Source organism: Schistocerca nitens, chromosome 7 (assembly GCF_023898315.1).
Source record: "Schistocerca nitens isolate TAMUIC-IGC-003100 chromosome 7, iqSchNite1.1, whole genome shotgun sequence".
Taxonomy (NCBI): domain Eukaryota; kingdom Metazoa; phylum Arthropoda; class Insecta; order Orthoptera; family Acrididae; genus Schistocerca; species Schistocerca nitens.
In genome coordinates this window covers 327366395-327438483 of record NC_064620.1, presented here as the reverse complement: position 1 = coordinate 327438483, position 72089 = coordinate 327366395, and positions in this window count along the sequence as shown.

Below are 72089 nucleotides of genomic sequence, written 5' to 3'. Positions count from 1 at the left end.
GCTTTTAGTGAAGCTGTATTATCAGAATATTATCAGAATGGGGAATGTGCTAGTTCAGCGTTGCGATCCTATCTCCATAGGAAGGGGATTGGAACGGGTAAAGGTCCGTTGACAAATGCAGCTGTGGCGAGAATGATTTCGAAGTTCGAAGCCACGGGTTGTTTAGACGATAGACCCCGTAGTGGCCGACCGAGCACAAGACGTAATGCTGCTGAGACAGTTCAGGAAGAAATGGAGACTGCAGCGGGTTCGTCTATGCACGGTGAAGTCAGCGCTCGTCCAGTCGCACGTCGCACCGGCATTCCATTCACTACTGTTTGTTTGGCACTTAGGCGGACCTTCCGATGCTATCCGTACAAAATCCATCGGCATCATGAACTGTTACCTGGTGATTTAGTGAAGCGGAGGGCATTTGCGGTGTGGGCGTTTCAAAAGATGGCGGAAGATGACGATTGGTTGAGTAACGTGTTGTGGACCGACGAAGCTCATTTCAAGCTCCGAGGGTCTATCAACGCCCACAACTGCAGAATTTGGGCTACCGAAAATCCTAGAACTGTCGTGGAAACTCCATTGCACGACGAGAAAGTCACGGTGTGGGTTGGATTTACCACATTATCGAGCCTTTTTTCTTCGAGGAAATGAGTGAGTCTGGTTTTGTAACTGCTATTGTGGCGGGTGAGAGGTACGCCGATATGTTACAGAATCGCATCATCCCCAGCCTGGCTGATAAACACCTGATGGAACGTACGATGCTTATGCAGGATGGCGCTCCACCCCATATTGCTAGACGCGTGAAAGATCTCTTGCGCGCGTCGTTTGATGATGATCCCAGGTCCCCAGACCTCAGTCCGTGTGATTATTGGCTTTGGGGTTACCTGAAGTCACAAGTGTGTCGTGATCGACCGACATCTCTAGGGATGCTGAAAGACAACATCCGACGACAATGCCTCACCATAACTCAGGACATGCTTTACAGTGCTGTTCACAACATTATTTCTCGACTACAGCTATTGTTGAGGAATGATGGTGGACATATTGAGCATTTCCTGTAAAGAACATCATCTTTGCTTTGTCTTACTTTGTTATGCTAATTATTACTATTCTGATCAGATGAAGCGCCATCTGTCGGACATTTTTTGAACCTTTGTATTTTCTTGGTTCTAATAAAACACCATGTCATTCCAAGCATGTGTATCAATTCGTACCTCTCTATCTACATTATTCCGTGATTTATTAAGTTTTCAAATTTATACTGACTTTTTGATCACCCGGTATATGAAACTTCCTGGCAGATTAAAACTGTGTGCCGGACCGAGACTCGGACTCGGGACCTTTGCCTTTTGTGGACAAGTGCTCTACCACTGAGCTACCCAAGCATGACTCACGCCCCGTACCCACAGCTTTACTTCTGCCAGTACCTCGTCTCCTACCTTACAAACTTAACAGAAGCTCTCCTGCGAACCTTGCAGAACTAGTTCTGGCAGATGTGAAGCTCTGGGGAGGGGGCGTGAATCGTGCTTGGGTAGCTCAGTGGTAGAGCACCAGCCCGCAAAAGGCAAAGGTCCCGAGTTCGAGTCTCGGTCCGGCACACAGTTTTAATCTGACGTGAATTTTCATATCAGCGCACACTCCTCTGCAGAGTGAAAATCTCATTCTGGATTTGTTGTATACTTACATCAGTGGTTTTATAATACGAAATTAAGGTACAAAGAATTTCGGCGAATTTCGTCACGAGTTCGTTCAGTAAGAGCGAGACCATTATGTGGATGGTCATCAGACTCCAGCGACAAGAGCGGCGTGGTGAGTAACGGAGAGGTTTGCTACTGAAATTCCGAGAGCAGACGTTCCAGTAAGGGTGAGACGAGATGTTGCTCCCTAACATATAATGTACATGTAGGAGAAATCAGAGCTCCAGCAAAGAATTACGACAATCGTTTTTCCTACGCACCATTAGTGAATACAGTACGAAACGGAGGACATGACTGCGATGCCAAAAATGCCCCCTGCCACACACCGTAATGTGGTTTGGGTATGTAGTGGCAGACTTAGAAGTATCCTCAAGAGGTGTAGCATCTTGGGTACTGATCCTGCGTAGCTATTAACGTACTTCACAAATAAATGGTGTACAAAGAAATTTCACTCGTTAGCAAGTGGTATAACATTTATAAATGGTGGAGGTTGGGTTTGTTTATTTCATAATAACGTTCGATGCATGCCCAAAATGACTCTACGGCCGTGGTGTTAACGATATTGAAAAATATCTCGATAATTATCGATACAGTAGCCAGTAATGTCATGATGAGATGTGATATCCGTGAATCATGTGTGCAGTTTTACTCGGTACTGAAATATCTAAATAATTGTGGTCAGCATTTGAAATACTGCCCATTTTCTTAATATCCAATGCAGTATATTTTAATCACGAGAGATCAGAAGCACTGGTTTTCACATAAAAAGGTAAAATATCACATTAAAAAGGAATTCCAGGAATTGACGCGGCTTTGCTTCATTTATGTACGAATGTTTTTAAAGCAAGCGAATCGGAAAACTAATTTTCTCATGTACTGCTATCAGATGCAGGCAAAGACCAACGCATGGGGATTTCTCGTTAATGAGTCCGTCCCGAACTTCAATCAAGCTGCAACGTGACAGCGCGTCATAGGAACCACTCCCGTATCGTATGCTAAAGATCATGAGACTTGCAGTGCATTACTTTAGGCGTACTCCTTAGATGACGCAAAGAGTGTTCTCTCGAATGAGGAAAGAAGTCAATGATGTACAGTTGGGGACAGTATTCTTGTGATATCTCGCCTTTTCATTACGTTGAACTGCAAAGCTGTGTTGTCTATTACACAGCATAACAGGCTAGGGAGACAGTGCTACCAACATAATGTCAACTCACAGGAAACAAATGGTGATATGCCAGCAGGACCAACGTTAGGAGCTAAGAAAGAAACGAATTTTAAGCTAAAATAGTTGATCAAAAATGTGAATTTTCTTCTATCGTATCAATGGATGGAAAATAGTCATTCTTAAGAATCATAGCCAGTAATAACAAGCTTCGAGATTTTTTTAATGACACGATCTGAACCTCAGTAACGGATTTCCAACAGCTCTGCAGTTTTAAGTCTCCCAGAGTGTTTTAAGCTTTGCGACTGATACATTATTCTCTATATGCCTGTCACCGTAGTTTCAGTGAAAGAAGGCAGCGACAAGGCTTGAGATATGTGGATAAAAGTCCTAAGTCAAGATCGCGAAACCTCCTTTACTGATAACTAGTTTCAGCTCAGTGACGAGCAATATCGAGATCAATAATAATTATTAGTTAGTGCAATATGCGTATATCAGCCAACAGGCATTACGCATCATTATAATCTGTTGCATGGGGGCTTAATTAAATAAAATGAAAATAATTTTAATTTTTTGATTTAGTAGCTGTCTGTTCGGTTACGAAGTCTCGTAACGGTTGGCCCTGACTAGTATTATTACGCAATCTGACTGCACAGAACAACAACAAAGAATGAAACGGAAATTTTCATTAACACAATTAATTAATTAAGTCCCCAGCAACTATAAAACCTACGAAACCAAAGCACAAGTGTAACTGTTCTGTGTGTGGAAGTATGACTCAACGTACGCATCTGGCACGGTTCTTCTTCAACAACACAAGAAATTTTAAATATCATTTATACTGAATTAACTAAAGAAAATAGAAATACCATAATTACTCAAGAAAACCAGAATTACACTCTAATACAAGAACACAAGCCAGATGCTTTGTTGACTGAACCTGTAATGACGCATTATTCAGGACATTGAAATAATGAGAAAGAAAAGAAAAGTAGTTTGTTACCTTAATTTATATTGATGAAAAGCACTCTAGACATTACAATCTCTCCACACCGACTCGCTACTATCACATCTCAACAAGAACTTTTCAGTATCACATCTCAGCAAGCACTGCCTACTAGCTCATCTCAACAAACACTCCTCACTACGACATTTCAGCACTGACTACCACGAGTTCTCCCAAAGCACTGCCCACTACGAGTTCTCAATAATCACTGCTAGTGGAGGCGGCGGAACAATACTCTCTAGCGCGATCTCTGGCGCTGTGGCTCAGTGTAGCCACCTTTCATATGCCCCTCCTCCACAGGCTAGAATTTGATGGTATTTTTGCCAGCATTGGTGGTGAAAATACCACCAAATTCGTCCAAAAAATACAGTCAAATTTAAAAGATAATATTAATAAGTAAATATCACATAACTAGAAAATTTTTGGCTTTGCACTAACCCTTCAATAACCTAATATATAAAATACAGTAAGCAATACAAATTCTTTCATACATGTGACTTTACATAATAGTTTACACAAGTATTATGTGGTTAAACAGTTCAATCAATAGCGTCAGCAATGACGAATATGTGCAGGTAAGAGTCTCATAACTTTTCACAAACAGTAATACACAAAAAATCAGTTTATACAAATATTCACATAAACGCTTTCCATAGCTCAAGAATAAGCAGTTGACAGTTCCAGCAGTAGCACCCAGCAATGGTCAACAGGTGCAAAAACCAACAAGTGACATTTTTTCAGTAGAAACAGTCCATCAGTGGCACCCAGTAATGTTGAATAGGTGCAGACACCAACAAGTAACACCATTTCAGTATAAGCAGTTCCATTAGTGGCACCAGCAATGTTGAGCAGGTGCACACAGTAACAGGTGACATCCTTTCAGTAGAAGCAGTCCATCAGTGGCACCCAGCAATGTTGAGCAGGTGCCGACACCAACAAGTGACATCATTTCGGTAGAAGCAGTCCATCAGTGGTACCCAGTAATGTTGAATAGGTGCAGACACCAACAAGTAACACCATTTCAGTATAAGCAGTTCCATTAGTGGCACCAGCAATGTTGAACAGGTGCAGACACCCACAAGTAACATCTTTTCAGTAGAAGCAGTCCATCAGTGGCACCCAGTAATGTTGACCAAGTGCTGACCGCAGTCCATAAAATTCACTTTCACTAATCACACTGTTCATCAGCAGAAATGAAACATGTTCTAGTGGCACCAATCATGTAGAAAAAGTGCAAATAACAGTCCATAATATTCCCTATCACTAATCACACAGTTCATCAGCAGAAATTAAACATGACTAAATGTCACACATCATGTTGAAAAGTGCAGCACCATCACTAATCAGACAGTTCAGGCATGAACAATAGTTTGAATACACATACAATGCTTTTACACTAAACATACAAATCATAACAAACACACAAATGATATCAGATAATTGTCCTATTAACTATTACAATACACAAATACCAGTAAACCTATAATATTTATGGGTGTCAGTGCAAGCCACAACAACAAGTAAACTAATATTTAGGAGATAGGTTGGGATCACTTCTCTGGGATTATAAAAGGAAAACACACAAAACACACTCACTCATCTTTCATCCACATTTAGTGCTATTGTGTAGTTGAATAGTGTTAACTGTGTAAATGCAATTCTGTCAAAATTTTATGTTCATCATGTGTATCAAGTAGTAGTGGCAGCAATGTATAACAGTCAATAATAGTTAGTCAACGTCATAGTCATCATGTCAAGACCAATGTTTGCCAAGCCAGATCAAAATGTACGGTTGCTGAACAACTGTCAGTGAGCCAAGATATGCAAATGCTTCCTCTCTCCAAAAAAAAAAGTATATACTGCTTATTGATTTAACAAAGTGTGTGTGTAGACAATCTTCTTCGTACTTGAGTGTTCTAGTCTGCCATCTTCATCCTCCTTGTTCCATATAGACCAACAAAAAAAATATGCTCCTCACTTACTTCACCTCTTATCCACCAAACTCCAATAATCATCAGCATTACATAATCTCAATACTTCAATAATACCTCATTTACCTTACCTCTTGTCCACGAAAACTCCAATAATCATCAACTTCACATAATCTCAATACCTCAATCATACCTCTTCAATACGTCGATATATATAACCTCATTGCCAATATCATTTCACTTCCATAACAACTCTTTCCTCTAGTCAGTCTCCACGAACAAGTGCAGTCAAAATCCTAATGCAAACCTCAATTCATCATCTCATACAATCCGAAGACACAATGTCAACACACAACCTCTCGTGTAATCCATCTGATCCAAATCTGCTACTCATTATAAATTATAAGATACATTTTGTTTACCTTGTCCATCGTTAAATAAAAGAAATGCATACATGACCTCTAACAGACTTAGTTCGAATAACTCTCAGTAATTAAGTACGATTACGAAGTGTTAATGATCATAATATTTCACAGTGTGTACACCACTTCAAGAATCATGGCAGAAACAAACATGTGGAGTACTTTTTGTGTCGAGTGTCACTTCCTATTTCAATTGCTCACGAAGAATGCAGTGTAATAACTGTCAATGGTCTAACCTAGTGTTGGTATGTCATGTCGTTAGCTTCCTTCCTATTAGCATAAATTTATACAGCTTCCATAAAACCTCCAGCTCATGTGACTTCTATGAAGTTTCTCGTACTAATGTCGTTCGTCGAATTATAGCAGTTCATTTTCTTATCTTAAAAATATAAGGCACTGAGCGTAAGCAAAACATGCAATAGCGAGTAAATATACCAGTAGAGAACAGAATGTCAACAAGTGGATGCAGCACAATCCCTACAACGAGGCTCTGCCAAGCAAACAATCTATAATTAATACCACAGTGTAACCTAAACTCTATGTTCGTACACAGTATATCAGCATTTCTATATTCTAAATTAAAGAGTAGTTATGACAACAAAACAGAAGTGTGTAAATATGCAATCCATACGCACAGCAGCAAACATATATCTTACGTAATAAACAAGTCATTAGCATCATTCAGCATAAGCAAATAAATGTTCATATGTAATCTTAATAAGTAAACATGAAGGCGCAAGCAGATAAATCACAAAGTGTAACCTACATACCTAACTACAGTCAGCACAATTAATCAGGTGACAATTATAATTTAAATAAATAAGCACAGCAGGCACATAATAGAAAAATATGACATCAGTGAAAAAGCAGTGCAGCCAAGCGATGCATAATATATACAAATAACAAGCCTGTTCATTAATCAATCATCGTCAAAATCAGTAAATGTACACAAGCACGTCGCTTCACAAGTAAATTCATAGAACATGAAATTCAGCACCAAGTATGAGTCACGTAATCGCGAGCAGCAAATTACATCTAAAATACGTACCTAAGTGAAATTATGTTACCTGAAAAATAAACTCAATTAATAGTTACCCTTTTTAATTTATTACTTTTTTTTCGAAATTACATTCTTCCTGAAATTTTCTCCATAGCAAGTCGTCTTAACGTCGGACACGCACAGAATTTACCTGAAGGTCTTAAATATTTTATACAACCGTATCCTGAAAAATACTGAACGTTAATAACATAATTCATCAAGTCACCATAGCTTTATACAGAATTTAGTCGGAGAAATTATACTGTGTATTTGTTTACGTCTGTCAGTGCATTCGCACTGAGCGCTCGATCAGCTGTAGGCGCGTGAAGTAGGAAATAATTGTTTGCGGTCAACGACTGCCTTGTGCGGCGCGCAGACTTCACTGTTGCTTTGAGTACGCGCCGCCGCCAGAACACGGCGCGGTATCCTTGTATTCTCTGCATGTTTACATGTAGCTGTTAGTTTCTCTAAAGTATGTCATTCCACAAAAATTTTTACGTTCGATATATGATGTATTCCCTTAGAGCGCCGAGATTTAAGAGTTTCTACTTCAACGGTGTTATCATAAATAATTTTGCGAATCCTATATGGACTGTTATAAAGCAGAAAAAATTTGCGACATAAGCCTTTTCCTTTATGAGACAAACGATGAGACTTAATTAACACCTTTTGACCAACTGACAAAATTTTTAAACGACCAGGACGTTTAGCTGATTTCTCTCTTCTTGCAGCCGCAGACGCAATATTTCGTAGAGCCAGGTTCACAACTTCAGAATGCCGCAGTTTCCGTGAAGGCGGAAAAGGAACGATTTCAGAAATGCGATTTGTTGGTACTTTATTTTTTAATATCAGTATAGGCGGTAAAGAAGTTGAGTCATTAGGAAGTTCATTCAGAATGTTTTGAAAAATATGAAGATACTGATCCCAAGTTCTGTGATTCTGATGACAATAAAGACGGCACAATTTATTGATTTCCTTCATCCATCTCTCTGAAGCATTAGATTGAGGGTGAAAAAGTGAAATAAAAATTGGTTTAATCTTACGACGCCGTAGAGTACGAAGCCAAATTTTAGAACGAAACTGTGATCCATTATCTGATATAACCTTATCAACATGACCAACTTCTTTAAGAAAATGTTTGACGAAAGCATTAGATACTGAACGAGCTGTTGCTTTGCGTAAAGGTGTAAAACACACATATTTTGATGTCAATTCCACTGCTACGAAAACGTACGCAAAACCATTAGTAGAACGAACCACTGGACCGAACAAATCGACTGCAGCCATGTCCTTTAATTTCGCTGGAATGATAGGAAACAACGGTGCTCTGTGAGAAACAGTTGGCGGCTTAGCCTGTTGACATAATTTGCATTTGGCAAGAACAGATCGAATACGTTTTTCCATATTACTGCAGTAACAATTTTCTCGTAATTTATGAAAGCATTTTCTGGGACCAAAATGTGCATAACTGAAATGTGTAAACGAGGTGTGGCCAAATCATCCAATCTAACAAAGCGTCTAAGAAAATTACAGACACCAAGGAAACTACGAACATCACGTTTTGTGGAAGGAACAGCACAATTACGAATAGCGTCTAGTTTCTCTGGATCGGGAAGAATACCTTCTGTAGAAATATGACGAAGAACTTTCACCTGAGAACGAGCAAATTCAGATTTTTCCAAGTTCACAGTAATGCCAACTCTTGCATCAATACGTAATAATGAATCCAAAATTTTGTTGTGCTCACTCCAAGAACGTTTAGCAATAAGAATATCGTCAACATATGAAGTAATATTGTCACGAAGATAAAGAGGTAAGATTTCGTTTAAACTACTAATGAATGCTGCAGAAAATATAGTAAGTCGAAACGGTAATTTCCAAAGTCACTTTTGGGTAAAACAGTCAAATCCGGTTATTCTTTACCTACTGTCTAGATAGATTGATAGTAGAAGAATTGTTTTTATAGATGCAAAGAATAGTGAAAGAGTAGGCAGCAGTGCAGAAAACTAAAAGGGAAATAGCACCACTACAGCTCGGGGCCCTGTGAACGCTACGGCACATATTCACTTAGTATAGTGAATCCCCTGAGGACTTTAATAACTGCACATAAATTTCAGTTTGTGACTCAGTGGCAAATCTGGCGGAAGTGCGCACGTAAATCGATCCAACCATGAACATGGACGTGTGTCATTCCTAGAATTGCAAAAGATCTTAAATTTCCGAACAGTCAAGAAATGTTTACAGTCAAAGTTTTCGCCTCGTGGCGACAAAGACCTACCGCGTCTGTCCCAGTCCCAATGTCGATTATTGTCAAGTTCCCGCGCCTGGCGCTCTCTTGTTACATCCCGTAAATGAAACAAATTACTTTCTTCAAAGCCCTCTGCTATCTGTGATACTAAAATTCGTCTGCTGTCTTTTCCTACGATTTCGCTTTCAATATATTTGTCTTGCTTTTGTAATGCCTCAACTTCCCTTTTAACGCGTTCATTAATTTTTCCCTGATTTTCAACATGTTTATTTATGTTCTGATACTCTTCAGTTTCTGCAAATGGTAATGGAGCTGTATCATCCAAATCTCTGTCCCCATTTAAGCTAAGACTTGTCAATTTATCTGAAATCTCAACTCTTTCCGATAAGTTTACGTCTTCCGTAAGTGTCGCGACTCGGGTTTCGGTATTGTCACATTTAGTAGTTAACTGTTCATATTGTTGTGTTAGGTTATTTGTTACAGATTCCTCGATTCTCTCAAATATTTCCTCCTTATCGTGTGCACTTTGTAAATTTAACTCTGAAAAATTTTGTACTATCACGCGATCTTTTTCTTCCCGTTCTCTGTCCTGTTCCTCTTTTCTGATTTCTGTTGAAATTAAGCTATTATTGTGAGAATTCAAAATCGGTTGTACTTCTTCTCTGATTTCTTTCTTCAATTCATCTTTCATATTTTTGAAACATGTACCTATTCGTGAATCTAACCGTGTTTCCAAAGTTCCCATCTCTGTTTTTAATTCAGATCCAAACCGTGTTTCCATTGTTCCCATCCGTGATTCCATTTGTGAGTCTAACCGTGTTGCCAAAGTTCCCATCTCTGTTTTAAATTCAGATCGTTGTGAGTCTAACCGTGTTTCCATTCGTGCTCCCAAATTTAATATAGCACTCATCAACTGCTCCATATCTTCTGTCGTTAATCTCGTATTCTGAAAATTTTTTGATTGTGAAAAATTTTGAACTGTTTCCGGACCATTTTCCCTGCTTATTAAATTGTTTTCCACTTCATTATTCATGATACTGTTTTCCTCTGTTGGCGAGTTCGCCATGTTAACAATTTCGTCATTCTCACTATCCATCATTTTCGCCTTTTTCATTGATCGCGTAATCATTTACAAAACATACAAAACTCGTCACTATATGAAAATTACAGAGAATATAACACGTTATCACCAACAATACCTTTCACACGAAATGCTTCCCTCAAACACGATTAACAAACAATTGAAATAATTGCACTAAATTATCAAACGCGTATACAAGACAACAAAAAAAATACATTTTGAAAAATACCATTAGAAGAATGCCAATTACCAAATCTACACATGCAATATAGACTACAATTACTAAACTACACATTACTACAACAATACTACTGTCTACTATTTTTACAATCAGAAGAATTCCAAGGGACGATCCGAAGCAGCGGTCGCCACGTGCCTGGGGGCTTAATTAAATGAAATGAAAATAATTTTAATTTTTTGATTTAGTAGCTGTCTGTTCGGTTACGAAGTCTCGTAACGGTTGGCCCTGACTAGTATTATTACGCAATCTGACTGCATAGAACAACAACAAAGAATGAAACGGAAATTTTCATTAACACAATTAATTAATTAAGTCCCCAGCAACTATAAAACCTACGAAACCAAAGCACAAGTGTAACTGTTCTGTGTGTGGAAGTATGACTCAACGTACGCATCTGGCACGGTTCTTCTTCAACAACACAAGAAATTTTAAATATCATTTATACTGAATTAACTAAAGAAAATAGAAATACCATAATTACTCAAGAAAACCAGAATTACACTCTAATACAAGAACACAAGCCAGATGCTTTGTTGACTGAACCTGTAATGACGCATTATTCAGGACATTGAAATAATGAGAAAGAAAAGAAAAGTAGTTTGTTACCTTAATTTATATTGATGAAAAGCACTCTAGACATTACAATCTCTCCACACCGACTCGCTACTATCACATCTCAACAAGAACTTTTCAGTATCACATCTCAGCAAGCACTGCCTACTAGCTCATCTCAACAAACACTCCTCACTACGACATCTCAGCACTGACTATCACGAGTTCTCCCAAAGCACTGCCCACTACGAGTTCTCAATAATCACTGCTAGTGGAGGCGGCGGAACAATACTCTCTAGCGCGATCTCTGGCGCTGTGGCTCAGTGTAGCCACCTTTCACTGTTGAGCTTTCAAATGGTTCAAATGGTTCTGAGCACTATGGGACTCAACTTCTCAGGTCATTAGTCCCCTAGAACTTAGAACTACTTAAACCTAACTAACCTAAGGACATCACACACATCCATGCCCGAGGCAGGATTCGAACCTGCGACCGTAGCGGTCTCGCGGTTCCAGACTGCAGCGCCTAGGAACCGCACGGCCACTTCGGCCGGCTGTTGAGCTTTCGTTGCCATGTACATACTAAAGGAGAAGGTCGTATGGCAACGTAAGACGTAACACCCCTTTCATTTCGTGAACGGTTACATTTATCGAAATGCGGTTTTCGGCAAATGTTAGAGCGTCGAGGGGCACGTTCGATTTTATTTGGTTAAGGCTTTTAGCGCTGCTATCAACTGAGATACTGAAGTAAGTCCGTTTTATTAAATTGAACCGGTATACTTTTTATAAGTACATTCGATAGCTATTGAGAAGACAGTTACAGCGATGTTAATCTTAAAGCTGAAAACCTGCTGTAAAAAAAAAATCGAGAAGTATCCTAGAATTTGAGAGCACGGTAGCCGGAAACGGTATTTATGGTGCAATCACTGCCAGCCAGACGTCTTGGACCACGCTGCGTAATTGTATACCTTAAGCTAGGCCTCCGCTACGAGAAAAATCTTTATTTCCCTTTGAACCAACATGCAACCTAAAAGTAGGTTCACTTACGAATGCTGTATATGAAAATACGACATAGGCTAGAATCTAGTCTATCACAAAGGGCTTAGGAAAACTATTTCACATTTGCGTATCCTCCAAGATTTACGTGAGCTTAAACAGGGAAATTGTCTGCTCATTCTTCAGAGGTCTTATATGGTGCAAAGAGCAACTACTGTATTAGATATCTGTTACAAGGAAGTATTGACATCTCTTTTCCTGTACGTGGCTATGTGCTTCTTAGGGTAAAATACATACTGTTGGACAATTGTCTTTATCTACCATGCTCTGAACTATGTCATATAGGATACATTCGTCGAGCCGGCCGCGGTGGTCTCGCGGTTCTAGGCGCGCAGTCCGGAACCATGCGACTGCTACGGTCGCAGGTTCGAATCCTGCCTCGGGCATGGATGTGTGTGATGTCCTTAGGTTAGTTAGGTTTAAGTAGTTCTAAGTTCTAGGGGACTGATGACCACAGCAGTTGAGTCCCATAGTGCTCAGAGCCATTTGAACCATTTTTTACATTCGTCGAACTAAACATTTTATTAAAAATACTTTGGTGACCACCTGTACAATGCAAAATAAATATTCTTTTTCACGCAACGTCATTTCATGCTGAACGTATGCCCGTAATGACAGTGGTACCAGCAACGTGCAATACGCGCTGTCGATTTATTTGACATTGCGAAGCAGTTATGTACACACGTAAATGAAATAAACAGTTTACTAACAAAGATTTGGAAACCACTCAAATCACATAGCATAAAGTTTGCCTGACACAAATTAGCTTTATCCATTATTTAAGCATGTGTTGAAAATATTGACCATAAACTGAAAGGCACATTTGCAGTCACTCTTCGGAAGAAAGAGGAACGGATGTAATTGCAGTGGGTGATGTGGTAGAGCATGCACTGACGATTCGACGGGACATATCTTCTGGAGCAGTTCGGACTTCGTCATAGACTGCACTTCGAGTACTGCCCAAAGAAAGAAATCGAGAGGAGTTAAATCGGGGGACATCACGGGCAATTTGACAACGTAATTTCGTCCTGTTGTTGTTGTTGTTGTTGCGGTCTTCAGTCCTGAGACTGGTTTGATGCAGCTCTCCATGCTACTCTATCCTGTGCAAGCTTCTTCATCTCCCAGTACCTACTGAAACCTACATCCTTCTGAATCAGCTTAGTGTATTCATCTCTTGGTCTCCCCCTACGATTTTTACCCTCCACGCTGCCCTCCAATATTAAATTGGTGATCCCTTGATGCCTCAGAACATGTCCTACCAACCGATCCCTTCTTCTGGTCAAGTTGTGCCACAAACTCCTCTTCTCCCCAATCCTATTCAGTACCTCCTCATTAGTTATGTGATCTACCCATCTAATCTTCAGCATTCTTCTGTAGCACCACATTTCGAAAGCTTCTATTCTCTTCTTGTCCAAACTATTTATCGTCCATGTTTCAATTCCATACATGGCTACACTCCATACAAATACTTTCAGAAATGACTTCCTGACACTTAAATCTATACTCGATGTTAACAAATTTCTCTTCTTCAGAAACGCTTGCTTGCCATTGCCAGTCTACATTTTATATCCTCTCTACTTCGACCATCATCAGTTATTTTGCTCCCCAAATAGCAAAACTCCTTTACTGCTTTAAGTGTCTCATTTCCTAATCTAATACCCTCAACATCACCCGACTTAATTCGACTACATTCCATTATCCTCGTTTTGCTTTTGTTGATGTTCATCTTATATCCTCCCTTCAAGACACCATCCATTCCGTTCAACTGCTCTTCCAAGTCCTTTGCTGTCTCTGGCAGAATTACAATGTCATCGGCAAACCTCAAAGTTTTTATTTCTTCTCCATGGATTTTAATACCTACTCCGAATTTTTCTTTTGTTTCCTTTACTGGTTGCTCAATATACAGATTGAATAACATCGGGGAGAGGCTACAACCCTGTCTCACTCCTTTCCCAACCACTGCTTCCCTTTCATGCCCCTCGACTCTTATAACTGCCATCTGGTTTCTGTACAAATTGTAAATAGCATTTCGCTCCCTGTATTTTACCCCTGGCACCTTTAGAATTTGAAAGAGAGTATTCCAATTAACATTGTCAAAAGCTTTCTCTAAGTCTACAAATGCTAGAAACGTAGGTTTGCCTTTCCTTAATCTTTCTTCTAAGATAAGTCGTAAGGTCAGTATTGCCTCACGTGTTCCAGTATTTCTACGGAATCCAAACTCATCTTCCCCGAGGTCGGCTTCTACTAGTTTTTCCATTCGTCTGTAAAGAATTCGCGTTAGTATTTTGCAGCCGTGGCTTATTAAACTGATAGTTCGGTAATTTTCACATCTGTCAACACCTGCTTTCTTTGGGATTGGAATTATTATATTCTTCTTGAAGTCTGAGGGTATTTCGCCTGTTTCATACATCTTGCTCACCAGATGGTAGAGTTTTGTCAGGACTGGCTCTCCCAAGGCCGCCAGTAGTTCCAATGGAATGTTGTCTACTCCGGGGGCCTTGCTTCGTTTCAGGTCGTTCAGTGCTCTGTCAAACTCTTCACGCAGTATCGTATCTCTCATTTCATCTTCATCTACATCGTCTTCCATTTCCATAATATTGTCCTCAAGTACATCGCCCTTGTATAGATCCTCTATATACTCCTTCCACCTTTCTGCTTTCCCTTCTTTGCTTAGAACTGGGTTTCCATCTGAGCTCTTGATGTTCATACAAGTGGTTCTCTTATCTCCAAAGGTCTCTTTAATTTTCCTGTAGGCAGTATCTATCTTACCCCTAGTAAGAAAGCCTCTACATCCTTACATTTGTCCTCTAGCCATCCCTGCTTAGCCATTTTGCACTTCCTGTCGATCTCATTTTTGAGACGTTTGTATTCCTTTTTGCCTGCTTTATTTACTGCATTTTTATATTTTCTCCTTTCATCAATTAAATTCAATATTTCTTCTGTTACCCAAGGATTTCTACTAGCCCTCGTCTTTTTACCTATTTGATCTTGTGCTGCCTTCACTACTTCATCCCTCAAAGCTACCCATTCTTCTTCTACTGTATTTCTTTCCCCCATTCCTGTCAATTGTTCCCTTATGCTCTCCCTGAAACTCTGTACAACCTCTGGTTCTTTCAGTTTATCCAGGTCCCATCTCCTTAAATTCCCACCTTTTTGCAGTTTCTTCAGTTTTAGTCTACAGGTCATAACCAATAGATTGTGATCAGAGTCCACATCTGCCCCTGGAAATGTCTTACAATTTAAAACCTGGTTCCTAAATCTCTGTCTTACCATTATATAATCTATCTGATACCTTTTAGTATCTCCAGGGTTCTTCCATGTATACAACCTTCTTTCATGATTCTTAAACCAAGTGTTAGCTATGATTAAGTTGTGCTCTGTGCAAAATTCTACCAGGCGGCTTCCTCTTTCATTTCTTAGCCCCAATCCATATTCACCTACTACGTTTCCTTCTCTCCCTTTTCCTACACTCGAATTCGAGTCACCCATGACTATTAAATTTTCGTCTCCGTTCACTATCTGAATAATTTCTTTTATTTCATCATACATTTCTTCAATTTCTTCGTCATCTGCAGAGCTAGTTGGCATATAAACTTGTACTACTGAAGTAGGTGTGGGCTTCGTATCTATCTTGCGTTCACTGTGCTGTTTGTAGTAGCTTACCCTCATTCCTATTTTCCTATTCATTATTAAACCTACTCCTGCATTACCCCTATTTGACTTTGTGTTTATAACCCTGTAGTCACCTGACCAGAAGTCTTGTTCCTCCTTCCACCGAACTTCACTAATTCCCACTATAACTGTAACCTATCCACTTCCCTTTTCAAATTTTCTAACCTACCTGCCCGATTAAGGGACCTGACATTGCACGCTCCGATCCGTAGAACGCCAGTTTTCTTTCTCCTGATAACGACATCCTCCTGAGTGGTCCCCGCCCGGAGATCCGAATGGGGGACTATTTTACCTCCGGAATATTTTACCCAAGAGGACGCCATCATCATTTAATCATACAGTAAAGCTGCATGCCCTAGGGAAAAATTACGGCCGTAGTTTCCCCTTGCTTTCAGCCTTTCGCAGTACCAGCACAGGCCGTTTTGGTTATTGTTACAAGGCCAGATCAGTCAATCATCCAGACTGTTGCCCCTGCAACTACTGGATAGGCTGCTGCCCCTCTTCAGGAACCACACGTTTGTCTGGCCTCTCAACAGATACCCCTCCGTTGTGGTTGTACCTACGGTACGGCGATCTGTATCGCTGAGGCACGCAAGCCTCCCCACCAACGGAAAGGTCCATGGTTCATAGTTCGTCCTATCCAGTGACAAAGGGAAGTTCTCATTCAGTATTTGCGTTGCAACACGGGACGAGTGAGCTGGACAACCGCAGTATTGCAGCCACATACACTGTCGAATATCCAGTGGTATCTCTTCTGGAGGAACCGGGAGAATCTTCGTTAGGAGGCGTACATACGAATGTCCATTTAGAACGTCTGAAATGAAGCAGGGTCCCACAAAGTAATTTTCTACGATGCCGCACCATGCGTTTGCACTTCACGGACGTTGACGTTGCACCTGACGAAGCCAGTGTGGATTTTCGGCTGCCCAGTAGCGCATATTATGCAAATTTAGCGTGGCTTCGGTAAAGACCACACGTTTGAGAATGGTTGTCTCTCATTTACTGAAGGGCAGACCGACAAAATTCTGTACGACGTTCGAAATCACGGTCGCCGAGTGCCTTATGTAGTGACGTGCTGATCTATTAGCGTCATAGCCTGAACAGCTTCTTCGTGTTCTCTGTCAGTTGCAGTCTTCGTTCGTGTCCTCTTTTTGAATTTCACGCACCCTGTCCGCACTACCAGTTTAATAATTCGTGTAATTGCCTGGCGCGTCGGACATTGGCGATCCGGACAGGTATTGCTGTACTGTTTTCAGGGTATATCTTTTACATTCGAAGTAGTGTATCCAACTTCTCCTCATTGGAGTACATGTCTGCACGCAACGAATGTTGAAGTGGAAATGAGCGGCCTGCAGTGCAGACAAGTAAACAGGCAAATGTGTTGACGTTATAACGGAGCGAAGCACGAGAGCTCTGCTTGGCGGTGTTTGCACCATTACTGCCGATTCCGGCCACGGTGCTCTCACATTCTAGGACATTTCTCGATCTTTTTTACGACAGGTTTCAACATCAACATTAACAAACGCTATAACACTGTGATTGTCATCTCAATATCTGTCGAATACAGCTATACAAAGTATACTGTTTCATTTTAAAAAAAGTACTTGCTTCAAAATCTCCGTCGATTATAGCCTCAAAAACATTAAACAAACAAAATCATACATGTCCCTCGACACTCTAACATTTGACGAAAACAGTGTTTCGTTATCTGTAACCCTCCACGAAATAAAAGAGGTGTTACATCTTACGTACTAAACGTATATAGCTAACGTCCTGAATTATATATATATGGTTAACGTCTTACGTTAAGTAACCATGACGACCTTCTTGTTTAGTATGTACATGGCAGCGAGATGAGAGGCCAGACAAACGGGTGGTTCCTGAAGAGGGGCAGCAGCCTTTTCAATAGTTGCAGGGCAAACAGTCTGGATGATTGACTGATCTGGCCTTGTAACGCTAACCAAAACAGCCTTGCTGTGCTGGTACTGCAAGGGGAAACTACAGCCGTAATTTTTCCTGAGGGCATGCAGCTTTACTGTATGATTAAATGATGATGGCATCCTCTTGGGTAAAATATTCCGGAGGTAAAGTAGTCTCCCATTCAGATCTCCGGGCTGGGACTACTCAAGAGGACGTCGTTATCAGGAGAAAGAAAACTGGCGTTCTACGGATCAGAGTGTGGAATGTCAGATCCCTTAATCGGGCGGGTAGGTTAGAAAATTTAAAAAGGGAAATGGATAGGTTAAATTTATGTATTGTGGGAATTAGTGAAGTTCGGTGGCAGGAGGAACAAGACTTTTGGTCAGGTGAATACAGGGTTATAAATACAAAATCAAATAGGGGTAATGCAAGTTTAATAATGAATAAAAAAATAGAAGTGCAGGTAAGCTACTACAAACAGCAAAGTGAACGCATTATTGTGGCCAAGATAGACACGAAGCCCACGCCTACTACAGTAGTACAAGTTTATATGCCAACTAGCTCTGCAGATGATGAACAAATTGATGAAATGTATCATGAGATGAAAGAAATTATTCAGGTAGTGAAGGAAGACGAAAATTTAATAGTCATGGGTGACTGGAATTCAACAGTAGGAAAAGGAAGAGAAGGAAACGTAGTAGGTAAATATGCATTAGGGCTAAGTAATGAAAGATGAAGCCGCCTGGTAGAATTTTGCACAGAGCATAACTTAATCATAGCTAACACTTAGTTCAAGAATCATGAAGGAAGGTTGTATACGTGGAAGAACCCTGGAGATAGTGGAAGGTTTCAGGTAGATTATATAATGGTAACACAGAGATTTAGGAACCAGGTTTTAAACTGTAAGACATTTCCAGGGGCAGATGTGGACTCTGACCACAATCTATTGGTTATGAACTGTAGATTAAAACTGAAGAAACTGCAAAAAGGTGGGAACTTAAGGAGATGGGCCCTGGGTAAACTGAAAAAAGCAGAGGTTGTAGAGAGTTTCAGGGAGAGCATAAGGGAAGAATTGACAGGAATGGGGGAAAGAAATACAGTAGAAGAAGAATGGGTAGCTTTGAGGGATGAAATAGTGAAGGCAGCAGAGGATCAAATAGGTAAAGAGACGAGGGCTAGTAGAAATCCTTGGGTAACAGAAGAGATACTGAATTTAATTGATGAAAGGAGAAAATACAAAAATGCAGTAAATGAAGCAGGCAAAAAGGAATACAAACGTCTCAAAAATGAGTTCGACAGGAAGTGCAAAATGGCTAAGCAGGGATGGCTGGAGGAAAAATGTAAGGATGTTAAGGCTTATCTGACGAGGAGTGAGATAGATGCTGCCTGCAGGAAAATTAAAGAGACCTTTGGAGAAAAGAGAACCACTTGCATGAATATCAGGAGCTCAGCTTCTAAGCAAAGAAGGCAAAGAAGGGAAAGTAGAACGGTGGAAGGAGTATATAGAGGGTCTATACAGGGGCGATCTTCTTGAGGACAATATTATGGAAATGGAAGAGGATGTACACTCCTGGAAATTGAAATAAGAATACCGTGAATTCATTGTCCCAGGAAGGGGAAACTTTATTGACACATTCCTGGGGTCAGATACATCACATGATCACACTGACAGAACCACAGGCACATAGACACAGGCAACAGAGCATGCACAATGTCGGCACTAGTACAGTGTATATCCACCTTTCGCAGCAATGCAGGCTGCTATTCTCACATGGAGACGATCGTAGAGATGCTGGATGTAGTCCTGTGGAACGGCTTGCCATGCCATTTCCACCTGGCGCCTCAGTTGGACCAGCGTTCGTGCTGGACGTGCAGACCGCGTGAGACGACGCTTCATCCAGTCCCAAACATGCTCAATGGGGGACAGATCCGGAGATCTTGCTGGCCAGGGTAGTTGACTTACACCTTCTAGAGCACGTTGGGTTGCACGGGATACATGCTGACGTGCATTGTCCTGTTGGAACAGCAAGCTCCCTTGCCGGTCTAGGAATGGTAGAACGATGGGTTCGATGACGGTTTGGATGTACCGTGCACTATTCAGTGTCCCCTCAACGATCACCAGTGGTGTACGGCCAGTGTAGGAGATCGCTCCCCACACCATGATGCCGGGTGTTGGCCCTGTGTGCCTCGGTCGTATGCAGTCCTGATTGTGGCGCTCACCTGCACGGCGCCAAACACGCATACGACCATCATTGGCACCAAGGCAGAAGCGACTCTCATCGCTGAAGACGACACGTCTCCATTCGTTCCTCCATTCACGCCTGTCGCGACACCACTGGAGGCGGGCTGCACGATGTTGGGGCGTGAGCGGAAGACGGCCTAACGGTGTGCGGGACCGTAGCCCAGCTTCATGGAGACGGTTGCGAATGGTCCTCGCCGATACCCCAGGAGCAACAGTGTCCCTAATTTGCTGGGAAGTGGCGGTGCGGTCCCCTACGGCACTGCGTAGGATCCTACGGTCTTGGTGTGCATCCGTGCGTCGCTGCGGTCCGGTCCCAGGTCGACGGGCACGTGCACCTTCCGCCGACCACTGGCGACAACATCGATGTACTGTGGAGACCTCCCGCCCCACGTGTTGAGCAATTCGGCGGTACGTCCACCCGGCCTCCCGCATGCCCACTATACGCCCTCGCTCAAAGTCCGTCAACTGCACATACGGTTCACGTCCACGCTGTCGCGGCATGCTACCAGTGTTAAAGACTGCGATGGAGCTCCGTATGCCACGGCAAACTGGCTGACACTGACGGCGGCGGTGCACAAATGCTGCGCAGCTAGCGCCATTCGACGGCCAACACCGCGGTTCCTGGTGTGTCCGCTGTGCCGTGCGTGTGATCATTGCTTGTACAGCCCTCTCGCAGTGTCCGGAGCAAGTATGGTGGGTCTGACACACCGGTGTCAATGTGTTCTTTTTTCCATTTCCAGGAGTGTAGATGATGATGAAATGGGAGATATGATACTGCGTGAAGAGTTTGACAGAGCACTGAAAGACCTAAGTCGAAACAAGGCGCCGGGAGTAGACAACATTCCATTAGAACTATTGACAGCCTTGGGAGAACCAGTCCTGACAAAACTCTACCATCTGATGAGCACGATTTATGAGACAGGAGAAATTCCCTCAGACTTCAAGAAGAATATAATAATTCCAATCCCAAAGAAAGCAGGTGTTGACAGATGTGAGAATTACCGAACAATCGGTTTAATGAGCCACAGCTGCAAAATACTAACACGAATTCTTTACAGACGAATGGAAAAACTAGTAGAAGCCGACCTCGGGGAAGATCAGTTTGGATTCCGTAGAAATGTTGGAACACGTGAGGCGTTACTGACCCTACGACTTACCTTAGAAGAAAGATTAAGGAAAGGCAAACCTACATTTCTAGCATTTGTAGACTTAGAGAAAGCTTTTGACAATGTTGATTGGAATACTCTCTTTCAAATTCTGAAGGTGGCAGGGGTAAAATACAGGGAGCGAAAGGGTATTTACAATTTGTACAGAAAGCAGATGGCAGTTATAAGAGTCGAGGTACATGAAAGGAAAGCAGTGGTTGGGAAGGGAGGGAGACAGGGTTGTAGCATCTCGCCGATGCTATTCAATCTGTATATTGAGCAAGCAATAAAGGTAACAAAAGAAAAGTTCGGAGTAGGTATTAAAATCCATGGAGAAGAAATAAAAACTTTGAGATTCGCCGATGACATTGTAACTCTGTCAGAGACAGCAAAGGACTTGGAAGAGCAGTTGAACGGAATGGATGGTGTCTTGAAGGGAGGATATAAGATGAACATCAACAAAAGCAAAACGAGGATAATGGAATGTAGTCGAATTAAGTCGGGTGATGTTGAGGGAATTCGATTAGGAAATGAGACACTTAAAGTAGTAAAGGAGTTTTGCTATTTGGGGAGCAAAATAACTGCTGATGGTTAAGGAGAGAGGATATAAAATGTAGTCTGGCAATGGCAAGGAATGCGTTTTGAAGAAGAGAAATTTGTTAATATCGAGTATAGATTTAAGTGTGAGGAAGTCGTTTCTGAAACTATTTGTTTGGAGTGTAGCCATGTATGGAAGTGAAACATGGACGATAAATAGTTTGGACAAGAAGAGAATAGAAGCTTTCGAAATGTGGTGCTACAGAAGAATGCTTAATATTAGATGGGTTGATCACATAACTAATGTGGAGGTATTGAATAGAATTGGGAAGAAGAGGAGTTTGTGGCACACCTTGACAAGAAGAAGAGACCGGTTGGTAGGACATATTCTGAAGCATCAAGGGATCACCAATGTAGTACTGGAGGGCAGCGTGGAGGTTAGAAATTGTAGTGAGAGACCAAGAGATGAATACACTAAGCAGATTCAGAAGGATGTAGGCTGCAGTACGTACTGGGAGATGAAGAAGTTTGCACAGGATAGAGTAACAAGGAGAGCTGCATCAAACCAGTCTCAGGACTGAAAACCACAACAACAACAACATGGCAGCGAGAGCGATTCAGGTCAACAGATTGTGACGATTTGTAGCGTCTGGTGGTTGATACACATTGGATGAAGTAGTGATATTTACCGACATGAAGATGGGCCGTCACGGAGCTGAAACTAGTTATCAGTAAAGAAATTTTTGTGATTTTGGCTTTGCATTCTTAAGAAGACATTTTTAACATAATAAATCACCTGTCTTCATTTGCGACTATGTCAAATAACAACGAAGACTTGAGATGTATTCCAGATAAGTTAGTCGTGCTGTGACTTTTTGGAATGCCGTAATCCAATCGAACTATCAGAATCTTCTTTCGCCTATGCAGTCTGATGGATCGGCACGTTAAACGATGTGGTTGCTCCAGCACATGTCTATGGCCGCGTTTCACTATTTTCAGAGTGTCGTAACACATGCAGCCCTTAGGAAGATATTTGTGTCATCTCACTTGTCACAAAAGAACCTTTTAACTGTCCAGCACGATTGCTGGACCCGTACTAGAAGCACTTATTCGTTAGCTCAAGAAACACGACAGTTACTGCTTCATACTCACTGTTTTATTTTGGGTTTAGAGTATCTACAGAATCATTTGGTACATTTAAAACAAATTGTTTAAGATATAGAGTTACTTTATGTAACAATAAGTAAAATTTGTCTCTAACAAATGGTAAAATTTTGAATTTCAAATCTGTAAACGTCACAGTGTAAACTACACGTAGATGTAAAATCAAAGAACACTGAAAAGATCAGACAAAGCAGGTCGGATATTTGCTAACGTCAAAGTAACTTAATCTTATTATCACAGTTGCGTATCTAGTGAGCTTAACCAGCTGATTGCCGCGGGCGAAGCATCGATTAAATCCTTCATGGTTTCTCCGAACTTTGGCATTCGTATATGACGCTCGTTAGTGACTGTGCTTTGGTTCCACAGTCGCACTGGGGATCGTCAACCATTTTCCACCCATACAGAGTTCCCTTGGTCCGGGCGTGTCCGGTTCTGAAGTGATTCTTGGGAGCTTCATTCCTGGGAGGGGCAGAGTGAGGTCCACCTGCGCCGTTCGCTCTTGCTCGTGATAGCAGCTCCAGTGTTTCTTCCAATCTTCTTGTACGTTGATGGCTGCCGGCTGTACTCCTATTGTACCCTCCCACACTGGCTTACAGTGGTAAGTTATTAAGTATTTCGTGAGTTGGTAAGTCTTTTTGGAAAGCTGTAACGTTTAATTTCTCCAATTTATGAACCGTAGCCTGTTGGTATTGAAGAGGTGCGGTATTATATTAGTGAGAACTGGAAGTCAGGACAGGGATCTCGATTTTAGAGTTTCAGATATCAATCTCATTGCATCGTTCGGTGGATATCAATACCCTTTAACGTGGCTCCTTCCACCACACATGGTGCAGCAATACTCAGCAACCGGGTAAAGGAGCGACTGTGCGGCCGTTCGTAGTGTGCTGGTACTCGCTTCCCAAGATGTGCTGGCTAACTTCCTCATTGCGTTATTCTTGCTTTTTAATTTCTGTCCGTGGTCTCCAGATGTTTCTTATATATCAGGGATCTACCTAGGGTTATTCTCACACATTTGGGGAAGTGGTTGTGCCGCAGTCTCCTGCTACAAAGCTCTGCATTCAACTATCTGTTTGCTTGGCGGGTGTTGAGATGGAAAGCACTGATCTCGGTTTTACAGAAGTTCAGACAGAGTCTGCACTTTCTGTAACACTCTTCTACGTTGTTTCGGTCATTAATAAGTGTTCCTCCAACTTCTTCAAACGTCTTGTCTCGGGTTGCTACCCTTAAATCGTCAGCGTAACAAAATTTTTCAGCTTTCGTGTCAGGCACGTCGCTGATGTAGAGATAAAAACAAGGGGTGCAGAGATTGATCTCTGAGATAGGTCGTTCTTGATCTCATATGGATTGATTTTGTAATCCCCTACTGAGACTCTGAAATACCGGTATCTTGAAATACTTTCCATTAGTGTTACAAGACCTGTGGAGGGTATGGTTTCTCTAAATTTTAACCTAAGTTCGTCGAATCAAACGGTATCATAGGCTGTAAACAGGTCGAAGAAGGCTACCTATGTCTTTTTTTTTCTTCTGGAGACCCGTTTTAATGAGTGACATCGGGGCCAAGACCTGGTCGCAGCAGTTTCGTTTCAGGGGGAGGGGGGAGTATAGCTCGCTGGATCGTCCGCAGGCTTCTTTGGTTTAAGATGGCCATAGTTTGCGCTATTTTGAATTGTTGAGGGGTGCCATCATTCTTTAATATGTCACTGTAAAACTTCAGTAGTGTAATTTTAGTAGCCAGGAGTGGGCTGTGGTCTTATGAACTCAGGAAACTCTCCGTGTAATCCAGCCGCATTCTGGGCCTTAATATATTTTATAGCTTTAGATAGTTCATTTGCTATAAAGATCAAGAATAAGTTTGGATCCTCTGTGGCGTCTCCGCTGATGACTCTAAACCCCTGCTTAAAGCCTTTTTTTCGAATGCTGAGTTTACTGGAACATTCTCTACAAAGCTATTGGAGAGGGTATTATTTCAGGTCTACCATTCAGGAATGGAGTGGCTCTTTCGAAGTGCATGGTTTGATGCATCACATGATAAAACAAAGTCTCTATCAAAATCCGGAAATACCAATATCAGACTCGATGTTAAAGCTTCTTTTATCCCCTCAAAAGCATATTGGCACTCTTCTGACAACATAAGTTTAGTACTCTTTTTTAACAACTGTGTCAACGGTCTAGCAATATCAGCAAGTCCTTTTACGAATTGGAGGTAATAGTTCGCGACTCCTAAGAACAGTTGAAGCTCCTTCACAGTTTCTGGTACAGGAAATTCACTTACAGCTCTAATCAATCTTTGGTCTGTCTTAACCTCATTGTTGCTTATGATATGACCGAGATATGCTACCTCTTCCATCACAAAATTACATTTTTCTGTGCTCAGTGTCAACTTCCCTGCTTTCAATCTAAGGAATACTTCTGTTAATCACTGCAAACACTGTTCCATATCACTCCCATAGACGAATATGTCATCGAGGTACACTAAGTATTGCTATGGTTTTAGGCCTCTGAGTGCTCCATCCAACAATCACTGAAACGTTGCGGGTGAATTTTTTAATCCAAATAGCATTCTTCTGAATTGGTAGTGTCCCCAGGGGGCCAAAAATGCTCTTTTATGTCGAGCCGGCAGTGCAGCCTCTATCTGTTGATAACCTCTCTTCAGATCCGTTGCTGAAAAATATTTGAGTTGTGATAAATGGGCCAAGGTTTTTGTGATGTTTGGCAAAGTGTAAGTGTCTGTTATGGTTTTCACATTTAAATATCTGTAATCACAACAAAACCTATATTTTCGTGTTCCATCCATTGATTATTTTGACACAATGACTATTCCTACTCTTCATGCACTATTAATTTCTTGAATTATTCCACCTTTCAGCTGTTTCTTGATAAATTCCTCCAACATTGGCTGTAAATACCTAGGTATTGTCTATGTTTTGCGGCAGACTGGTGAATCATTTCCCATTGGTGTGTAGTGCTGCGTAATATGTGTAGCTGGTAATGGCTCTTTGGAAAAATAAATCTTTAAACTAGAAAAGTAATTTTTCCATCCATTCCTTACTGCTGCCCTCTAGGTGCTAAACTTTTCCTCATAATGCAATTTCCATGGCGTTCAGAGACTGTCTGTGACTGACACCCCTTGTGTCCCATTCGCCTTCTTCCAGAATATCCACCTTATCGATTAACAACCTCTTTGTTAATCCTATGTCCTCTGCGCTCAAATTATCTATAAAAACAGGTAAGCTATGTTCTTTTCACCCTTTATTTCTTGTACATGTACAATACCTCTTGTAACTAGACAACTCACCAGATCTAATGCTTCAGTCTCTCCTAAGGGCTCCACCACTGACAAACTAGATTCAACACTGACCCAGAGTGATTTACCAGTACCCTCAGGTACACAATCATGTAAATCAGCTCTGTGTTCGCAATTTAATTTGTTCATCTTTCGTGTAGGTCTTAGTGTAAGCGTTCGCAATTCAATCTGTTCATCTTTCGTGGCAGACTCCCCTCTTGACATTCCTCCACTGGAAATGGTTTCACCTAATTGAAACATTGTTCCGTCAAGTTCCACTCTAAGTTGCCGAAGATCGATTATCCCACAACGCTGATATAAGAAATCTAATCCCAGAAGCATGTCCATAGCCTTCACTCACGTGTGGAACAATCGCTACACATTGTTTAAACTGAACTATATCCAGGCAAAAGTCTGTGTCCACTGATCCTAAAGGTGTGACATCTTTGTCCCCCACTCTACGCAATCTGTACCATGGTGATCCCATTGCTTGCGTTTCGCCAGAACACTTCTGGCGACCGACACCTGCGCCCAAGTGTTCAATAATATCCTGCAACCCTTTTTTCATACTATTCCTCTTATCGCGCAATCCATCTCTGCATACGATTTCGTAGCAACCAATCTTACTGGGAATGACCGTAGGTGGACCTGACGTTCTCGCTGAAGTTTAACGCTTTACGCTTCCCCAGTCCTCTACGTCTAAAACTGTTATTCTTCTTACTTTGTTCATATCACCATGAAGTTGGTGACAGCTTCCTTATATACTCCATTCGTCCACACCTGAAACATTTTGTATTAGTTGCAAAGCCGTTTACCCCGCATTCCAGTCGATAAATGATGTCCTCACTTTCTACAGCTAGCCGCACTGCCGTGCATAAATCCATCGGATCCACTCTCTGTACACGTCTTGAAATTTCCGCATGCAACCCTCTTAAAAAAGCATCGAGTATCCTCTGCTCTTGCAAAATAATTTCATTCACTGCAGCATCCCGTCCTCATTCATAGGTACATCCATTAATTTTACTTATCTTAACCGCAAACTGTTCCACAGTTTCCGTATTTCTCTTAGTTATTACCCCTAATTCAAATGGTTCAAATGGCTCTGAGCACTATGGGACTCAACTGCTGTGGTTATCAGTCCCCTAGAACTTAGAACTACTTAAACCTAACTAACCTAAGGACATCACACACATCCATGCCCGAGGCAGGATTCGAACCTGCGACCGTAGCAGTCCCACGGTTCCGGACTGCGCGCCTAGAATATTACCCCTAATTGTTCCCTATAGTGTCTGGCACTATTTCGTTTCGTACATCTCTGACTTAACCCTTCTTTAAAATGTTCGAATTCCGTGGCTCGTTTAAGAGCTTCTGTAATCCTACATAAATTTTGGCTTCCTCTGTTAGTCTCAATTTTGAAACACTTCCTTATCAGAGCAACATTCCATCTCAGCCAGATTTGCAATGTCTCCCACAAAGGCCTGCACATCCTGGGTTGCCTTACTTACCAGAAAAAGGAACAATTGAACTTGCGACTGACAAACCTACATCCCATTGTGACGACTGAGGATCTACCAACCCACTCTGTTCTGTATTATCCTCTGTTTATTGTACCACCTAACCTAAAAATGTGCGTACTGCTTCCGGCTCTGACACACCTTGAGTCCCTGGTTCTGTCGAAGCTTCGTCCTTGAATACACTCATTTTGAGAACTAACATTCACAAGACAAGAAAACAAAATACCTTAACTTAATTCCTACGTCTGATCAATAGTCATCTTGCCTCCTCATCTCGCCTAGCCATATGTCCCTAACGATTACATGTATAACATTTTACTTGAACTGATTCTGCACATGGCGCTGGTTCTGTACTTGCAATAAAATCAACTTTACAAAATACACAACTGTGAAATCTTTTCTCCATGACCAAAACACAATCAATTTTTTTTTTGGATTCTCTGTAATGTAGGCTGTAAGTTCAGACATTGCCCTAATAAGGCGAAGTCAATGATCTGACACCAGTGTTCGATGAACGATGGATTTTCATTCAATAGAGAGTGAAATGAGACGTCAGGAAAGCAGTAGATTTGTTTAATTAACTTCTTTATTCCATCTCTCAGCTGTAGTACATCAGGAGCAGCTTCTCGGAGGTGTTCAGTTGGCTCTCATATGAAACAATAGATTCCGGCATTACTTAGTGCGCAATGAACGGGGCTGAGCATGGCATCGTTCGAATGATGCTGTCAGCGACGACTCTAGCTGTGTCCGTGACAGCATGGCAGCAGAGCTGACAATACCATGGACGCTTACATGACCTCACTCCAGCGAACAGGCGGCTCTCTGCTCTGGCGGCAGCTGCTCTTATGAGTCCGTGCAGGCTGCCCCATCCTGTGGTGAAACAGCGGACCACGTACAGCATTCCAAGATGTCGCTCTGGGTGTTACAGGGTCATGGCATAGGCTGTGATACTGGGACGAGGATATTTTAGTACACGAATGGCTGAGTACTTATACACGACAGACTATATTCGTTTAGGGCTTAAGACAGGTACTCCAGACACTTCCATGGTAGCAAGTGAGGAGAGGCTTCTGTCCTTTTGTTAGTATATTGCAGCGTCAGCTGTTGCTATACTGCGCTCAGCTGGTTCTGCTCCGCATCGCCTGTCAGCCATTTATTCCTTTGCAAAACTTAACACTTTTGCCCGCCAGCCGATGGTTCTGTTGCAACTCACTCCCGCTCTCGCGTACTTTTTGACCGAATATAGGCAATGCGGTACACCATAAATGAAGTACTGTAGAAAAATGTGTCGGATTCAGCAGCACCAGATAAAGAAAAAAGTCCAGATAAACATAATTTCGATGATTCTTTTTTTCCAAATCATTGATGAACACTTTACCAAATTCTGGAGTCAGTAACAAATATAAAACGTCTAAAATTCTCACCACTTGCGTCTACACATCCATGTATGCATGTACTCGTAGTACCATAGACTTTTGCATACTATCAAACACATCTCGATGATGACAGTTGGTTACACAAGCTCCCAGGACACGTTAATGAAATCTCTGTCCTACTCCTTAAACAGATTGTCCTAGGTGGCCTCACAGATAACACTCCGGAGTATTGTTGTCGGGGGAAAAGGGTGCTCTGCTGTCCATATGTCATCACAGGTATCAGGCAGTGTACTGGGAAGTACTGGAATATCATCATTCACAAATCTCACGATTTTTGCCTGATTTGTAGGGAGGAATCCTGTAGCTTGTCTGGAAGATTATCAGTGAATTTATTGTAGACAGCAGCTTTAAGACAGGGGGTTGCAGGTGATTGGGCGAGATATGTGCTCTTCACTCATTTGCAGTGCGACAGAGCGCAAAATAAACTTTATACGTCAGCGGCAGTGACTGGAGACGACCAACGCTTTACTATCTATGGCAAAGTCGCTTGTTTGACGCATATCGCTGTGCAGATATTCCTCATGATTCCAACATGGCGTTGAGTCGAGGGTTCATTGCTCTGTTCTTGCAGACTATATGATCCTACCACTGCACCCCACACACTAATCTTAACCCTAGGATGCATGGTGCCGAAAACACACATGAATGCATATGCATGGCCTCCAAGGCCCTGCCCTAATTTAAAATTTTCCTATTTTCATATAATCATTCTTTGGAGTTAAATTTATTGCTGTCAAATTTATTGTCATATTGAAAGATTCCTAAGATATAGTAACAGGATCTGGTGGGCCTGATTAACATATTATTAATTTAAAAAAAAAACTCTAAGAGTGAATTTTTATCAGTTACATCCATTTACATACAACATATACAAATAATTTTATTAATTCAATTGTAAGTTGCAGTTTACATTGTATAACATTTATTACAACCAATTTCTTCAATTATAACATACTCATTATTCACAATATTATGTATATAGGCAATATTTTGACAAAAAGTTATTATTCATTGTTCACATAAAATTGCATTTTTCTTAGTTTTCAACATGTGACAAAAAAGAAGCACGAAGAACGCCACTATGTTCCTTACAAATGTTGGTTTTACACTTAATGCATGTCATAGCACTTTTCCTGTGTTTATTATATGGACAATAATTGCATCTTCTTTTTCCTGAAACAGGCAGTTGGTTCGGCAATATGACATCTTTTTGAACACCACATCTTTGCATGGCATCAACGATTTTCTTTGGAAGATTAGAGATCTGAATACGAAGTTCCATTAGTGATCCTACCATTTCCTCTGCTAAATCTCTTAGGAGCAAACGCCTTTTATCACTTCTTCCACTATGGTATGTCAGATGTTGGGCGGAAAATAAAATTTCACTGTTCATTGCTGCGACGTCCATCATATTCATCCATAATGCAAATGGTCATCTTCTTGTTTGTCTCTTGCAAGTGTAATAACGAATTTTCTGGTCCATTTGATCTACTCCACCCTTCGTAGAGTTATAGAACTTTATTATATCTGGTTTCTTTTTTGCATGAGTTTCATCAATGTTTCTGTTCTTCATGCATTGTGCTAATGAGAACTACAGACTTTTTCTTTTTGGGAACATAACTCACCATTGTAATGTCACCTCAAAATGCAAACAAAGAGGAATGAATCGCTCTTGAGGCAGATGGTTTCATCTCATTAGGAATTTTTTTTTGATTGTGCCCATCACTGTAATTTGCTTCTGAAACATTTCTTCTGCCAGCTGCACACTAGTAAAGAAGTTGTCAACAGTAATATTTTTTGATGATCCTTCAATGCTTTTAGCAAGATCTTTCACCACATTCAATCCAAGATTTTTCTGAATAGGTTCATGGGGCTTCCTTCCCGTGTAAACAATTCCGTTTAAAGCATATGCAGATGTAGCATCACATAACCAAAATATTTTTGTGCCATACTTGGCTGGTTTAGGGGGCATATACTGGGTGAAGCTGCATCTTCCACGGAATGGGACTAGCTGTTCGTCATCTGTGAGCGAATCATTGGGAATCATTCTATTTCTACACTTGTCAATAAATAGTTCCCATACATAGCGAACAGCTGCAAGTTTGTCATCTGCAGATCGAGCTTCACAGGTACGCCTCTCATCAAATCTAATCATTCTCCTTATATCCTCGAATCTATTTACTGACATGGTGGCCTTATATGTAGGATTTGCCTTTTCATCCAAGAATAATTCTCCAACAGGGACATCCCAACTCTTCTCAACGCCAGAAAGCAGTAAAAGAAGCAGTAAAAGACCAAGAAAACCCTCCATTTCAGCAAGTGAAACGTTTTTCCACGTAAAGCAGCCACTCTTCTGCCTTCAATATTAGTGCAGTTGATGGTTTCCTCCAGTATTTCCTTGGAGATGAAATAGTCCCAGGCGTCCTTAGGTTTACAGGTTTTCAAACCATGGGCTGGACCAGGTGCCTTCTTTACGATATTATGGACAGGCGTACGAAAAGTTGCAGGAGGATCTAATTTCCTAATCGTTCCATTCCGACTAATGTATGTGTGGTCTTATATACCTTTTTGTGGTGGTTCTTCATTTTCAGACTCTGATGAAGTAATATTATCGGAAGGACTGTCATCTGCCTCAATATTCACAGCTGCAGGTTCATTGGCTGATTCTTCACTACTTGCATCTTCAAAAATATTTCCTTCCTCACAAGAATCATCTTCTACAAACCACTGAGCCACAACTCTTTCAAAATTAGCTGCATTTGCACGTACTGACTCTCTTGCTTTGCGTGTCGAAGCCATAGCAAAAAGCGTGTCTTTCGAACAACAGCTTGTGCAGCACTAAACGAGTCATACTCGTAACAATATGGGCCTTGCAGCAACAAACTGCAGTAACAATGAGGCTGACAAGAGCAGCACAGGATAACAATACTAAGCAATAATAAAACATTTGATAGCAAAAAGATCAATAATACATCGACATCGCCAATATGTGAAAGTAGTGTGTATTATTTTTTAGTTGTACTATTACTACTACAGCTACTGCTGCTGTTGGCACCCCTGTTGCTGGAAATACCACTACAGTTATTGTTGAATTAATAACTTCTCCCAAACAAATGTTGAAGACAATATAGGCTAAAGAACATTTATAAATCTGTGAGGGCTTCTGAAGCCCTGCTTATGCATTCACAGTGTATGGGCAAACGTATTGAATTATACAAAAAACTTAAAAAGGTATCTCGTTCAGAGTTGATAGAAGGAATGTCACAATGTTAGCGAAAGAGTACTGGAAAGCAGTTTGAAATCAAACAAAAAATTACAGAATTTAAAAAAAAATGAATACATACAAGGGCCTTGGAGGCCCTGTATATGCATCCTAGGGTTAAATTGGTGTCTGTACCATAAGGATCTTCAACTGGATAAAAAAAAATGCGAAAATAAGCTGTGGTATCACTTCCAAATGTTTCTTTATATGTAAACAGGGGGCATGGTTGCACAATGCAACTTACACGATGAACCATCGGTAAAAGTTCTCCTGTGGTCAGTGACTGGCAGGTGAACAGGTGAATAACCTTGCACAACTAGGAGACAATATATGTAAATTGCCCATGAAGTTCTCAACATAATTGCCCTGGGGACATACATTTCTTCCAACAAGAGAACAGTTTGTTGATATCGTCACAACAGAATATTTGATTTTGTTGCCGGAGCCACAAATTCATCTCTTTTTTAACTGCGTCATCACCATCAGACTGAAATCCTCGAATGTTTTTTTAAGCTTTAATGAAAATCAGAACTGTATGGAGGATGATCGATGACAGAAGATCCAATACGACGGATTGTTGCAGATGTCGCAGCGAACATGTGCGGTCTGGGATTGCCTTGCTGAAGAAGGTGGTCCATGTGTGAGCGAACTCTTCAAATTCGAAACTCGATGACAACACGCTGTTTCTTATGCACCGACACATTTACGATATACACAGCCGTGTTACATGCTACAATTTGCAGCCCTCTAGTGACAGAGAGCTGCAAATATGGAGACATGAAAAATGAAGATGTAGATTGTTAATAACTTTTGTCTTATTTAAAAAGCCGTAAAACGTTTCATATAAAAAAATTCGGAGGCATTGCTTTTCAGCACGCCCTCAAATACTAACCATATCATATATATCCTTCGTGTAACATAGTAACAAGGAGAGGGATAAGAAAGGGTGTTTGCTCTCGTGGTATCTGGGCTACACCTATTACCCCACGCGCAAATAGTACCTGTGGTGGATTGGTGACATCGTTTTAGCCGGCCGCGTTGGCCGAGCGGTTCCACGCGCTTCAGTCCGGAACCGCGCGACTGCTACGGTCGCAGGTTCGAATCCTGCCTCGGGCATGGATGTGTGTGATGTCCTTAGGTTAGTTAGGTTTAAGTAGTTCTTTCTAGGGGACTGATGACCTCAGATGTTAAGTCTCATAGTGCTCAGAGCCATTTTTTTGACATCGTTTTACACTGCAGAGCAATTTTTGCAACCTCTAAACAGCACTGATTTTGATGGTGTAGTCATCTGTACTTGATGTGTACCCCTAAATGCAACAATCAGAGAGACAAGAAAAGTATGACAGTTCAAGACTGAAAATGGTGCTAGCATCATCTCGAATTCTATAGAGTGCAACAAAGCAAAATATGCTGTCATTCGTTTATGATATTTGATATCCAGTTTGCATGGTTGCACAGTAATGTGTGAAACTGCAGAGACAAGAAACAACTTGTTTCAGTTCTAGGCTACTATCAGTTCAATGAAAACGTGCAGTTCTAGCAATCAGTTAGCAGATGGATTTGAAAGCTTTGCCACTTTATTTAAGTGACCCTGATCCTGAGTTACTGAGTAACTTTCGTAACACTTTTATTCAACTTCCCTTACGACAAACAACATTAAAAAAAATAGAAGTCGTGAAAATATACCAATAAATCCATTAACACGATGCTTTGTAGGCAAACAAGTGTTAAAAACAGCATTATAGAAGCATAATCGATGTTGCTAAACTATATTCTCTTTTTTAAAGAGTTCCTTTTACTGCTGGTTATTTTTCATGATCTCCAGCAACATTTTCTTTATCATTCTGACTCATTTTCTATTTTCAAATTTTAGTTTGCTGCATCAATGCAATATTACTGGTATATGAATGGAAACACATTCTGTGAAGATTTTCTAATATATGTAAATAATTTATATAAAACTGCAACCAGTCACTTTTTTGAATAATTTTGCTTCTTAACTGAGTGGATACACTTGATTTAATCATGTGAGAATATAATTTCAGATTATTCACTAAAAAAGGGTAGCATCTAAAATCACATTAATAATATAAAAATGCTGTTTGTACATAAACTGTGAATGCCTACCTTTTAGATACCAAGTTATTTTGCTTTGAAAGACATGTTGAGTTAATAAGTCTCTCAAGATACAATGATTTTTTGTCAAATTTACTTCTTGTGGAACAACAGATTTTTAGACTTACTAAATCTAGTGTATTGAAAATGACAGTTGTAGAACCTTCGTCCTTCTGCTAGCACAATCCATAGCAACCTAACTGCTGAGTGCAAAACTTCCAGTCCTTTGGGATATAATAAGTTTGTGTCTCTCCTGTACAACTGTGGTCCTCAGACGTGGCTTGTCTCCTCAACGACTGAGTTATTTAACAAACTGCAATTTTAAAATCTTAATCTTTGCCTTCATTCCTTCCTCCCATAAATTTCTATAAATGCCCATACGTGCATGTACAGAAGATGTACCAGAAATAAGATGGTTTATTACCTCCAGGGTGTGGGGTAGCTAATGCACCTAGTTTCTACATTTCACTGTTTGGATTCCCTATTTTTGTAGCTTACAAATTCAATGAGAGGTAATAACTTTTAAATACAGTGTCTTCTCAAAATTTAATGTAAATCTATTTGCTTTGAACTGTGTTTTTATGTTTTCAAATACTCCATAACTGCGTTTTCAACAAGGGGAATGGCACAGTTTTAATTCCCATATTTTTACTCTCTACAAAAACGACCGGATTTACAATTTTTTTCAGTGCAGGACCCAAACGCAGAACTCTTGGGATTTCGTTCAAATTTTTTGCCATTCAAGCGTAACTTAGGATAATTAAAGGTCTCTACGAATAGTGAGTTTCCTTTGTTACGAGACGGCGACTAATTTTTCCAAAGACATCTCGGATAGCTCCACAGATTGTATGCAAGTCGTTGAAAAGGGGTTCACAAGTTCTAAAGGATGTATTCAGACATCTTCATTCACAATCGCGGAAGCTGTAACGTCGGGTCGGGTCGCAGAGCGCCGTTGCCACGCACGTGTGCGGCAGTCTTTCTGATCTCCTCCTGCCTGAGTGACGCAACACTCGACTGTGCTTCGCCGGCAGTTTCATAACTGCTCTTGCCGCCGGGTGCGGGCGGCGCTGGCGTCGTCGATTGCGAGAGCAGAGCAAGAAGCGGCGACGGGCGAGCTCACAGGCCTTCATTAGGCTGCGGCCTGCTAGGGGGAGGGGGGGGGGGTAGTCTCCGCGTTAATTAACTGCCTCTCGGGGCCCTGCCATTTACCTGCGGCTCGTGCAAAAGACCCTCCTTCTACATTCATAGGTGGCGTGCACACACAATGCGGTCCCCTCAGCGGAAAGTAATGAGCTGATTGAAGTTTGAAATTGCGGAAAAAATTGTAACAAAAGGTATCGCGGGAGAGAACTGGCTTCTCCCGGTGCCTTCAGTCGCATCGCTGCTATGATGTGCGAAGGAGTATCGAAAAGTAACGCACATTAATTTTTCTCTCCCCTGGTATTGCAGCTGGATTGTTGAAATTTCGCAACGATGTAATTTGAAGTCTGCGCTACATAGGGTATTTTGATTTCATGTGCAGCTCTATTGGGAGACGCCTGAACTAAGAAACAAACATGATGAGGATGTTACTGTCATCAGCTTGCGAAGATGGCGAACTGTAGTTAGATGTTTTTTGACCAAAGGGAATAAACCGAGAAAAAATCACAGGAACGTGTGTGGCATGTATGGGGACGACTACGGACTGTCGCTGTCTCCAGCCGGTGTGCTTTCTTCCAAGAGAGCCATGTGAACCTTAGTGATTCGCCACGCTCCGGGTGGTTGGTAACAGTTGTAAACACGAAGAATGTCAGAGCCATTGAGGCAGCAATGTTGAACGACGGGCGTGCGCAACTGCGAATTTCATTGAAACAGTTCAATATTTCCCATCTACATCTACATCTACATACATACTCCGAAATCCACCATACGGTGGGTGGCGGAGGGTACCTCGTACCACTTCTAGCATCTTCTCTCGGGTGGTTGGTAACAGTTGTAAACACGAAGAATGTCAGAGCCATTGAGGCAGCAATGTTGAACGACGGGCGTGCGCAACTGCGAATTTCATTGAAACAGTTCAATATTTCCCATCTACATCTACATCTACATACATACTCCGAAATCCACCATACGGTGGGTGGCGGAGGGTACCTCGTACCACTTCTAGCATCTTCTCTCGGGTGGTTGGTAACAGTTGTAAACACGAAGAATGTCAGAGCCATTGAGGCAGCAATGTTGAACGACGGGCGTGCGCAACTGCGAATTTCATTGAAACAGTTCAATATTTCCCATCTACATCTACATCTACATACATACTCCGAAATCCACCATACGGTGGGTGGCGGAGGGTACCTCGTACCACTTCTAGCATCTTCTCTCGGGTGGTTGGTAACAGTTGTAAACACGAAGAATGTCAGAGCCATTGAGGCAGCAATGTTGAACGACGGGCGTGCGCAACTGCGAATTTCATTGAAACAGTTCAATATTTCCCATCTACATCTACATCTACATACATACTCCGAAATCCACCATACGGTGGGTGGCGGAGGGTACCTCGTACCACTTCTAGCATCTTCTCTCGGGTGGTTGGTAACAGTTGTAAACACGAAGAATGTCAGAGCCATTGAGGCAGCAATGTTGAACGACGGGCGTGCGCAACTGCGAATTTCATTGAAACAGTTCAATATTTCCCATCTACATCTACATCTACATACATACTCCGAAATCCACCATACGGTGGGTGGCGGAGGGTACCTCGTACCACTTTTAGCATCTTCTCTCGGGTGGTTGGTAACAGTTGTAAACACGAAGAATGTCAGAGCCATTGAGGCAGCAATGTTGAACGACGGGCATGCGCAACTGCGAATTTCATTGAAACAGTTCAATATTTCCCATCTACATCTACATCTACATACATACTCCGAAATCCACCATACGGTGGGTGGCGGAGGGTACCTCGTACCACTTCTAGCATCTTCTCTCGGGTGGTTGGTAACAGTTGTAAACACAAAGAATGTCAGAGCCATTGAGGCAGCAATGTTGAACGACGGGCGTGCGCAACTGCGAATTTCATTGAAACAGTTCAATATTTCCCATCTACATCTACATCTACATACATACTCCGAAATCCACAATACGGTGGGTGGCGGAGGGTACCTCGTACCACTTCTAGCATCTTCTCTTGGGTGGTTGGTAACAGTTGTTAACACGAAGAATGTCAGAGCCATTGAGGCAGCAATGTTGAACGACGGGCGTGCGCAACTGCGAATTTCATTGAATCAGTTCAATATTTCCCATCTACATCTACATGTACATACATACTCCGAAATCCACCATACGGTGGGTGGCGGAGGGTACCTGGTACCACTTCTAGCATCTTCTCTCGGGTGGTTGGTAACAGTTGTAAACACGAAGAATGTCAGAGCCATTGAGGCAGCAATGTTGAACGACGGGAGTGCGCAACTGCGAATTTCATTGAAACAGTTCAATATTTCCCATCTACATCTACATCTACATACATACTCCGAAATCCACCATACGGTGGGTGGCGGAGGGTACCTCGTACCACTTCTAGCATCTTCTCTCGGGTGGTTGGTAACAGTTGTAAACACGAAGAATGTCAGAGCCATTGAGGCAGCAATGTTGAACGATGGGCGTGCGCAACTGCGAATTTCATTGAAACAGTTCAATATTTCCCATCTACATCTACATCTACATACATACTCCGAAATCCACCATACGGTGGGTGGCGGAGGGTACCTCGTACCACTTCTAGCATCTTCTCTCGGGTGGTTGGTAACAGTTGTAAACACGAAGAATGTCAGAGCCATTGAGGCAGCAATGTTGAACGACAGGTGTGCGCAACTGCGAATTTCATTGAAACAGTTCAATATTTCCCATCTACATCTACATCTACATACATACTCCGAAATCCACCATACGGTGGGTGGCGGAGGGTACCTCGTACCACTTCTAGCATCTTCTCTCGGGTGGTTGGTAACAGTTGTAAACACGAAGAATGTCAGAGCCATTGAGGCAGCAATGTTGAACGACGGGCGTGCGCAACTGCGAATTTCATTGAAACAGTTCAATATTTCCCATCTACATCTACATCTACATACATACTCCGAAATCCACCATACGGTGGGTGGCGGAGGGTACCTCGTACCACTTCTAGCATCTTCTCTCGGGTGGTTGGTAACAGTTGTAAACACGAAGAATGTCAGAGCCATTGAGGCAGCAATGTTGAACGACGGGCGTGCGCAACTGCGAATTTCATTGAAACAGTTCAATATTTCCCATCTACATCTACATCTACATACATACTCCGAAATCCACCATACGGTGGGTGGCGGAGGGTACCTCGTACCACTTCTAGCATCTTCTCTCGGGTGGTTGGTAACAGTTGTAAACACGAAGAATGTCAGAGCCATTGAGGCAGCAATGTTGAACGACGGGCGTGCGCAACTGCGAATTTCATTGAAACAGTTCAATATTTCCCATCTACATCTACATCTACATACATACTCCGAAATCCACCATACCGTGGGTGGCGGAGGGTACCTCGTACCACTTTTAGCATCTTCTCTCGGGTGGTTGGTAACAGTTGTAAACACGAAGAATGTCAGAGCCATTGAGGCAGCAATGTTGAACGACGGGCATGCGCAACTGCGAATTTCATTGAAACAGTTCAATATTTCCCATCTACATCTACATCTACATACATACTCCGAAATCCACCATACGGTGGGTGGCGGAGGGTACCTCGTACCACTTCTAGCATCTTCTCTCGGGTGGTTGGTAACAGTTGTAAACACAAAGAATGTCAGAGCCATTGAGGCAGCAATGTTGAACGACGGGCGTGCGCAACTGCGAATTTCATTGAAACAGTTCAATATTTCCCATCTACATCTACATCTACATACATACTCCGAAATCCACCATACGGTGGGTGGCGGAGGGTACCTCGTACCACTTCTAGCATCTTCTCTCGGGTGGTTGGTAACAGTTGTTAACACGAAGAATGTCAGAGCCATTGAGGCAGCAATGTTGAACGACGGGCGTGCGCAACTGCGAATTTCATTGAAACAGTTCAATATTTCCCATCTACATCTACATCTACATACATACTCCGAAATCCACCATACGGTGGGTGGCGGAGGGTACCTCGTACCACTTCTAGCATCTTCTCTCGGGTGGTTGGTAACAGTTGTAAACACGAAGAATGTCAGAGCCATTGAGGCAGCAATGTTGAACGACGGGCGTGCGCAACTGCGAATTTCATTGAAACAGTTCAATATTTCCCATCTACATCTACATCTACATACATACTCCGAAATCCACCATACGGTGGGTGGCGGAGGGTACCTCGTACCACTTCTAGCATCTTCTCTCGGGTGGTTGGTAACAGTTGTAAACACGAAGAATGTCAGAGCCATTGAGGCAGCAATGTTGAACGACGGGTGTGCGCAGCTGTGAATTTCATTGAAACAGTTCAATATTTCCCATCTACATCTACATCTACATACATACTCCGAAATCCACCATACGGTGGGTGGCGGAGGGTACCTCGTACCACTTCTAGCATCTTCTCTCCCTGTTTCACTCCCAAACAGAACGACGGAAAAATAACTGCCTATATGCCTCTGTATGAGCCCTAATCTCTCTTATCTTACCTTTGTGGTCTTTCCGCGAAATATAAGTTGGCGGCAGTAAAATTGTCCTGCAGTCAGCCTCAAATGCTGGTTCTCTAAATTTCCTCAGTGGCGATTCACGAATAGAACGCCTCCTTTCCTACACATACACCCACCCGAGTTCCTGAGTCATTTCCGTAACACTCGCGTGATGATCAAACCTACCAGTAACAAATCTAGCAGCCCGCCTCTGAATTGCTTCTATGTCCTCCCTCAATCCTACCTGATAGGGATCCCAAACGCTCGAGCAGTACTCAAGAATAGGTCGTATTAGTGTTTTATAACCGGTCTCCTTTACAGATGAACCACAACTTCCCAAGATTCTACCAATGAACCGAAGACGACTAAACGTCTTCCCCACAAATGCCATTACATGCTTGTCCCACTTCATATCGCTCTGCAATGTTACGCCCAAATATTTAATCGACGGTATTGTGTCAAGCGCTACACTACTAATGGAGTATTCAAACATTAAAAGATTCTTTTTCCTATTCATCTGCACTAATTTACGTTTGTCTATATTTAGAGTTAGCTGCCGTTCTTTACACCAATCACAAATCCTGTCCAAGTCATCTTGTATGCTCCTACAGTCACTCAACGACGACACCTTCCCGTACACCACAGCATCATCAGCAAACAGCAGCACATTGTTATCCACCCTATCCAAAAGATCATTTATGTAGATAGAAAACAACAGCGGACCTACCACACTTCCCTGGGGCACTCCAGATGGTACCCTCACCTGCGATGAACACTCACCATCGAGGACAACGTACTGGGTTCTGTTACTTAAGAAGTCTTCGAGCCACTCACATACTTGGGAACCAATCCAATATGCTCGTACCTTAGTTAGGAGTCTGCAGTGGGGCACCGAGTAAAACGCTTTCCGGAAGTCAAGGAATATGGCATCCGTCTGATACCCTTCATCCATGGTTCGCAAGATATCATGTGAAAAAAGGGCGAGTTGCGTTTCGCAGGAGCGATGCTTTCTAAAGCTGTGCTGATGCACGACATTGTTCTTGAGACGCTGAAATTTCGTAAAGGTAATGCTCGCTGGGTTCCTACGAACCTGACAAACTACCACAAGGGCCAGCGAATAATGACAAGCTTGGATCAGTTAACTCATTACGTCGCCGAAGGGCATGACTTTCTGAAAGGAATCGTCACTGGTTGTGGGCGTACCACTAAACGCCCGAAACCAAGCAGGAAACATGCTAGTTCCCCAGCACGATAAAAGAAAATCAAAATGACACAGTCTACTAGCAAACTGCTTGTGACAGTGTTCTGCGATATGCATGGTGTGTTACTGGTGGACTTAGCTGAACACGGGACCATTGTGAATGCTGCAGCCTGCATTAAAAATGGTTCAAATGGCTCTGAGCACTATGCGACTTAACTTCTGAGGTCATCAGTCGCCTAGAACTTAGAACTACTTAAACCTAACTAACCTAAGGACATCACACACATCCATCCCCGAGGCAGGATTCGAACCTGGGACCGGAGTGGTCGCTCGGCTCCAGGCTGTAGCGCCTAGAACCGCACGGCCACTCCGGCCGGCCCTGCATTAAAACTATGGTTAGGTTGCGTCATACCCTTCGTGATAAACGCCACATCATTAATGCTGACGGTGTCACACTTCTTCATGACAATGTTCGCCTCCGTATCGCTGCTTCTGTTGGTCAGAGTATCGCCAGATTTGGGTGGGAGGTGCTCCAGCAAACACCATACAGTCCGGACTTTGCACCGTCGGACATCTCCAATGAAGGTATCTTCAACTTTTGTAGTCCTGTCTTCCTCAGTTGCGTGTAATATTACAGTATATCGATAATTTTTACTTAGGGACCGTCTGACACCAAAAATGCAACAGGAGCATAGTATGTAGGATATCGTCCACGCAACCTTCCACTGATGATGCCTTGCGGAAAATAAAGGCGAAACGCGTAAGGCACTAAAATGGTGTTTTATTCAGTTTCTTTCAGACGGTCCATAAGTAAAAATTATCAATATATCGTAATCTCCAATGAAGAAATTTCTGATCGGCCAACTGTTTTGAGACAGATGCGGAAGTGAAATCAGCAGTCCACAGATGGCTACACTCCAACCAAACGGACTTCCGTGGACAGGGGATATTGAAACCGCTACAACGATGGGAGTAAAGTGATTAGAACGTTGATGACTACATAGAAAAATAGGTACAAGATGTCAGTTCATTTGTTTTGTTTTGTTGACTATTGAACTTTTTGATAGTAAAATTATTGTGTGCTACTTTCCGAAACTCCCTTGTAATATGAAACCGCGATCCCTACTCTTCCAGCCACCAGTTGTTCCTATCTTAATCATTATTTATTGGTGTGTTTTTCAGAAACAATCCAAACAGAACACAGCATTAAGCTTATCTGTTATGGATACTCTAGAACACGTGACCGTGAATTGAATTTTAAAAATAAAAAACCGCAAACACTCTCTTTTTCAAATTTCTGTTCATTCTCATAAACTAGTTTTCGAACCTTACCACGCTTATCTTCTGATGGAGCACTCGGAAGTTGCGTCTTTGTTCCCGGATTGCGATGAATGGTACTAGCTCTGTGGCAAGAAGATTTTCACCCAGAAAATAAAGACCGTTCGGTTCAAGCAACGACAGAAATTTCGGTTTCGGTCAGTTACGGCCAAAAATATTGGTTTCAGCCGCAGCTTCGGTTTCGGCCAGAAATCAGCCGAATATTGGCCGAAACCAGCTTTAGTGAACTCATGGGTGAAGTAGGATCGCGTTCCGAACGGATTCAGCCAAAAATAGTGGTTGACTTCAGTGGGCGGGACGCCGTTTAACTGTTTTGAGTCTTTCCAGAGCGTAAAATATGTGAGTTTTTGTTGTTAATTGCAATATAATGTAATCGTATCTGATAATGATTTTCTTATTATGAGTTAATAACAATTTAACTTACTCAGTATTGCACTTGATGGAATGGATTATCATACTCTTATTTTGAAATGTTTTATCAATGAATTTCCTTGAAAGAAAGGGGCTTTTTTTAAATAACCGAAACGTGTTTAGGTAACACTGGTCATGTGGTACGCAGCTTTTCCGGTTAAGTTTGCGTAGATTTGCACTGACAACACTCATAATGTTAGTCGGGTGACATTATTTCTCGAACTACTTTCCGCAGCACTGATTGAAGTTGATTTATTGACTGTAAGTAATGTACATTACATAATTAGGAATGACAAACAGGTGATATGTCAGATTGTTTGTCTATTGCAAAAACGAAAGTGCGTAAAGCTAGCGCTCCCAAGAAAGGAATTGTGAAGGCAACTTATGGAAGCAACCAAATTATTCCTTTCTGCATACTTTGTATTTTGGTGTGATATGGCGTTAGTCATGTCCATGTTATAATATTCCGTAATACTTACTTCGCAGGTTTGTAGTACACCTAAAGAGTAAATTCGTACAAGGAGATATGTGGGACTGTAACGTTTTTAATATGACGTGGAATTTTTTGTCGTAGATATATCTAGTTCAGTTCACTTATTCCGTAACTTACTCTAATTTTTTTAGGTATAAAATGACACAACAAAGATAAAAAATCGACTTTGAAAGTACTTTAATAAAAGTACCGCCGATTTATCAAAAGCGGTTTGCACAGTTTGCAACAAAACGCTTTCTTTGGGTAACCATGAACCCAAAAAAACAAACATTACATGGACTGAAGCAACAGTTACCAAAGTTTCATGGCTCAAAATATAAGCTAGTTTTAGAACGTCTGTCAGAATTGGACGATTTTAAAAATTAAACCAAATCAAAGTGAATGGATTCCATAGTGTTCTTGAGCACCGGCACCAAGAGGGATGAAAAACATAGCCATATTCGGTCAACCCTTCCGAATTTGACCATTAAATCTGCACACTGGCCAGATGACCATGAAAATACCAAACGAATAGACAAAGCTATTATGGATTTAATAAATATTCATATGCTACCGTATTCTTTGGTAGATGGCGATGCATTCCGACGGCTCAATTTTACTGATGCACAGGCTGTTCACGAATGTTAACTACAATCTGAATTTTTTTTAGAACAAAGCTGATGCAGTAGGTCTGCGGCATCAACGTTGTTCAAAAAACGGCAAAGCGACAGTCAAGGTACAGAATCTGATTGCGAAATGCAAGTGGTTAAGTGCCACCATCGACATATGGCCCAATGCAACCAAAACATGCTCACGCCTCAGTTTTCAGGGCATTTCACCATTGAAGACCAACATTTGAAATTTATACTTGGTGCAACTGTGATGGAAAAAGATCATACTAGTCAATATACCGAACAAAGGATAACAGAGACGGTTAGCGTATGGAGAGCAATCAGCAAGATTTTTCTGATATTACGTGACATTGCACCAAATATGGCTTGTGCAGTGCTTGGGCAATGCGAGTCTAAAATATTTCCTGTTCTCAAATATACAAACCAGAGCCACAGTAAAAACGTACAGTAAAATCTTGGCCAGTTCCATCACACTGAACAAGCTTCCAGAAAACAAACAGACTGTCAGAATCAATGTGGAGAGCAAAAACATGCTTCGATATAAGATGTTGATGTGAGATGTAACGCCACATACTTGATGCTGCAAAGACTTTTGGAACGAAGAAGAGCAGTAAATTTGTATATAGTTCAACATGGTGGAGTTAACACACCTCCCCGTTCTGAGTGGGATGTTATAAAACATCTCATAGATGTACTGAAATTTCTCTATGAAGTCACATTGGACTTATCTCTGAGCGAAGCATGTACACTGAACAGCCAAAGAAACTGGTACACCTGCCTAATATCGCGTAGCACCCCTGCGAGAACGCAGAAGTGCTGCAACAAGACGTGGCATCGACTCGACTAATGAAGTGCTGCAGGGAATTGATACCATGAATACTGCAGGGCTGTCCATAAATTCGTAAGAGTACGAAGGGTGAAGATCTCTTCTGAACAGCACGTTGAAATCCCAGATATGCTCAATAATGTTCAAGTCTTGAGAGTCTGGTGGCCAGCGAGAGTGTTTAAACTCAGATGAGTGCTCCTGGAGCCACTCTGTAGCAATTCTGGACGTGTGAGGTGTCGCATCGGCCTTCTGGAATTTCCCAAGTCCGTCGGAATGCACAGTGGATGTGTATGGATGCAGGGGAGCAAGCAGGATGCTTACATATGCCGGCCGCTGTGACCGAGCGATTCTAGGCGCTTCAATCTGGAACCGCGCGACCGCTACAGTCGCAGGTTCGAATCCTGCCTCGGGCATGGATGTGTGTGATGTCCTTAGGTTAGTTAGGTGTAAATAGTTCTAAGTTCTAGGAGACTGATGATCTCAGATGTCAAGTCCCTTAGTGCTCAGAGCCATTTGAACCATTTTGCTTACGTATGTGTCACCTGTAAGAGTTGTATCTAGATGTATCAGGGGTCCCATATAATTCCAACTGCATACGCCCCACATCATTACAGAGCCTCCAGCAGCTTGAACAGTCCCCTGCTGACATGCAGGGTCAATGGATTCATGAGGTTGTCTCCATATACGTACACGTCCATCCGCTCGATACAATTTGAAACGAGACCCGTCTGACCAGGCAACACGTTTGCACTCATCAACAGTCCAATGTCGGTGATCACGGGCATAGGTGAGGCGTAAAACTTTGTGTCGTGAAGTCACCAAGTGTACAAGAGTGGGCCTTCGGCTCCAAAAGCCCATACTGATGATTTTCGTTGAATGGTTCGCACGTTGACACTTTTTGATGGCCCAGATTGAGATTTGAGGCAAATTTCGGAAGGTCTGCAATTCTCTCACGTTGAACGATTCTCTTCAGTCGTCGTTGGTCCCGTTCTTGTATGATCTTTTTCCAACCGCATTTGATGTTTTACCGGATTCCTGATATTCGCGGTGCACTCGTGAAATGGTGGTACTTGAAAATCGCCACTTCATCGCTACCTCGGAGATGCTGTGTCCTACCGCTCGTTCGACGACTTTAACGCCACGTTCAAACTTACTTAAATCTTCATAACCTACCATTGTAGCAGCAGTAACCGATCTAACAACTGCGCCAGACACTTGTAATGTTATATAGGCGTTCTAAATCAGAGCGCCGTATTCTGCCTGTTTTCACACACCATGTAATGAAAGAGGAAGCCGCCTGGTAGAATTTTGCACAGAGTATAACTTAATCATAGCTATCACTTGGTTCAAGAATCATGAAAGAGGCTTAATCATAGCTAACACTTGGTTCAAGAGTCATGAAAGAGGGTTGTATACATGGAAGAACCCTGGAGATACTGGAAGGTTTCAGATAGATTATATAATGGTAAGACAGAGATTTAGGAACCAGGTTTTAAATTGTAAGACATTTCCAGGGGCAGATGTGGACTCTGACCACAATCTATTGGTTATGAACTGTAGATTAAAACTGAAGAAACTGCAAAAAGGTGGGAATTTAAGGAGACGGGACCTGGATAAACTGACAGAACCAGCGGTTGTACATAGTTTTAGGGAGAGCATTAGGAAAAGATTGACGGGAATGGGGGAAAGAAATACAGTAGAAGATGAATGGGTAGCTTTGAGGGATGAAATAATGAAGGCAGCAGAGGATCAAGTAGGTAAAAAGACGAGGGCTAGTAGAAATCCTTGGGTAACAGAAGATATATTGAATTTAATTGATGAAAGGAGAAAATATAAAAATGCAGTAAATGAAGCAGGTAAAAAGGAATACAAATGTCTCAAAAATGAGAGCGACAGGAAGTGCAAAATGACTAAGCAGGAATGGCTAGAGGAGAAATGTAAATGTAAAAGAAATTTAGAGGCTTATCTCACTAGGGGTAAGATGGATACTGTCTACAGGAAAATTAAAGAGACCTTTGGAGAAAAGAGCACCACTTGTATGAATATCAAGAGCTCAGATGGAAACCCAGTTCTGAGCAAAGAAGGGAAAGCAGAAAGGTGGAAGGAGTATATAGAGGGTCTATACAAGGGCGATGTACTTCAGGACAACATTATGGAAATGGAAGAGGATGTAGATAAAGATTAAATGGGAGACATGATACTGCGTGAAGAGTTTGACAGAGCACTGAAAGACCTGAGTCGAAACAAGGCCCCGGGAGTAGACAACATTCCATTAGAACTACTGACGGCCTTGGGAGAGCCCGCCCTGACAAAACTCTACCATCTGGTGAGCAAGATGTATGAGACAGGCGAAATACCCACAGACTTCAAGAAGAATATAATTATTCCAATCCCAAAGAAAGCAGGTGTTGACAGATGTGAAAATTTCCTGTCAGTTAATAAGTCACAGCTGCAAAATAATAACGCGAGTTCTTTACAGACGAATGGAAAAACTGGTAGAGGCCGACCTCGGGGAAGATCAGTTTGGTTTTCGTAGAAATGTTGGAACACGTGAGGCAATACTGACCCTACGACGTATCTCAGAAGATAGATTAAGCAAAGGCAAACCTACATTTCTGGCATTTGTAGACTTAGAGAAAGCTTTTGACAGTGTTGACTGGAATACTTTCTTTCAAATTCTGAAGGTGGCAAGGGTAAAATACAGGGAGCGAAAGTCTATTTACAGTTTGTACAGAAACCAGATGGTAGTTATAAGAATCGAAGGGCGTGAGAGGGAAGCAGTGGTTGGGAATGGAGTGAGAAAGGATTGTATCCTATCCCCGATGTTATTCTATCTGTATATTGAGCAAGCAGTAAAGAAAACAAAAGAAAAATTCGGAGTAGGAACTAAAATCCATGGAGAAGAAATAAAAACTTTGAGATTCGCCAATGACATTGTAATTCTATCAGAGACAGCAGATGACCTGGAAGAGCAGTTGAACGGAATGGACAGTGTCTTGAAAGAAGGATATAAGATGAACATCTACAAAAGCAAAACTAGAATAATGGAATGTAGTCGAATTAAGTCGGGTGATGCTGAGGGAATTAGATGAGGAATTGGAGGGCAGCGTGGAAGGTAAAAATCGTAGAGGGAGACCAAGAGATGAATACAATAAGCATATTCAGAAGGATGTAGGTTGCAATAGCTACTGGGAGATGAAGAAGCTTGCACAGGATAGAGTAGCATGGAGAGCTGCATCAAACCAGTCTCTGGACTGAAGATCACAACAACAACATACACTATGTGATCAAAAGTTTCCGGACACCTGGCTGAAAATGACTTAAGAGTTCGTGGCGGCCTCCATCGGTAATGCTGGAATTTAGTATGTTGTTGGCCCACCCTTAGCCTTTATGACAGCTTCCACTCTCGCAGGCATACGTTCAGTCAGGAGCTGGAAGGTTTCGTGGTGAGTGGCAGCCCATTTTTCATGGAGTGCTGTACTGAGGAGAGATATCGATGGCGGTTGGTGAGGCCTGTCACGAAGTCAGCGTTCCAGAACATCCTAAACGTGTTCTATAGGTTACGGGTCGGGACTCTGTGCAGGCAAGTCCATTACATGGATGTTATTGTCGTGTAACCACTCCGTCACCGTGCATTATGAACAGGTGCTCGACAGTGTTGAAAGATGCAATCGCCATCCGGAACTGATCGTCAACCGTGGGAAGCAAGAAGGTGCTTAAAACATCAATGTAGGCCTGTGATGGGTGATGTGTTTCTTATGAGCAGCCGCTCGACTATGAAATCGAGTTTTTATCACCTCCCACCTAACTGTCATAGTACTTGCAGTGGATCCTGATGCAGTTTTGAATTCCTGTGTGATGGTCTGGGTAGATGTCTGCCTATTACACATTACGACCCTCTTCAACTGTCGGTGGTCTCTGTCAGTCAACAGACGAGGTCGGTCTGTACGCTTTTGTGCTGTATGTGTCCCTCCACGTTTCCATTTCACTATCACATCGGTAACAGTGGACCTACGGATGTTAAGGAGTGTGAAAATCTCGCGTACAGGCGTATGACAGAAGTGACACCCAATCACCTGACCACGTTCGAAGTCCATGAGTCCCGCGGAGCGCGCCGTTCTGCTCTCTCACGATATCTCACTGAGGTCGCTGATATGGAGTGCCTGGTAGTAGATGTCAGCACAGTGCACCTAATACGAGAAATGTACGTTTTTGTGGGTGTCCTGATACTTTCGATCACATAGTGTATCTCTATTTGAATACGCAGTTTCTTTGGCGCTTCAGCGTATTTCTGTAATAAAACCTCTGTTATCTTTACTGAACCGCAAATTGGAAGAAGATGAGACAGTGGCAAATTTGAGAAACGCACTGCGTGAATATTTAAACAAGAAATGCTCTTATGTTATAAGACATGCTTCACTGGTGGTTGTGGCATTGCTCGACCCAAGGTTTAAATCTAAGTATCTTACTTCCGTCTAAGTTGACATTGCAGTGTCCGAAATAACTGGATTATTGAAGGGGCATAACGATAGTGAACTGGCAGACAGAGGAAATGAGCTTTCAGCTTCTGCAGAACAGAGCCAGTCTGCATTCAGTATTCAGCAGGAAAGAGAACGTCTATGGGATTCACACTACCAGGTTTCTGATAAGATACAGTCAGACACAGACACAGCAGTATTGCAGGCTCAAACTTCGGTGTTCAAGCAGACAATCCAGTGTCATCTTCCGGAACCATTGTTACAACGCAACTCTGACATATACTGGAACTCTAGGCTATGTCCTACTCTAAGAAAAGCAGTCTTGAAGTACTCTTCTGCTCCACCTACTAACAGTCCAAGTGAACGGCTGTTCAGTGCCGCTGAACATATTTATGCAGATCGTCGAAATAATTTGCTCGGTGAAAATGAGGAATAACTTCTTACCTTATAATGTAGGACTTCTTTCATTTTAATTCAATCAGTTGTAGGTTCTTGGTGAAGCGTTGTATATTAACTTAACAGACACTGTTTTCCTTGTTTAACAAATTTTATTACGATTACTGCACGATCTAGGTTTCGGGTTATAAGCCCATTTTCAAGTACAATACTGATTCCAGAGATGATAATGCAAAGAAAAACATAACGATAAGGCAAAGATAGTAATCTCAACTTCTTAATGTATCGTTCCTTGATTTAATGTAAAACTAGTTGAGTGACCAATTTTTTTTCACAAATTACATATGGCATTACACAATTCAGCAGTCACCCTAACATGACTAAATATACCTTGACTCCTTCGTTGACACAATGGGCACGGCTTCCCCATTGAATAATAAATCGAAATCTTTTATTGTAGCTTAATTGGACAACCAGTTGCAAAGTTGGGAAATACTAATGATTTGGGGTATAATGTAAATTCAAGCAAATTTTAACTCAATTACGGAGGTTTCGGTTTCGGTTATTGTTTCGGCGGAAACTAGAAGAAGAGCTGTATATTTGATTATGGTTTCGGTAACGGCTGCAAATTATCTTTCGGTCGAACACTAATAATGTTTATTGGGAAAATCAATTGTGTTAGATATATGAAGTTCCTTCACTTCTGTAGAGGCCTAGGTTGAGAGCGCTGCTGCTGTCGGGATGGCAGCTCGTGGTCGTGCGGTAGCGTTCTCGCTTCCCGCGCCCGGGTTCCCGGGTTCGATTCCCGGCGGGGTCAGGGATTTTCTCTGCCTCGTGACGACTGGGTGTTGTGTGACGTCCTTAGGTTAGTTGGGTTTAAGTAGTTCTAAGTTCTAGGGGACTGATGACCATAGATGTTAAGTCCCATAGTGCTCAGAGAAATTTGAACCAATTTTTGCTGTCGGGATGACGGAGTGTGATGGAGCAGGACAGTTGACGCATTGGGCGCTAATGATACGACATTAGCGAAACAGGTTTAGCGTCATGTTTTATTCGCCATGAAGGCACCCGGGCCAGCGGCAGTGCAGCCCACTACCTAGGGATGGTGGCTACCGCCGAAATAACCGGATTTTAGTTATATCGCTTTTTTTAAACGTCAGTTTAATCGGACTGTTAAAACCGATAAAAATAACCTATTTCTGAACTAATCTACTTTCGGTTTATTCCTATTAGTATCTGTAATAAATGTATAAATCAAACAAAGATTGAAAAGTTTTGACTCCTTTAGTTTCAAAATACAAAGAATCAAAATATTAAATTTAAGAAAGAAATAAAGGAACATTTAGTCCATCTGCCGTTTGCTGTTTTTCTCGAATAGTGGCAACTGGTTGACTACTACAAGAAACTACCAGTATTCTCCTGCCGATTCTAATTTCTTTTAATATGAGTTTTGAGCAAATTCATGTTGTAATCTGGGATCATACCACTATTTGGACACTAGGAATACTCATTGTTATAGGGTGAAAACTGAGTTGGAGGACATTTTTCGTGTTAATTTGTCCACTTTCAAGGGCTAAAAAAAGGGCACGCTTAGTAGACACAGGCAGTAGGTCAGCTGATTTCTACTTTTATTGTAAACTATGAATGAACTGTTAAGTTTGCTTCTTATATTATGTAACAAGTTTGTTCTGTCTCCTCCTGTTTTTAATCTTTAACAGTAAATGGATCATTGTACTTCATCGATACCGCACTTCGTAAAATATTTTCAGACTAGGGATGGTGTCATTCTGTAACACACAGATGATGACAGTGAGGAACTGCGATATAGACCAGATGGGGCAAGTCTTGCACACTGAATGTACGCGAGTAACACGTAACAGGACACGCCACAAGGTAGCAGGTAAAATATTGTCTCAGCAGTGTTTTACCATTTCTTATGTTGTTTGTTGCTCGTTTTTGACGGCATTGTTATTAAAATAGCACTGATCGCGTTTCCCATTTTCTATAATATCTTAATATTTCAATGCAATGCAAATTTTACGATAAAAATTACGCGTTCTTTAAAAAAGGTTTATTTAAAAACGAAAAATTTTAACACTTGTGCAGTGGCCAACCGATATTTGGATTTTTTTTACCCGGTTATAAGTAAAAAATAGAAACATGTGCTATAATCGAGACCAAAGGAATACTGCAAAATACCGGTTATTCAGAACTAAAAGGTTTTAACTAGACGGTTTTTCGCATCCCTAGCACGACCTCGGTACGCGCTGACATTTTCTCAGCGGTCTTCGGAGGACGTCCACGTAAACACATGGGAATTGCGGGCTGGCGTAGACCATACAGCAGGTATTTCTGGCCAAGTATTATCCTCGGGTAATTCATCAGCAGCACTGCGCAGTGTGCAGATGAACAACAGCATAGCCCCTCCACCAAGGAAGGCCGATGATATCGATAGCTGGCAGCAGCAGTTAGTGTGTATGCCAAATACTGCTACAGACTGACGGTGCTCCAAACACCGACAGTTTGGCTCAGAAAGCTGGAGGTAGAAGTCTCCAAGTCGTCTCAGCGGTTGTTGCGAGGTAAGCAGGTCACAGAGACTGAGTACGGCAGACCAGACACGTAGCAGTTTCGGAGCCCGACGCCATGTTGACGAATGGTAGCTGCAGTTCACAGGTTCCGTCTTGTAATTCATCGGAAGACATGGAAGGCTGAGTATTTTTTACTTTTCGTCTGAGACAATGAATAATATAATTATACCGCCAATCGGGCATAACTTCAGAGCACCGAAGTTAAGAGCTATCGGCTTTGGCTGGCAGGTGGATGGCTGACCGGATCTGCCAAGTGCTGTCGGCAAACGGAATGCACTCAGCTCTTGTGGAGTCAACTGAGGAGCTGCTTGACTGAGAAATAGCGAACTCGGTCACGAAAACTGGCACTGGTTCAAAGAGCGGTGTGCTGAACATGCGACCCCCCTATACGCATCTAATGACACTGTCTGAGGATGATATGGCGGTCGGACGGCGCCGTTGGGCCTTCAACTCCAGTTAGGAAGAGAAGAAGTACTCGTCTGCTCGCTGAGATTACGTTCCTGAGTTTAAAATTCAGATCTCTCGCTCGTGCGAGATCAAGCAACATCTTCGAGGTTCTTATGCTATTCCCATTGTCGGCTTCCTGCCTTTTTGTGGTTCTGATTTGCGACGTGGGGCGTTGCCCTGACTTGTCTGGTTTGAAAGGACTTTGAGAGAATTGGCATTTGCCCATAATACATGTCTGCTGTGTAACACTTCTCTAAGTAATGGCCTCCTATAAACATTTGTCGTATCCGGCCACGAGTTTCAGAATGTTCATATTATATTCTTTTGCTGCCAGTTCATTAAGCCAGGCGGTCACTGCATTGAAACAAAACGCCACTCTCGAATTTTCGCCGCAAAACAGTCTCCTCTGTTTCTTTTCATGGGCGCTTCCGTAAAATCTGTGCTCATTATGCTGTGAGTGGCAGTTGCAATAACTCGCCCTTGTGTGTTTGGTGGGTAGTAAAATGATTTGGTAGAAATGAATCTCATGAGTGAAAATCCCGACGACGATGAAATAAGAGAGTTTATGGGAGCCTTTATATTTTATGAAGTAACAGCTTTTTCATGAGATGAGAAAACATTTTATTTTCCAAGCACAGATCAAAAACTGACAAGAACAAACAACTCGTAACCAAGCCGACTACAGCAAAGATAAATATCTATCAGCTGCAGCTTTCACCCGCTGTTTTTGGCGCAGTGGCTAAATGACGTCGCCACATCAGCCCCCCTCCTTTGGAACCGGGTGCACCAGGCATGTGGGGAAACTTCCACTTGATTTTTCTACCAGCTCTCGTGAAAACATCTGGTGCAGGCAATGGCTGCTCCTGTTCTGCACTTGCTGCTTCGTTGTCCTCTTCTGAAACCGAGGGCTCGACGAGAGTATCTGCTGTTTCTTTGGCCTCCACGTTTGAGGGTGATTTTGCAGACCGAGGAAGGAGTGTACCCTCTTCGGTGTAAGCAGGTTTAAGCCGCTCAATTGAGACTGTCTCTTCTTTACCATCCTTATCGATTTTGAAGCTGTGGCTTCCTCTTGTGAGTACCCTGTATGGTCCAGAGTAAGGCGAAACAAGCGGCGGGCGCACCGTGTCATCCTTAAGCCACACGTGGGACGTTGCTTCTTTATGTACAAACACTCTCCGGTCTCCATGTCTGACAGGGTTAGTGGGTTTGATGTTTCTCATTCTAACGCTGAGTTGTCTCGCGAATTGCGTGCATAGCTCAGGGGCGAACGGCTGTGTAGATGCTGGAGCGATAAATTCTCCAGGAACCCTCAATTGCTCGCCATAAACCAATTCTGCGGAAGAGCATTGTAAGTCCTCCTTCACGGCCGTTCACAATCCGAGTAGGACCAGCGGTAGTGCTTCAGGCCATGAAGTGGAACTACACATTAATGCAGCTTTGAGCGTGCGGTGTAGTCGTTCCACCATTCCATTACTAGATGGATGAAAGCTTGTGGTGCGTAGGTGGTTGCACCCGCACAGTAGTAAAAGTTCATTGAAAAGTTGGCTTTCAAACTGCCTTCCGCGATCTCTTGTTATGTTTTTCGGAACGCCAAACCTGGAGAACCATGAATGCAACAGTGCTTTTGCAACCGACTCCGCAGAAATGTCTTGTATTACAACTACTTCTGGCCACCTGGTAAAACGATCAATGATTGTGAGCAAATAGCGTTGTTCTGAAGAGCATGATAGCGGGCCCACAATGTCCACATGTATATGTGAAAATCTTGCAGATGGCGTCGGGAAGTCAGCAAAAGGTGCAAATACATGTCTGCTGATTTTATTACGTTGGCATGTTAGGCATGCACGCGCCCATGCACGACAATCTTTTTGTATTCCAGGCCACACTACTTTGGAGGAAACTAACTTGGCTGTAGCTCGTACTCCTGGATGTGATAGGTTATGTAGTGCACTATAAATCTCGCGACGATATTGTTCAGGTATGTAAGGTCGCTCCTTTCCTTTTGCTACATCACACCAAATTCCGTCTGGAACCTTTGGGACAGACACACGTCTGAGCTGCAGCGCAGTTCTCTGTTCCTCTATTAGACGGCGCAAGAAAGGATCTTCTCGTTGTTTAGACGCTAACTCGGTCCAACGAATTGAATTTAAACTGGCACAATTCGTAGACAGGCAATCTGCGACCAGGTTGTCTTTTCCTGAAATGTGACGCACGTCAGGTGTGAATTGTGCAATGTACTCGACTTGCTTGCAGTGACGTGGTGAATTGAGCTCTGTGTCTCGTTGAAATATAGCTACTAACGGCTTGTGATCGGTAAAAATTGCAAAGTGCCTCCCTTCGACAGACGTGCGAAAATGCTTTATGGCTAAGTAAATAGCAAGCAACTCACGGTCAATAGCACTCCATTTTTGCTGCTGTCGAGTCAGGTTTTTAGAGAAAAATGCGAGCGGCTGCCATCTGCCATCAACTTCTTGCTGTAGCGCTGCACCCACTGCTGTTTGGCTCGCATCAACCATGATCGATAAAGGAGCGCTCAATCTTGGATGTCCCAGTGTTGCCCGAGAAAGACATTTCTTTAAGTCATGGAAAGCTGCTTCAGCATCTGGACTTCATGGAATTTTACGATTTCCTGTTGTATTTTTACCTGCAAGTAGCGTTGTGAGTGGCTCTTGGGCGGCAGCTAATTTAGGTAAGTGACGTCTGTAATAGACGAGCATGCCTAAAAATCTGCGAAGTCCTTTGTAAGTTGTGGGAATGGGCATCTGTTGTACTGCTTCAACCCGCTCAGGCAAAGGTGACAGGCCTGCTGCTGAAACCAAATATCCCAGGAACTTAACCTCGCCTTTTCCAAACGTGCACTTTGTTTCTTTAATAATTATGCCATACTCTGTCAGACGGCGGAAAAGCTGCCGCAGATGTTCGACATGCTGATATACAGAACCAGAGAATACTAAAATGTCGTCCCGTTTTGTGGCGAATCAAAGGGCGTGGACCGCGATCCTTGGTCGAACAGACTGTAGTCTTCAATCTTGATTCCACTGCCCCATGCTTTTGTCTCTGAATTCATTATTCTCGTCGGTATATATATTTTCTTTATGCTTCTGCTACGATTTTTCGGGGTCACCACTATGGGAGCCTTTATATTTTATTAAGTAACAGCTTTTTCATGAGATGAGAAAACATTTTATTTTCCAAGCACAGATCAAAAACTGACAAGAATAAACAACTCGTAACCAAGCCGACTGCGGCAAAGATAAATATCTATCAGCTGCAGCTTTCACCCGCTGTTTTTGGCGCAGTGGATAAATGACGTCGCCACAAGTTATTCGATTTCTTTACATTCAAAAGGTGAAGCAAGCAGAAATTTTCCGGCAACCGCTAGCTATGTTTAGCAGACAGTGTCATGATCCAGTGAAATGTGTGAAAATGGTGCGAAATATTCAACAATGGACGAAAATGTTCATGATGAAACTCGTCCTGGACTGCGATCATTCATCACAGATGCGCTGAAAATCGCAGTGAACAGAAGAAAGATAGTCACGTAGCTCTCGAGTCACGACAAATTTTACATTGCGTTTTGTGAAGTGAAGCATGTCTTCTTGGTTATTGCAGAATTGTTAACTTCTTACATTCATACACTCCTGGAAATGGAAATAAGAACACCGTGAATTCATTGTCCCAGGAAGGGGAAACTTTATTGACACATTCCTGGGGTCAGATACATCACATGATCACACTGACAGAACCACAGGCACATAGACACAGGAAACAGAGCATGCACAATGTCGGCACTAGTACAGTGTACATCCACCTTTCGCAGCAATGCAGGCTGCTATTCTCCCATGGAGACGATCGTAGAGATGCTGGATGTAGTCCTGTGGAACGGCTTGCCATGCCATTTCCACCTGGCGCCTCAGTTGGACCAGCGTTCGTGCTGGACGTGCAGACCGCGTGAGACGACGCTTCATCCAGTCCCAAACATGCTCAATGGGGGACAGATCCGGAGATCTTGCTGGCCAGGGTAGTTGACTTACACCTTCTAGAGCACGTTGGGTGGCACGGGATACATGCGGACGTGCATTGTCCTGTTGGAACAGCAAGTTCCCTTGCCGGTCTAGGAATGGTAGAACGATGGGTTCGATGACGGTTTGGATGTACCGTGCACTATTCAGTGTCCCCTCGACGATCACCAGTGGTGTACGGCCAGTGTAGGAGATCGCTCCCCACACCATGATGCCGGGTGTTGGCCCTGTGTGCCTCGGTCGTATGCAGTCCTGATTGTGGCGCTCACCTGCACGGTGCCAAACACGCATACGACCATCATTGGCACCAAGGCAGAAGCGACTCTCATCGCTGAAGACGACACGTCTCCATTCGTCCTTCCATTCACGCCTGTCGCGACACCACTGGAGGCGGGCTGCACGATGTTGGGGCGTGAGCGGAAGACGGCCTAACGGTGTGCGGGACCGTAGCCCAGCTTCATGGAGACGGTTGCGAATGGTCCTCGCCGATACCCCAGGAGCAACAGTGTCCCTAATTTGCTGGGAAGTGGCGGTGCGGTCCCCTACGGCACTGCGTAGGATCCTACGGTCTTGGCGTGCATCCGTGCGTCGCTGCGGTCCGGTCCCAGGTCGACGGGCACGTGCACCTTCCGCCGACCACTGGCGACAACATCGATGTACTGTGGAGACCTCACACCCCACGTGTTGAGCAATACGGCGGTACGTCCACCCGGCCTCCCGCATGCCCACTATACGCCCTCGCTCAAAGTCCGTCAACTGCACATACGGTTCAGGTCCACGCTGTCGCGGCATGCTACCAGTGTTAAAGACTGCGATGGAGCTCCGTATGCCACGGCAAACTGGCTGACACTGACGGCGGCGGTGCACAAATGCTGCGCAGCTAGCGCCATTCGACGGCCAACACCGCGGTTCCTGGTGTGTCCGCTGTGCCGTGCGTGTGATCATTGCTTGTACAGCCCTCTCGCAGTATCCGGAGCAAGTATGGTGGGTCTGACACACCGGTGTCAATGTGTTCTTTTTTCCATTTCCAGGAGTGTATATCGATAAGCACACATCTGAGAGCAAGCCCTGTTGATCCGAGATCTTTGGTTGTGTTGTTACACCGTCTCTGACCGAGGCTGTTCACAGTAGAGATGGGCAAACTGAAACACGTAACTGTTTCGATACAATTGAAACAGTACAATATAATGTTTCGATACGATGTTTCGAAACAGTGAAACAGTTTGTGTTTTGTAATCGAATAGACCTACACATTTTATCATCTTGAATGGCTACTGTATAAGTATGTCCATATAAACACAAATGAGGTGCGAGAGCGCTGATCATATCGCAGAAAGTATGAAACTTTCACTTAGGTGTCTTGGCAGTTTCGTATTTCCTGCAGCAAGTGCACTGCTTTCGTGTCGTGTGACTTCCATACTTTTCAATTGGCTGAGGACAGAGTTGGTATGTTTGACATAATAGATTTTGCCAAACTCGTTTCCCTGTATTCTAGCTCTTAATTTTGATAGGTTGCATGAGTGAAAATCCATATGTGCTCTTGAAAAGGCATATCATGAGATGTAATTTATTGAGATAGCGTTCTGGGAAGGGAGGCACTGAATTAACATTCATGAGTGTGCCACTCACACTTTTCTTAGTCAAATTTTCCGTTTTTTGTCTCATAGAGCAGGCCTGCAAAGTGACTGATGCACGCAGATAAAAAAATTATCATAACAGACTGGAGCATATAACGCAATGGTAAAGTATGGCAGTTTTTCATCAAACATTCACAAGTCAGCTGAATACAGCTCTTAATATGTACACTTGATAGAACTGGAAAACATGTTAAAATATTTCAAGGTAACTGAAATGCAGAGATCGGTATGTTGCCTTGTAGTATAAAATCCAGATTAAAATTTAAAACAATTCATACAGTGCAATGCCGTTGTGATACCTACATCATGGCAGATCTGGCGCTACACCACCTACAATTCTTGCTAAAGAAGTTTGTCTGATGTACAGTCATATGGAGATCACTCAAGTACTCACAGCAAGCAGATATATTTTCATTTTATTGTAAACTTCGTCAGGAAATCAGAGATGAAGTTAAGTTGCTGTTGGAATGCAATTTTTATCACAGTATCCGAAGGACAAAAACAAAAGTGTCAAAGTACCATTGTTGAACTGCCTGAGAATTATTTATGATACACAAGTATAAGACGCCTATATTGCGTAATAACCAAACATATTGTATTTATAAAAATAAACACACAAACATGTACATACATAAATCAGATGATTGTTCTCAAACACACAAATAAACGTACTGGGGAACAAAAACGTGTCTCCTGTGTGCAACAAATTTCAGAAGTATGTTACTGTAAGGTAGCTACATGCAGGATTTAGTGGACTAAACAAAATACAGTCGGATACAAATTCAGTGCACATTCTCCAGAGAAAAACAATATCAATTGAAATTTTAGTGTTTAATTTATGAGTATATCTACTGTACCTATTCTCAGTTTTAGTTTAGAAATATCATTTTTGATACTTTTCCACTTGAAGGACGGGATCGTCTGTCTTTCATTGTTTGCTCTTGCTTTTAAAATATGCGCTCACATAGAACAGAGGTGGCCATAATACAAAGACTTCGTTTCATTATTTCAAACAGCGGAGGAAACAACACATGGTGTTCTTTCTACGACAGCAATGGATAATGTAATCTGACATCTTCATATATTTATCAAGCTATACTTGCAGCACGTGGATTGTCTACACTTTGGATCAACTCTCCTACAGCTTGGTCAAAATCTTGCCAAATGTTGCCAGTGCTAGAGTTGAATGACCTCACCTTAAATGGTTTTGCCGGTGGTGGATTGTCTGTAGAACACCTTGTGGGTTTCTGTCGTTTCAAACAGCACTTGTTAATTACGGCATCTTTTGTTTCTTTTAATCGATGCCCAGTTTTTATGAACCCATGCTCCGTGAAGCGAGGATCCAGTAATGTTGCTCCGCAAGCAATTGCTTTATCTGCAAACTTTTGAACGAGGAGGGTACAGATTCCATTATCAAGTTTAGCAGTTACTATATTAATGGCTTCATTGCTGTAATCTGAGTTTTTCAGTCTCAGACATTGACTTTGTAAACCTATGCTTAATAAGACAACTTTTTACAATGTTGCATTTCTTTTGTTGCTAATTTCTGTTGTGACTTGCTTAAAGGGAGATGGTATTTCACAAGATTTTTCAATAACTGATCAGTCTTCATTGGACAGTTTTGTCTGTGAATCCAAATTGAGGATGGTGAGGGTGCAAAGGCTATATGATACATGGAATTCCATCTTGTAGGGAAATCTTGTTTTGGCGTTAAAATACGGAAGCCCATTTGCTTCTGAATATTGTGTAATTTCTCAAATACTTGAGGACTTCTTTTGAAAAATTTCACTATTGACTTCACTTTTGTCCTTGTCTGTGTAATTGGTTCAAGTCTTACTTTCACAATTAAATTCAGTGTATGTGCAAAGCAAGGTACATGCCACCATTTGCATCATCACTGCCTTCACCATATTAGGTGTATTATCTGTAGTGCAAGCTATAATTTTATTGGTAATACCCTCAGTTGAAGTCACATTTTGTAATTCAATGGAAATGCTTTCAGCTGTATGCTTGTTATGGAATTTAAAACTAGATAACAAATATGACTTCAGATTGAAGTTTTCATCAATGAAGTGAGCAGTCATTGCAATATAATTCTCATTTTTCACAGATGTCTATCAAGCAGTCGTAATGCAGATGGAGGATGCAGCTTACACTGCAGATCTTTCTCATATTAGTGTGTTGTCGAACACTTGAGAGATTAAGCTTTTGGTGGCGGTTTTTCTACAGGGGTGTACACAGTTTTCATTTAATAAATAAGTCATTTTTCTAATCTCTACACTCTCAACTACATTAAACGGAATATATTCTTTAACAACAAGTCATAAAATCTGTATGTCTATTATGGTTCACTTGGATGAAGGCACTGATCTTGGTGCAAATCCAGTAATCTTTGTTTGTCTACCACATCTACCCAGAACTGAACCAGCAGATTCCTGAACAGTTGCTGTAGTCGTTGAACTGACTTCGTCACTGCCCAGATTCATAAAAACTGGTTTCGAACGAGTTTCACTTAAATTAACTGTTGGATGCTTATGTCGCAAATGTCTGTTTAAGCAAGAGGTTGAACTACTTTCAAACGACAACACTGCCGAGCACAAGTTACACTTAATTTCCTCAGGATTCGTCTTCATAAAATAATCCCACACCATGCTTCATAAAATAACCCCACACCGTGCTTCTTAACGCCATAGCTGAAGACAGAAGAACCACCACGAGTGGATCTGGAGGTGGGAACAAACTGCAGAAACAACGGATACGCCACTGGGACTCCCACATTCCATTAGTATGGGTAAGATACCCATCCTCCTAATTTCCATGCACACAAAAGGAATCTTTGTGGATAATAGACTCACAAATAACACCAAGTAATTCGAATAAATAAAATATAACAGAAAAATTTTTTGTCTTTCAAGATGTTTCGAACCATTACTATAAATTCACCATGCTTCCTAGACCTTCCCGTTCACCATTACACTATCAGTGACACGTCAAAAAGATTGCGTGCAATCATACCTACATCAATTTTATGTATGTGTCTAATAACTGTCACTCTACGCCTTTTTTTTATTCAAAATGTTGTAGGCTTATTTGCGTTTCTTAATATGATTACTGTACATGAACAGAGAAGCGTATGTTTTAAAAAATGTCTAATTTAACTGAATGATTTTCACACATTTATTGTTTTGAATGTGAATAGTGTGCGTTATTTTATTGTTTGGTTAATGTTTATAAAGCAGATGTTACGCCATTTCGGAATAGGGCAGTCAGCTAGAAACGAAGCTGTATTTTCGGAAACCTTAAGCTTCATGCTATTGCTTGCCAAGAAGATTTCGACAGTCTTGAAAGTGTTTCATGAAGTGGTATGTTAAATGTGTTTCAGTACCTGAGCCGAGCCCGAATCTCGTCCGACACAGAGCGGAATGAAACATCACTGTTTCGATACAGTTAGTCCGTTCCAAGCACAGACGGACTGAAACAGCGTTATTTTGAAACAACCAGACAGTTTCTGTGTCTGGCTCGAGATCGCATCTGGTTCGGTTATCCGAGACAGGGGCGGAATGAAACACCACTGTTTCGAAACAGTGAACCATAGCTGTTCCGAAACACAGAAACAGTTCCACGTATCGATACACTGTATCGAAACATAGAAACAGTGGCCAAGTCTAGTTCACAGAGAGAGCATTATTAGTCGAGGTGTGTTGGGAAGCAGATGTGGAACTGAATGTTCAGGAAATCTGGAATTTTGCTACGAACTACTGAATACAGATTTGATGGAAATGATTGAATAAGAAAATAATGAGAGTTTTTATGGATTTTGAAAAGAATTTTGCGAAGAATTAATTTTAGGTAATTTCGCAGCTTTGCATGTTGCACATAGTTGGCACTCTGTTGTAGAGGTAATTGTCGTACCGAAAGTTCGTTGAAACGTATCTCTTGGATTGCTTACAGCTAGGGAAGTTAGTTCTTCTCCATCACATATACATTTTATGAAAGAATAGAGATAATTGAGAGTAGGTTAATGTTCTGTGTAAAACAAAATTTTGAATAATCGTCTTGTTAGAACTGTTTCCAAAATCAAACATTTTAATATAAGGTCAGTACTTTTCACGATCTTGACACTGAAGTTATAAAGTAATTGTGTGCTATAAGCAGTTTTAAGAAAATCATTTTGTAAAACATTAGGGACCACTATTATTCCCATGGAAGAAATACTATGTTGCTTGCGTCTGCATCGTACGTGTCGGTACACGCGCTTGAATATCATTTTTAGTTTACCATTTTACTCTAGTTTTGCCGTGGCGCTGCTTGCTGTGTTCCACTTTCTTGAGAACATTTTTTACTGTCTCGAGGTAAGTGTAAGAATAGTTCAGGGCCGTAGTCATACAGTCACACTACACATACAGAATAGTGTCATTACACAGTTAATCACTGATTACGCCAGATACCTTACATTCAGTTTGGAAGTTATTATATTAATATACAAAGTACATTTAAGTGAACAGTGTAATATATCCGTGTGTGAATCATTTTTCGTATACTGAGCTTTGTTTCCGCAAGTTAGGTATGTAAATCAGCATTGAACTTCAATTAAAGTAATCTGGGTTGTTTATACAGACAAAATTTAGTAGTTCATTTGATAAGCAATTTATATTGGTTTTATTTTGGCGTATTTTTGAGATGTTGAAAACTGTCCACTGTGACGTCAGGTAATACACCAGTGTTCACTCGACTGCACATTACAGGGATTAAGTAAGAACATTTTTCAGTAATTACTTTAGCATATATTTACTATACACTTAACATACACACACAGAAATAAAAAGCTGAAAAGTTTCAGTTCCAGAGATGTTTCGTTCTGTGCGTGGTGAAACTGTGTCGCAACATCTCGGCTGCAACAAAATTTGTGCACGTTGTGCTCCACGGGGAGCGGGTGAGCAACAGAAAACTTAGAGAATGGGTCAGCGTTGATATTCTTCTCTTGATATCACAGATGGAGACGCCGTTTTTAATCGGATCGTAACTGGCAATGAGTTCTGGGTATCTCACATCACACCACAGAGCAAGCGCCGATCAAAAATTCAGACTCTCTCAACACAAGAGATCATGACAGTAGCCTTTCTCATCGTAATGATGTTCTTTTGATAGATTTCATGCCGAAAGGCACTAGAATCAGTGAAAATCGTTATAGTGGGTTCTCAAAACCGAAAGAAACGAGACAATTCAGATTCTCCCAACACGAAAGATGCTGGCAACAGTCTTTTGGCATCCTAATGGTTTTTTTCGTGATAGATTTAGCGCCAAAATGCACTAAGCCCAATGCAAATCGTTATAGTGGGAGTCTATGGAAACTTCGGCGAAATGGACTTAACTGAAAAGCAGCTGTTACTATCCAAAATGGAAGGCTAAGAATGTTTTCTGGAAGAATTGTGCTGCTTCACTATAACGCGCGCCCTCGCAGAGCTGCTGGATTAATTCGGAAAGGAATTTTTTCAGCACGCATCCTACATTGAGGACCGGCTCCTAGCGTTTCTAAATTTGTTCTAAGCTGAAAGGGTATCTGGGCAGTAAACGTTTTGGAAGTGATGACTAATCGGCGAATGCAGTGAACATCAGTTTTAATGAACTGGCAGCAGAAGAGTATTACATGGGAATTCTGAAGCTTGTGCTCAGGCACGACAAATGTTTAAATGTAGGAAATAATTATGGAGAAAAATGAAGATTGCCACATATAAGTAATTGCTCTGTTTGTACAATAAATGTTGCGTCTTTCATTTTATGTAACTAACCGTCGCTATTTTCTGAATGGCCCTCATCTCGAATGATTCGTTAAATGGTGAGCTGGTCGGAAAATAACTTCTTTTACTTACCACGGCAGTATGGGTGACACTCTAATCAGTATCCATCTGGCAGATTCCATTTTAGTTGAGTTTTGACCCAACATCGGTCGCTGGTTCAAATGGCTCTAAGCACTATGGGACTTAACACCTGAGGTCATCAGTCCCCTAGACTTAGAGCTACTTAAACCTAACTAACCTAAAGACATCATAGACATCAATGCCCGAAACAGGATTCGAACCTGCGACCGTAGCAGCAGTGCGGTTTCGGACTGAAGCACCTGGAACCGCACGGCCACAGCGATGGGTCATTGTTTAAGCGAACATCGTGCGTGGGCAATTAAAATGGTTTTCAAATATGGTGTGGTACGAACGCAGTCCTTCTTTCGACAACATTTTGACACTGGTCGTAATTAGCGAGTTCCGTCCCAGAAGCCGACTGCGAGATAGGTTTAGCAGTTCAGAGGAGCAGGTTATTCAACGAATAAATCGCCACCCTGTACTTCACGAACGGTTCGCACCATGAACAACTTTGCAGTAGTAACAGCCATTTTACAGCGAAATCCAGCACAACCAGTTCGTCAGCCTTCGCAAGTACCTAACACCTCGGACAGAAGTGTGCGACGGATTTTTAAGGTGAATATTCATTTGCGTCACTACAGTCTCTAAGTGGTGCAAGCAGAGATCAGCAAGCACGTCACAAATCCTACACACAGCTTCTGTAAACGATCAACTCTGTCAGATTTTCACGACAATTCCACGACCTCTGACGGGGAGCTATGTGAACAAACAGATCTGTAGGTATTGGGCGCCGAAAATTCTCTTAAAATGCACGAACGCTGACATTAGAACGCAAAAATTACTGTGTACTGTGGCATTCGTAAGCAGGGTGTCACTGGTCCGTACTTTTTCGAGAATGATGCAGGTCGCTCTGCAACAGTAACATCTGACTGATATGTTGTTATTTTGCAGCAATTTGTAATGCAGGAAAAGCTTCATATGAATGCAGTCACTATGCAGTCGTGATTCCAGCGGGAGGATGCAACTGCCCACACACCCGGAACGTTAATGACAACCTGACGCAGAATGTTTCTAGAGCATGTTCTTTCTACATTTGTGACGCCAACTAACCACCATGTTCGCTTGACTGTGACTTCTTTTTGTGTGTGGACTTCTGAAATCCAAAGTATATCCCAAACAGATCAACAAATATTGAGGGCTTGAAAAACAAAATTCACGCAGAAATCGAGGCCTTAAGAAACGAGCCTCTCTGTAATATAATGGCGAGTGTGCATGTTAGTGCCGAAAAACTGAATCAGCAACAATGTTTATTTATAAAATTCTATTAAAATTGTAAGAAGTGTTCTTTCGAACAATACGTACTAACGATGGATAGCTGTACGTCTTTATGGTCAAATAAAATGTTTAGAATAGCTCATTGTATCTGTCACATCTTATACATGAGTGTTGGCCAACATTTTTGTAACTTTCTTATAACCATCATGTCAATTACATTTTTTAAGAAAACAATAGATGGCTTACTTATTTAGCTACGAGTACATAGCACAAGAATTCATCTATGATATTTTACTGGCTGGTAACATATCGTAAAACTGCGTGAGCAAGTTGCATGTACACAGGCTTTACTAAAGGGCTAGCTGGCATGAAATTATCTGAATGTCCTAGAAGATACGGGCTAATCAAGCATGTTGTTGTTGTTGTTGTTGTTGTTGTTGTTGTTGTCTTCAGTCCAGAGACTGGTTTGCTACTGTATCCTATGCAAGCTTCTTCAGTTCCCAGTACCTACTACAACCTACATCCTTGTGAATCTGCTTACTGTATTCATCTCCAGGTCTCTCTCTCTCTCTACGATTTTTACTCTCTACGCTCCCCTACAATACTAATTGGTGATCCCTTGATGCCTCAGAATATGTCCTACCAACCGATCCCATCTTCTAGTCAAGTTGTGCCACAAATTTCTCTTCTCCCCAATTCTATTCAATACCTCCTCATTAGTTATGTGATCTTCCCATCTAATCTTCAGAATTCTTTTGTAGCACCACATTTCGAAAGCTTCTATTCTCTTCTTGTCTAAACTATTTATCGTCCATATTTCACTACCATACATGGCTACACTTCACACAAATACACTCCTAGAAATTGAAATAAGAACACCGTGAATTCATTGTCCCAGGAAGGGGAAACTTTATTGACACATTCCTGGGGTCAGATACATCACATGATCACACTGACAGAACCACAGGCACATAGACACAGGCAACAGAGCATGCACAATGTCGGCACTAGTACAGTGTATATCCACCTTTCGCAGCAATGCAGGCTGCTATTCTCCCATGGAGACGATCGTAGAGATGCTGGATGTAGTCCTGTGGAACGGCTTGCCATGCCATTTCCACCTGGCGCCTCAGTTGGACCAGCGTTCGTGCTGGACGTGCAGACCGCGTGAAACGACGCTTCATCCAGTCCCAAACATGCTCAATGGGGGACAGATCCGGAGATCTTGCTGGCCAGGGTAGTTGACTTACACCCTCTAGAGCACGTTGGGTGGCACGGGATACATGCGGACGTGCATTGTCCTGTTGGAACAGCACGTTCCCTTGCCGGTCTAGGAATGGTAGAACGATGGGTTCGATGACGGTTTGGATGTACCGTGCACTATTCAGTGTCCCCTCGACGATCACCAGTGGTGTACGGCCAGTGTAGGAGATCGCTCCCCACACCATGATGCCGGGTGTTGGCCCTGTGTGCCTCGGTCGTATGCAGTCCTGATTGTGGCGCTCACCTGCACGGCGCCAAACACGCATACGACCATCATTGGCACCAAGGCAGAAGCGACTCTCATCGCTGAAGACGACACGTCTCCATTCGTCCCTCCATTCACGCCTGTCGCGACACCACTGGAGGCGGGCTGCACGATGTTGGGGCGTGAGCGGAAGACGGCCTAACGGTGTGCGGGACCGTAGCCCTGGTGTGTCCGCTGTGCCGTGTGCGTGATCATTGCTTGTACAGCCCTCTCGCAGTGTCCGGAGCAAGTATGGTGGGTCTGACACACCGGTGTCAATGTGTTCTTTTTTTCCATTTCCAGGAGTGTACTTTCAGAAACTTCCTGACACTTAAATCTATACTCGATGTTAACAAATTTCTCATCTTCAGGAACGCGTTCCTTGCCATTGCCAGTCTACATTTTATATCCTCTCTACATCGACCATCATGAGTTATTTTGCTCCCCAAATAGCAAAACTCATTTACTATTTTAAGTGTCTCATTTCCTAATCTAATACACTCAGTATCATCCGATTTAATTTGACTACATTCTATTATCCTCGTTTTGCTTTTGTTGATGTTCATCTTATATCCTTCCTTCAAGACACTATCCATTCCGTTTAACTGCTCTTCCAAGTCCTTTGCTGTCTCTGACAGAATTACAATGTCATCGGCGAACCTCAAAGTTTTTATTTCTTCTCCATGGATTTTAATACCTACTCCAAATTTTTCTTTGGTATCCTTTACTGCTCGCTCAATATACAGGTTGAATAACATCGGGGATAGGCTACAACCCTGTCACACTGCTTCCCTTTCATGCCCCTCGACTCTTATAACTGCCATCTGGTTTCTGTACAAATTGTAAATAGCCTTTCGCTCCCTGTATTTTACCCTTGCCACCTACAGAATTTGAAAGAGAGTATTCTAGTCAACGTTGTCAAAAGCTTTCTCTAAGTCTACAAATGCTAGAAACGTAGGTTTGCCTTTCCTTAATCTTTCTTCTAAGATAAGTCGTAGAGTCAGTATTTCCTCACCTGTTCCAACATTTCTACGGAATCCAAACTGATCTTCCCCGAGGTCGGCCTCTACCATTTTTTCCATTCGTCTGTAAAGAATTCGTGTTAGTATTTCGCAGCCGTGGCTTATTAAACATATAGTTCGGTAATTTTCACATCTGTCAACACCTGCTTTCTTTGGCATTGGAATTATTATATTCTTCTTGAAGTCTGAAGGTATTTTGCCTATCTTATACATCTTGCGCACCAGATGGTAGAGTTTCGTCAGGGCTGGCTCTCCCAAGGCTATCAGTAGTTCTAATGGAATTTTGTTTACTCCTGGGCCTTGTTTCGACTTAGGTCTTTCAGTGCTCTGTCAAACTATTCACGCAGTATCGCATCTCGTATTACATCTTTGTCTGCCTACTCTTCCATTTCCATAATATTGTCCTCAAGAACATCGCCCTTGTATAGACCCTCTATATACTCCTTCCACCTTTCTGCTTTCCCTTCTTTGCTTAGAACTGGGTTTCCATCTGAGCTCTTGATATTCATGCAAGTGGTGCTCTTTTCTCCAAAGGTCTCTTTAATTTTTCTGTAGGCAGTGTCTATCTTATCCCTTGTGATATACGCCTCTACATCCTTGCATTTGTCCTCTAGTCATCCCTGCTTAGCCATTTTGCAGTTCCTGTCGATCTCATTTTTGAGACGTTTCCATTCCATTTTGCCTGCTTCATTTACTATATTTTTGTATTTTCTCCTTTAATCAATAAAATTCAATATTTCTCCTATTACCCAAGGATTTCTACTAGCTCTCGTCTTTTTACCTACTTGATCCCCTGCTGCCTTCACTACTACATCCCTCAAAGCTACCCATTCTTCTTCTACTGCATTTCTTTCCCCCATTCTTGACAGTCGTCTCCTAATGCTCTCCCTGAAACTCTCTACAACCTCTGGTTCTTTCAATTCATCCAGTTCCCACCTTTTTGCAGTTTCTTCAGTTTTAATCTACAGTTCATAACCAATAGATTGTGGTCAGAGTCCACATCTGTCCCTGGAAATGTCTTACAATTTAAAATCTGGTTCCTAAATCTCTGTCTTACCATTATATAAGCTATCTGACACCTTCCAGTATCTCCAGGCTCCTTCCATGTATACAACCTTCTTTCATGATTCTTGAACCAAGTGTTAGGTATGATTAAGTTATGCTCTGTGCAAAATTCTACCAGACGGCTTCCTCTTTCATTCCTTACACCCATTCCATATTCACCTACTACGTTTCCTTCTATTCCTTTTCCTGCTATCGATTTCCAGTCACCCATGACCATTAAATTTTTGTCTCCCTTCACTATCTGAATAATTTCTTTAATCTCATCATACGTTTCATCAATCTCTTCGTCATCTGCGGAGCTAGTTGGCCTGTAAACGTGTACTACTGTGGTAGGCGTGGGCTTCGTATATATCTTGGCCACAATAGTGCGTTCACTATGCTGTTTGTAGTAGCTTACCCGCATTCCTATTTTTTTATTCATTATTAAACCTACTCCTGCATTACCCCTATTTGATTTTGTATTTATAACCCTGTATTCATCTGACCAGAAGTCTTGTTCCTCCTGCCACCGAACTTCACTAATTCGCACTATATCTAACTTTAACCTATCCATTTTCCTTTTTAAATTTTTGTAACCTACCTGCCCGATCAAGGGATCTGACATTCCACGCTCCGCTCTTAAGCATATTTTAAGTAATAATAATGTTATTAATACAAATGCAATGGAATCCTTCAATGTGAATAAGTGCAGTAAAGAAGGAAGATTAGGTTTTAACGTGCTGTCGACACTGAGTCATTGGAGACAGAGCACGCACCAGTATTGTTTGAAGCATGGGAGCAGGAAATCGGGCATTCCCTATTGAAGGAACCATACCGGCATTCGTAAAAACGTAAATGTGGATGGCCAGAGGGGGGATCTTAGCCCTCGTCCTATCGTGCGGAAATCCATTGTCCTGGCCACTGTACGACCTCGCTCGATCAGAAGGGAAAGAGGGAAGGAGGGTGGGAAGGTTGGATGCTTAACAGCACCAAGCTGGTAGATTTTAGAATTTATGTAGGAAAAATTTATGACCATAAACAAATTTTTCAAAACTTGACTGGCTGCAATTTCAGAGCTCCTATGAAAAATTCATTCATTTTCAAAGCTCTATTTTTTTCCGAAATATTACGTGTACACTTATGATCGAAGCACAAATAGAACGTTAAGCTCACCAAGTTGCATTTATCACTCTACAAAGGTTCTGTGAGCGCTCCTCTGGCCACAAGATACATATCGACAGCGACCAGAGAAGACCCTGGAAGCGGCGTCTGGCGGGCGTCGACTGCGAACGGAACACCCGATGCGGCGCGGACCACCGACTAGGGAGCGCCCAGCACCTGACAGGTATAAATCCTGGACTCGATCCCGCAAAATATCATGCGAGAACCACGTGAACACCCGGCAGATGTCCCGTTTTTTCAAAATCTCAGGACATACGATGTCTTCGGTAGATGGGTGTTTTTGTGTTGATCGTAATATCGCATAAATTACTGACTAACAGCAGATTAATCCGTATCGTTAATAGGATGACTCTTGTGGCATTTTGTTTCTGTATACTTGTATGTTGCTCACGTCAACACCGTTTTCTCCTGTTGTAATTTGCACAACAGCGACTTACTCAAATTTAATACTTCTCATATATGTCCTGTCACTTCCGTCAGAAGTATCATTCCCTCCTTTTTCTCATAGTGGATAAATTATTTTCTTGTAGAACATTCTAAACTGTCCAGTCACATTTATGTGATCACGTGTCAAGATCCTGAATAGCACAGACCTCTACGATGCGTGCAGGAAGAAAGTCAGTGAAGTTCTGGAAGGCAGCGTCCCGGATGTGGAGCCCGTGTGCACTCCATTGCGTTAGATTTCTCAGAAGAGGATCCATGGCGCGAATAGTTGGATCAAGGTAGTCCTATAGATTCTCGACTGGGTTTAAATCCAGGGGGACTGGTGTTCAGGGAATACAGTGAAGTCTACATGGTGCTCTTCGAACCACGCACGCACATTGCAGGTTGTGTGACATGTTGCACTGCCCTACTGGTAGATGACACTGTGCCGAGACAAAACAAACTGCATGTATAGGCTGAACAGATTTCAAAGAGAAAAAGCCATAACACTTGTGTTCACATCTTATACCTAACTTAATTACTTCTTTTAAGCTTACCTCTCTTGTCAGTTATCGTGATACTTTGAAATCCATAATAAGCAGCTAAAAAGCCACAGCAAGAATGTGTAATCATTTTGCGAATTGGAAAGAAACTAGTAGGTACATTACAAAGAAATACAATTCTTTCCTTCATAAAGAAGAAAAGACTGATATACATTTTTATTACTGTAATAGCTTGGATATGTTTTCTGCAATGTTTAGTCGATTTCTAGGTACTTAGGTACATTTTCTTAATCCCAAAATCTGTGTAAAATTACAGATCAGTAATTAGAGACAAATTATACATTTCATAACTAAAATTTAAAATTTCGTTTGACTACAGACTGTTAGTGCAAGCGTGCATACATGCGAAACAATATCCTATAAGCACTTCTAACACTCACCGCATCGCTCATATTCGCAAAAT